General features: G+C 35.5%; 1 protein-coding gene, 1 long non-coding RNA gene and 2 pseudogenes across 2 annotated transcripts; all 4 read left to right on the top strand.

Moving 5' to 3' along the window:
- The first annotated feature begins 7,370 nt into the window (after positions 1–7,370).
- LOC103328346 (uncharacterized) lies at positions 7,371–8,276 on the top strand. The gene is made up of 2 exons (XM_008230741.3): positions 7,371–7,492; positions 7,637–8,276. Exons 1-2 carry the CDS (start codon positions 7,486–7,488, stop codon positions 7,978–7,980), a joined length of 351 nt encoding a protein of 116 aa, XP_008228963.2. The 5' UTR covers positions 7,371–7,485; the 3' UTR covers positions 7,981–8,276.
- A 32,338-nt stretch (positions 8,277–40,614) lies between these two features.
- On the top strand, positions 40,615–41,586 carry LOC103342998 (uncharacterized). The gene is made up of 2 exons (XR_016124347.1): positions 40,615–40,777; positions 40,930–41,586. It is a non-coding gene; the product is annotated as an uncharacterized LOC103342998 (long non-coding RNA).
- Positions 41,587–51,485: 9,899 nt separating this feature from the next.
- Positions 51,486–54,001, top strand: LOC148920423 (uncharacterized; annotated as a pseudogene).
- A 3,555-nt stretch (positions 54,002–57,556) lies between these two features.
- Positions 57,557–58,598, top strand: LOC148920422 (uncharacterized; annotated as a pseudogene).
- Positions 58,599–72,089: the final 13,491 nt, after the last annotated feature.

The following is a 72,089-nucleotide window of genomic DNA, read 5'->3' as shown; positions in this document are numbered from 1 at the left end:
GTGTTTTCGCATCATTTTCCATGGAAGATTCTAAATGTTGGAACAACTTTCCAACCGCTCCCGGCTTTAGGGTCATCTAGATACACAATTTGTTTTGCCATGTTTGGCAATTGCATGACAGTTGTGAGTTTGCCATAGAAATCAATGTTCGTACTTTCACCTCCACTTGGGACATGGACACCGTTGTTTTGCGTACACAACTTGTCATCTCGTGTAGTCCCTAAAAACTTGACATTGTTAACATGACAACCCGAGAACAATTCAGCGCGAATTGGCCCGAATGCCAAGTTATATAACTCTTCAATGTAAAAGGGGCAATTCGATGATTTCAACTTATTTACCTAATATTATACAAAAACATTCACATGTTAGTTTGAGTACATTAAATAATACTATATATATATATATATGTTAAATACAAAACACTTATAACTTACATATTCCAAAAACCATTGTGGAAATAATTCACTGTGTTTCTTGGCATACAAATGTGATGGATGTTCTCGCTTCATCATCTATTCATGCTAATCTAAGTATGTCATTATCTCATCACATTATTCAGTACGAACCAATGCGCTACCTCCATGTTATTTCTAGAAAACGACTCTCCTCGTACAAGATCTCCAAAGGGTCGTGCGCTTTTGGCAAAATAAAACGAAACAATACAAATTAGCAAGCGTGGGATAAGGATACATAAACAAATGATGAGGATTATATACCTTTCTATTGGATACATCCAGCGATAGTTGACAGGACCAGCAAACAATGCATCTTCTGGCAAGTGAACCATCACGTGGATCATACTTGTGAAAAAAGCTAGAGGGAATATCATTTCAAACTTGCATAGGACTTGGACAATTGGACAATGTCATGACGTAACTGATTAATGTCTATCTTTCGCAACGCTTCTTGTCGCGCTGGGAAAACAAATCTGGACAACAACATGATTGGTTTCACTACATCTTCCGGCAAAAGGTGTCGAATACTCACAGGAAGTAGGCGTTGCATAAACACATGGTAGTCATGGCTCTTTAGTCCAGTAAATTTACCCCTGTCAACATTCACACAACGCTCGATATTAGAAGCATACCCATCGTGAAACTTTGCAAACGGTACAAACTTTAGAAAATCTTTTTTGTCATTTGGTTTCATGGAAAAAAATGCAAGATCCCTTCTAGCTTTATCACTGTCCCTGTTCATCCATAAACCTCTTCGTATGCCCATTCTTTCCAAATCAAGACGAGCTTTGATTGTGTCCTTTGTCTTGTCCTCGATATCTAGAATCGTGCTCATCAATGTGTCAAAGACATTTTTCTCAACATGCATAACGTCAAGATTATGCTCAATTTTAGTTTCGACCAATATGGGAGCTCAAAAAACATAGGCTTGTGTGTCTAGTTCAAATATATAGAAGGTTTGGTCCGACTAATTGTTTTCCCGGACGGAGCAAAATCCAAACGGTTAAGTTGTTCCAAGATCTTATCACCGAACCATTCTCTAAGTCTGAGGTAACGCTCTGTATTCCTATTGAACTCTTTATCCTTTTCCCGCCACTCGTGGTCCCTTGGCAACCATCTCCAATGACCAAGATAACAAACATTTCTAGCGTACTAACTAGAAGTTACATGTTCCTTGCATCATAACACATTGTGCTACATCACGCACAATTTAACAACAGAATATAAATATAATTTCACAAAAAAAATATAAACATAACAAACTAAGTTTAACATAATGTAATTAATTTTATATTTTAAAAATATAAAATGAATCAAATACCTTCTCAATCGTTCTCCACCAATCGCTAAGTACAAATATCCCTAAAGAGAATGGAATTAATAGCTTTAGTATGAATTTACATTAATACTTTTAAACTAACGACAAAAAATACTTACCCAATGAACGTATTGAATTCCCAACATAAGTAGAAGCAGAGGAAGAGTTTGTTTTTTTTTAAGTCTGCCTTTGCAATGGCAAAATTCAGGTAATATGAAGAAGGGTTTTGCACGACGGAGCCCTTTTGTCGCTCAAAAACATATTTTAGTTGAGCAAATTCTCAATCTCGTTGCGCAAAAGACAATTTTCGTTGCGCATGAACGTGCCGGTATCAAACTTTACGCAATGACATAAATTTCCGTCGCGCAAATTTTGGCGCCAAATAAAAATATCCCACGTTTTTCTTACGCGAAAAATGTTTGTCGTCGCGCTAAGTAGTTTTTTGCCACGGCAATTGTCGTCCCGCAAGTGTTTTGCGCCAAATAAAATAACCAGCAATTTTTGGCGCCAAATAAAATAACCATTATTGTCGCACTAAGGTTTCTTTCGCGACGATATGTGTCGTCGCACAAGTGTTTGGCGGCAGAAAAAATATACCCACGTTTTTCTTCCTCATTTTGCGCGACGACTACGTTTTTGGTCACACTAAGTTATCTTGCGTGATGAAATTTTTGGTCGTGCAAGTTTTGGATAGGTCATGCAACAAGTAGTTTTTTTCGTCGCTCAATTGTTTCTTGCGCTATGAATTTATTGTTGTTGCTCAAAAAATCGTCACGCAAATAGTAAAATGTAGTAGTGTCAGGAGGAGTGGGCTTATTTTAAATAGAGGACTGAGCTATTATTTACTTTACTTAGATTTGGCTATTATTATTAGTTTATTATATTAGCGATAAAAAGAAAAACAATGCATGTGTGGGTATATTTATTTGATGCAGTGGGCTAATATTTATTAAAGTAGGCACAAGCTTATAAAATTTAAATTATATTTAATATTTTAGAATCTTATGGCCTTTGAAGACGAAGCATTGTCTAATTGTTCCCTGTGATGGTTCCAAGTGCTATATGTCTCAATCATTCCATTATTTACTAAATAAAGTCAGACATTTTCAATTGTCTTCCATAAGGTGTTGTTACAGCTCCTACAAGGACACCGGATTATAGTTGCACCCGAGTTGTGTGTACGTGCAAAGTCAATAAAATCCTCGATTTTATCTAAATATTTGTCTGCGCATCTATTCGAGTTCTGTATCCACCTTCTGCTCATAATTTCTAGAACCATAATCACAACAACTTCATACAAAATCATAATGTCACCTTATGCCTCCCGTAAGGGCCCTATCCCATTCGGGAATGCATAGTTATGTCACGTGATTTATGGCTGCATAAGATTAGATTTCGACGTGGATGAATTTTGACAACATCTCGATACAGGTCTTGAGGTGTACCGCGGGTATAAAATACATATGTTCCACCCGAAGAACATACAAAGATGACACCAAAATCTCCACAATCAAAATCTAATCCTATAGCAGTAAATTACGTATCATGACTATGCATTCCCAAACTGTCCAAATAATAAGACAATTCAAGAATTAATTGGACCGGAGTCATGCTTTCGCATCCATGCTCGAAATCAAATTAATCCTCAAACGGGAAACGAAATTTTACTGAATATAAAAAAAAGTACGAAGTTAATTTCAATTAACTTCGTACATCACAACACATTGTTCTACATCACGCACAATATAACAACATAATACAAATATAATTTCACAAAACAATATAAACATAACAAACTAAGTTTAACATAATGCAATTAATTTTATATTTTTAAAAATAAAATGAAGAAAATACATTCTCAATCGTTCTCCACCAATCGCTAATCACACATAATATCCCTATAGACAACGAAATTAATGGCATTAGTATAAATTTACATTAATACTTTTAAACTAACGACAAAAAATACTTACCTCATGAATGTAGCGAATTCCCAGCAGAGGTAGAGGCAATCTACAATTTCTTTGCAGTTTGCCTCTGCAATGGTTGAATCCAGATTATATGATGAAGGATTTTGCACGACGAAAAAGAATTCGTCGCTCAAACTTGCGTCACTCAAAATATGACTTTCATTCTGCAAAAGACCATTTTCGTCGCTCAAGTATTTGGCACCAAATAAAATAACCCCGCGTTTTTCTACACGACGATAAAGTGTATTGTTGCTCTTAGTGTTCTTTTGCGATGATAGTTGTCGTCGTGCAAGTGTTTGGCGCTAAATAAAATAACCTCGCGTTTTTCTTGCTAACTTTACTCGACGATAACGTGTATTGTCGCACTAAGTGTTCTTTCACTACGATAGCTGTCATCGCGCAAGTGTTTGCAGCCAAATAAAATAACCGCGCATTTTTCTTGCTAACTTTAAACGACAATAATGTGTATTGTCGCGCAAAGTGTGCTTTCATGACTATAATTTTCGTCACGCAAGTGTTTGCGGCCAAATAAAATAACCTCGCGTTTTTTCTTGCTAACTTTATGCGACAATAACGTTTATTGTCCCGCTAAGTGTTCTTTCGAAATGACAGTTTTCTTCACGCAAGTTTTGAAATATAAAATTACTATCCGCGATAGTTTGAGCTACGAATGAGTTTTTACATCGCGCAAGTGTTTCTGTGCTACGAATTTCTATTTGTCGCGCAAAATATCCTCGCACAAATCGTAAAACGAAGTAGATATAACAAAATGCATAAATATTTAATAACGATTACTCAACAGGGCACATGCACAATAGGCTCTATGAAGCAGAAGAATAAAACAACGAACCATAAAAATGGAAAATGAAGAAGCAGAGTTCGTTCGTCAGATTGTCGTGAAAAATGAAGTTTAAAGAACATTAATAGATATAACAAATCTCTTGTTATAATTATAAAAAATAAAAAAAATAAAAAAAAGTTGGTGTATTATAACCGACCGTATTATGTATTTTCGAACACTAAAACAAACTTGATGGTGATCATCACCATGTTGGCGAGATCCTAGTTTGATTAGGATACTTATTGCCTATTTTATTAGGATTTTTTTTTCTTAGAATTTTATTTGTTTTCTTATATAACTCTACTAGAATTTACATATTTTTATTATAAATATCTCATTTTGGAGAATGGAAATACATCAAAAAATATTTTACCCGTATTGTTCTACTCACCATTGCTGTTGAAGTTTTGAATACCTTAAATTTTAGAATTCGTATTTAAAATCATAAATTAAAAATGTATACGATGGCAATACCTGGGTTCTAAGTTTTTAAGATCACGCCTATTTTCAAGCTTTTGTACTGCTCCAATAATTAATATCACTAGTATCTTTGCTAACGTTACAGCTAAAAAGAGGGGAAGCTGTTGTAATATTACGCTAAACAAACTGGAAAGCATCAAAGATGCTTGAGCCCCTCAATTCTCAGTAGGAGTGCAAGTATAATATATAATGTGTCAGATCACAGGCAATTATAGTTCATATTTATAATGAATTTTTATTTTAATACATATCATAACTACATAAAATATTTTTATTGTCAGTGAAATAGTTTTTGGGGAGATTCACTATTATACCCAATATAGGAGCCCAAATTATAAAAAAAAACCTTATATGAAATGGACTTTAGAAATACACCAAAATCTCATTTACAACATAACAAAAAGGCTTTTAACTTCTTTTAAACTACAAAACTGCCATTGATTTCTTAAAACAAACTCAATCCCAAAACCTCATAAAAAAGCTCAAAACACTCAATAGGGCATCAAAGTAATTTAATAATCAAAATTAAATTCAATAGGGCCAGTTGTCATTTTTTAGGTTTTTTTTTTTGTTTTTATAGAAATAAAATGGTGTAGGGTTTATTTATAGTTTTAGTGCTAAGAATGGGTATATGACTAAATATCTCTTGTTTTTTCCATTTGAAAAAGTTGTATTAGTAGGTTTTTGAAAAAATAAAATAAAATATACGTTCTTCATTTCAATGCATGATAACGTATATATTTTAATGAGAATACAGTTTTAATTTCTCTATGATTCCTGACAATTAGTAAACAGTTTAGGGCATGTTTACGTAGCAGTAATGAAGAAAGTAAGGAATTAGAGAATTTAGGAATCGATGAAGTATTGAACCGGTATGAAAAGAATCATTCTCATTAAGCTGTTTACTAAACATATGAAATTAACAAAGGAATGGGGTTGATTCTCATTGTTATTGTTTACTAATTTTCATGAATCAGAATCCAAATTAATTTGATTACTAAATGCCCCACACATTTTCACCACAACACATATATAATTCTCAAATTGGCTAAGGAGACCAAACTAATCCTGCAGCAAACTAGTAAGATGGTGTAAACATGAGGAATCAATATGTTAAACAAGATCAACAGCAAGACCCCAATTCAATGATAATTTTGATAACACCTTTGTCCAGAGCCAATTTCAAACAAAAAAATAAACTCCAATAACACCTTGGAGCGTCTTTGAACTTCTTGGCTTGAGTTTTTATTTTTTTTAGGGTTTGGGGTGTTTTGGAATTATGGTAAAGTGGTAAAGGTATTTTTGGAAGTTAATAAGGGAAAACAGGAATGAGAATCGTATCGACTACCTCCCCTTAGTTTATCTAATACCTAGTTTTGATGGGACGTGATTACGGATTTTGAGGTAAGGCCCACTTATTTTTTCATTCCTGATTGCAAGTAAACGCAGGGGAAGTCAAGAATGGAAATCATTCCCTTTCCTTCCATACCCATTACTGATACGTAAACATGCCATTATTTTAATGGAAATGACTCGTTCCAATACATATTCATTGGATTCATTCTCACTCTGACTATAGTAATTATGCCCTTAAGGTTTAGTAGTATTTCTTTTTCTAAGAATAAAAGAGGTCCCAATTTATAATCATAATAATAAAAAATGACCTTAATTAAATAATAACCCTCCATTATCTATCTGTAGAGCACCAAATGACAAAGCACATAAGGATTGTCACTAGGCTCGTAGCGACATGTGATGTGAAGACAGGATAAAACGTGGAGACGGCCAATATGTATAGATCAAAGGAAAAATAAAATGTGGAAAGCTCTCACAAAATGAGAGGTGAAAACTATACAGAGAACCCAAAGAGTCTCTGCGACTTATTCCAAACATAAAGAAAATGCAAAAAGGATAATGTTGGAGATCTGACGTCAAGACGAAGCAGCATGTGATGGTTAGAGGAAAATTATAACAAAGCAAAGATAAATAAGGGAAACTTTATGTCTCTAAAAATAGGGAAAGATGAGAAGGGAGGAAGAGAAAATGGGAGTGGAGAGGAAGGACAGTGACTTCCTCCCCCTCAAAGTGAAAACAGCTGTAGGAATAATTTTTGGAAGAGAGGAAGCTAGGGTTTCTTTGATAATAGTCTTTCTCTCCACACAAACAAAGTCCTTTTTTCACACGACTTTTCCATTTTTTATTTTTTGCTGGGAAGACTTTTCCAAGTTGATCAATAGGAATACTGCAGATATAACAAAGAGTAATAAATAAATCCACATATATAATAGTAACTTATTCCATTTTCAAGAGGTGGTCCATGCTCTCAATTGACACTAAACCTTTTCATAATATTATATATACAACGCGCTAGCTATCTATCGAGCACAAGAATAGAAGACTTTGGTTGAGCTTTCATCAATGGCAGGTATGTATTATTATAATTAATATTTTTATTTGATTCAAGATATCTTCTCCTTGATGTGAATGTGATTCTATGTCCGTATGGCTAAGGAATTTATGTAATCAGTTTCAAATATTAAGTTGTCCACTTATGAAATTTATGCCCAAGGTTCTCGAACTGAAGTAATATTGAACCAACAAGAACCCTCGGGAGACGGTAGATCCTTTCCTGGTCGTGGTAGAACGCTTGTTCCGAGAGAAAGCGCTCAAGTGAATAGGCAAGATCAGGAAGGAGGCGGCGGCATCAGGATTCGTGACAATAATATTGTGGCAGACCAGAACGCTCAGAATGTTGGAGCGTCAAACTTTGGTAATGTACAAGTTGAAGGGGAAGGCCAAGATGGTGGTCTCGACATTCGTGGCAATACAATTACTGCACGTGGACGAGCCAGTAATGTTGGGTTTCACAACTTTGGGAACACCACACCTGGCTGGAAGTGTTGGATCCTGTAGTTTGGGAGAAAAAGAAGCTGAATCGAAGTTAGCATAAACCAATTGAAGAAGGACATGATCAATAAAAAGAAAAACGTAGTCTGTTCTTCCATGCTTTAATTTTTAATTTTTAATTTTAGCCTTAAGGTTAATGGTGTGTGTTCGATGGACAAAAATAAGAGCTGATGCAGCAAAGATCTAGGCTTGTCCATTCTTCTGTCATCACTTCCTGTAATGTTTTCACCAATAATTGAATGAGCCACACTTGAAGGAACCACCCAAGGTTTCTCCAGGACGTGTTTGCAAAAATTAATAAATTCTGCCGGTTTTTATTTTTCTTTTATTAATTTTTGTTTTACAATTTTTATTAAAATCATGCGATTTAGTATTTTATGTTACCAAGGGTATTCTGGGGCTTTTGAGGCTTTCCGCCTTCATATATATATAGATAAATTTCAAATCAGACAAGGATACCAAGCAGTGAAAATGTCCACCGGCTGGCTATATCTGAAGCCTCCGCTTGGTGATCAGAAACAAGGTTCTGAGTATTCTTCTAAGGCGAACACTGACCAACAAAACAGCAACAACTCGAAATTCCCATCAGTGAGCACCAAAACTCTCCAACCCTAGAAAAAAGACAAGGGCGGAAGAGGCAATGACTTTCAGCATCGTTCGGAATAATATTACGGGGAAAAAATCGGGGAGAGTAGGAATTTTCGAGTTTGGCAACACCCACATCTACAAAGGCCACGGGAAAGAAAAACTAGTCGACTCCGGTGGAGAAACTGACTCGCATCCAGTACTGATGAAGACGAAGCAGAACTGACGACTCACTGAGGTCTGTAGCTAGCTAGGGCCTCTCCTCCCTTCTCAAATTCAGCAACAGTGGCATTATTTTACGGATGAAATATGAATTTGGAAATATGGAAGATATATATAACAAAATGCATAAATATTTAATAACGATTTCTCACCAAGGCACAGGCACAGTAGGCTCTATGAAGCAGAAGAATAAGCCATCAGATTTTTGGATTATATATGAATAAAAAAGCAGAAGCCAGCGAACCATAAAAATTGGAAATTGAAGAAGCAGAGTTTGTTCATCAGATTTTCGTGAAAAATGAAGTTTTATGAACATTAACCCACCGTATTATGTATTTTCGAACACTAAAATGAACTTTACGGTGATCATCACCATGTTCAAAAAATTCGTTTAGGATATTTATTTTTTATTATATTTGGATTTTATCTTTTTTTTCTCTTTTGTACAAATTTTGTGTAATTAGAATTTTATTTATTTTCTTGTATAACCCTACTAGGGTTTCACACTTGTATTATAATGAATTTTTATTTTAATACATATCGTAGCTACATAAAATATTTTTACATAATTTTTTTATTGTCAATGAAAAAGGAAATAATAATAAATAATAAAGTTCTTCTGAGCATCACCATCGCTGAAGTTTTAAATTCCTCAAATCGTAGAATTTGTATATTTTAAAACCATAAATGAATCATGATAGGGTAGCAATACCTGACCCACCCTCACCCACTCTCTCATCTTCGTACCACCTTCCTCACCCCCTCATATTTTACTAGCCGACCGACCACCTCACCCACTCTTATCTTGTTGTAGCAGACCACCTCCCCCATGTAGCCTTACAATAGTTTAATAATGAATTTTTATTTTAATACATATCATAAGTATAGAAAATATTTTTATCTATATAAATAAAGTAAAAAGTAGAGAATAGTAAAATATTCAAAATACTAGAAAATGTCATTGGTTAATACAAACATTAAGAATTGAAATTATTAACTAAATGAGGATAATATGGTAATGATAAAAATAAAAAAGGAAATAATAAATAAAAAAGTCCTGATAATCAACTTGAAATTATTAACTAAACGAGGAGGTCACATGCTCTCTTATAAACACACCTTAAAAAATTATCTAGTTCCTATTGCTAATTGAACATAAGAACTCTACAGAGAATAGAAGACTTTTCTTTTGAGCTTTCATCAAATGGCAGTTAAGTACTATATATTATGATTAATATTTTAGTTGATTCAAGATCTTTTCCTTGATGTGATTCTATGTGTGTACAGGGGTTAAGGAATTTATGTAATTAGTTTACAATAGTGAATTCCAGTTATTAAAAGATTGTCTTCCAACTGATTTTGGAGTATTTGTCTCTACTTATTTGAAGATCTTTCCATTTTTCTCTTTGCATATACATAAGATGGGTCTCGACCTTGATATGAAGCTGAACAACTGAACTAGAGCACCCAAAAGAGGGTAAGAAACCGCTTTCCTGATCGCCCTACAACGCTTTCTGGACAAGAGCCCCAAGGAGAAAGAACTCCAGCAAAACGAAAATAATGACGCAGAAAATACTGATTAAAGCAACGAGACCTTCAACATTAATGAGAATGATTTCTTCGCAATTGAAAGCACGAATGTTGGGATTCACGATGCTTACAACGAAGAAGGTGGAGGTGGTGTTCATGTTCATCAACCAAGGAGGGGTCGAAACCACAACATTTGTGCTTGTTGATTTACATTAATTTCATGTAAATTTGTTATTGTATTTGATTATTGCAATTTTGTTGAGAATTATTATCATCTTCAAATTCACATTTCCTATTGTTCCGCCAACTTTCAAAAACTTTTCTAAAGGAACCAGTATTGCCATCTCCTTGTGCAGGTATTCAGCTTCATTTGGAGACCCATCTTGTATAAGAGGTAATGATAAAAAAGAAGAAATAATAAATAAAAAAGTCCTGATAATCAACTTGGATTAGTATAGTCAAGACTCAAAAGGTATTTTATGTGGGTGGAAAATTTTCGTTTTTCTTATTGGTGTTCATGTTTCTTTCACATGATGGGACATAAAACAATTTGTAGATCCAAATTGAAATGGTGGTGACGGCTGCTACTAATATTACGCGCGTGGTAACAAAACAAGAAAGTTACAAATCTCTACAAATAATTCTTGTTCATTCTAAGAAATATCTCATACAAATACACTCAAAATAATTAGAGTTCAAAACTGATATATATATTATTCTCTCAAGGAGGAATATATATACTACATACAGAGTGGTTACAAATAAGAAATATGTACAAAATCTCCTAATTCTACTCAAATTAGATAATTACAATAAAATATAAATTCTATTCCTAATAGGAACAAATTCTATTCCTAATAGGAACAAATTCTATTCCTAATAGGAACGTTGACTCACGCCAACACTCCCTCTCAAGTTGGTGGATAGATATCGGTAATGCCCAACTTGTCAAGTGAGTCTTCAAATGGGCACTTTGACACGGCATGGGTCAACATATCTGCAAGCTGCTCTGAAGAAGGCACAAAAGGTATAGAAATTAACTTATGCTCTAACTTCTCCTTAATGAAATGCCGATCAACTTCTATATGTTTAGTTCGATCATGTTGCACCGGATTGTTAGCAATTTCAAATGCAGACTGATTATCACAGTGGAGCTTTGTAGCAAAGATTCGGTCTAAACCCAATTTCAGCAAGTAACCACCTCAACCACAGTATTTGACAAACCCCTTGGGCAATCCCTCCTCAGACTCATGCGGAGGACTGAGACACAACGCTTTTGCTTCTTCCTACGCCACGTAACTAGGTTGCCACCAACAAATGTGAAGTAACCTGATGTAGAACGTTTATCTGTAATATTCCCTGCATAATCAAAACGTCGTTATTATGAAGAAACCTGTCGTTTTAAAACCATACCACGACGATTTTATAAATAAACCGTCGTTTTTATTTAAATACCACGTCGTATTTAGTTTACTTGTTTTACACGCCATTAGACGTTGTACTTTGTGGTTTTTAGACCACGATTTTAGTCCTTACCGACGTAATAGACAATTACCACGACGTTTATTATTTACCATCGTTTAATAATTTTAAGACGTCCATAATTCTTACATACCGTCTTATGTTATGCCTTACCACGACGTTTTGATTTAATTTTTTTACTTTCTGTACAATCTGTCTTATATATATATTTCTTTATTACTTAAAACAGAAATCTGGGGCTTTAGAAAATCAAGATGAAGAGAAGAAAGAAGAAAAAAAAGATGAAGAGAAGAAGGGAGAAGAAAAAGATGAAGGGAAGAAGGAAGAAAAAAAAGAGAAAAAAGATGAAGGCAAAAAGGAAGACAAAAATGATGAAGAGAAGAAAGAAGAAAAACAAGATGAAGAAAAGCATGACGAAGAGGTATATTCTCATAACTTTCCCTTTTTTATTTGTTTTTCACATTTCAGACGTCGATATTTTTCTTTAAACCGTCGTTTGTTTTCAAATTAGACGTCGGAATTTATTTCCTATGACGTAATAAATTATTTAAAACGACGGTTTTTTATTACCGTCGTTTAAATTATTATCAGACGACGTTTTTTAATTTAAACCGTCGTTTTTATTGAATTACCATGTCATTTTATTTTGCTTTATTTCTTTAAACAGGGTAATGAAGTAGTTGATTATTCAAATGTGGAGGTGCCATCTTCCTTATAGTCACTTTGTCGTTATGTGGAAACGACACTAAAGCCTCAGGAGAAGATCATGACCTTCACAATTGAGAAAGAGGTGTTTGGTGCAGAGCGCAGTACCTTCGTCTTGCATGAAGATATTACACAATTTGCATGCATGGAAGAAATTGGGGCTACTGTGGTTGCAGTATATATGAGGTTTGTCCTTATCAAATATCAAACATTATAGCAAAAGACGTCGGTCGTTTAATTATTGCGTCGTTTTAAACCACTAACCACGTCGTTCTTTTTTTACCGTCGTGATAAATTAGTTATAACGTCTGTTTCTATTTCAATTCGTCGTGTGAAATTGTATAATACGTCGTTTGTTTATAAATAACCGTCGTTTGTTTTATATATTCAGGGGCTTATATGATCGTTTGAGAGAAGCAAATATGTGCAGCATGGTTGGCTTTATCGACCCTGCTCAAGTTAGTGCCAACGCTGGGTCACTAACTGACAGATCACGAATTGTAGCCGTGACTTCAGAAAATGATGTGAACAGATTTTGATGATGCCTTACAATCCAGGGTTAGTCTCCTTAAAAGGATTTTGTTTGTATGATTTTCACTAACTGACCACTTATAAAACTGTTTAACTAATTTTGTGTCGTTTGAAACATCTAACCACGTCGGTTATTTATTTATTGGGTCGTTTGAAACAACTAACCACGTCGGTAGTTAATTACCGTCGTGATAAATTTATAATGACGTCGATGATTACGTTATTACGTCGTGTGAAACTATATAATACGTCGGTTTTTATAAATAACCGTCGTTTGTTTTCTTGTGCTGACTTCTTATATTAACCGTCGTTTTTTATTTTAATTTTGTGCAGCCGTCATTGGGTCTTGCTGATTGTGAGAGCAAAGAGGGAAACCGTCTATTTTCTGGATCCTCTGCCTGGAAATCGTGTGGTTGATGAGGAGGGCAAAAACATCGTGAACAGTGCTTTAAAAATTTATAATTCCCACATAGGCAGACCAGGCCGTAAAGCACCAATTTGGAAAACTCTGCTAGGCACACCAAAGCAACCCAAAGAATGCGGGTATTATGTGATGCGCTTCATGAGGGACATCATCATGGATCCTTCATTGGAGTTTGAGAAGAAGGTAAGAAGAAAAGTTTCAGAAACATTTTATGTGGTTTTTTGTATTATCAACGACGGTCCTTTAAAATTACCGTCGTTGAATCGATAGACTACGTCGGTTATGAAAAAAGTATCGTCTGTGACTGAATTTCTTTTTATTTTTTAAAGCTTAATAATCATTGTTTATGGATTGCAGTTTACCAAGGGAAAAGATCAAGCGCCATACCCCCAAGCAGCCATTGATGAAGTCAGGAAAAAATGGGCAGAGTTTGTTTGCCTTCATATGGAATAGAGGATTTTTGGAACACATGATATTTTTATATGTACTAATTTTGTCTATAATATATAATGTACAAATTTTGTCTATAATATACATCCTTTTTTCCCTGAAAATTTGTTGAGGTTTTCATAATATAAAAGAAAAATCAACTTGCGTAACCGACGTGTAATAACTTTTCAACCACATAATTATGTAAAAAACCGACGTAAAATGATATTTAGACGTGTTATACCGTTTGTACGTACATGAGGACGTCGTTTTAGTGAAAATTTCGCCATGAGTTTCGCTTTTAAACGACGTCCTTTGAACAAGTAAGTCGTTTATTATATAATTTAGAGTTTAGGGTTTAGGTTAATACTTTTTAACGACGGTGATTCAGTCGTGCAATATGTATTTTATGTCGGATAGTGAAACACCCGCCGTGGTTTGTTGTTAATATAAGAATATTTTATTATTTTTAATTCAAAATTTTAAAAATAAATTTAAAATAAATCCAAAAAATTCAACTTCAACTCCTATGAAGTCATTGATATATTTTGTTTCCCCTAAACCCCAAAAAAATGCAGTTTGAGTAATAAAAGTTTAAAATGACCAACCAAAATAAAATAGTTTTGATGAGTCATAACATCACTTATATAGTTTGATGGTTTAGGGTTTAGGGTTTAGGGTTTGGGGTTTAGGGTTGTTATTTATTAGGGTTTAGGTTAAAGTATAATTTTGGGGTTTAGGGTTTATGTTTGTTATATATTAGGCTGTAAAACCATAAATAATTTTATAAAATTAAATTTTACAAATATATAATTTATGGTTTTAAAGTTTAGGGTATTACTTTTAAAGACGGTGATTGAGTCGTGGAATATCGAGTTTACGTCGTATAGTGAAAAATCCGACATGGTTTCTCTTTTAAACGACGTTTTTTTACACGTGAGTCGTTTAATATCGTTTACAACGTCGTTAGTTACTTAACCCCGCAGTGGTTTGTTGTTGATATAAGAATATTTTATTATTTTTAATTCAAAATTTTAAAAATAAATTTAAAATAAATCCAAAAAATTCAACTTCAACTCCTATGAAGTCATTGATATATTTTCTTTCCCCTAAACCCCAAAAAAATACAGTTTGAGTAATAAAAGTTTAAAATGACTAACCAAAATAAAATAGTTTTGATGAGTCATAACATCACTTATATAGTTTGATGGTTTAGGGTTTAGGGTTTGGGGTTTAGGGTTGTTATTTATTAGGGTTTAGGGTTAAAGTATAATTTTTGGGGTTTAAGGTTTATGTTTGTTATATATTAGGCTGTAAAACCATAAATAATTTTATAAAATTAAATTTTACAAATATATAATTTATGGTTTTAAAGTTTAGGGTATTACTTTTAACGACGGTGATTGAGTCGTGGAATATTGAGTTTACGTCGGATAGTGAAAAATCCGACATGGTTTCTCTTTTAAACGACGTTTTTTTACACGTGAGTTGTTTATTATCGTTTACAACATCGTTAGTTACTTAACCCCGCCGTGGTTTGTTGTTGATATAAGAATATTTTATTATTTTTAATTCAAAATTTTAAAAATAAATTTAAAATAAATCCAAAAAATTCAACTTCAACTCCTATGAAGTCATTGATATATTTTCTTTCCCCTAAACCCCAAAAAAATGCAGTTTGAGTAATAAAAGTTTAAAATGACCAACCAAAATAAAATAGTTTTGATGAGTCATAACATCACTTATATAGTTTGATGGTTTAGGGTTTAGGGTTTGGGGTTTAGGGTTGTTATTTATTAGGTTTAGGTTAAAGTATAATTTTTGGGGTTTAGGGTTTATGTTTGTTATATATTAGGCTGTAAAACCATAAACAATTTTATAAAATTAAATTTTACAAATATATAATTTATGGTTTTAAAGTTTAGGGTATTACTTTTAACGACGGTGATTGAGTCGTGGAATATTGACTTTACGTTGTATGGTGAAAAATCCGCCATGGTTTCTCTTTTAAACGACGTTCTGTTTACACGTGTGTCGTTTATTGTTATTTACGACGTCGTTAATTACTTAACCCCGACGTGGTTTTTCATAGTTTTGACGACTTCTGTTTGATTTTGAGTCGTACATAGTTTTACCACGACGTCCTTAATGTAATAAGCGTCATGTTTAATGTGAAATTTTAACGACGTTTGTTTTTTCGGTCGATGTTTTAAAGAGCGCGCTTTCTTAAAATATTCGCGGGACCTAAAATTTTCAGATTTGGCTCTTAGTTTTATACTTCTAACCCTGAACCCTAAAATTTTCAGATTTCGCGCAACATAACATTTCGCTCTCTCACTTCATCTCTAATTCAAAGTTGGGCTCTCCAGGCTGTGTCAAGTCCAATTTGGTCATAATCTGTGAGCTCTGCCAACCTGTAAGTACAAACCCTCTCTTCCCCTTGTAAATTCATTGAATGATATTACGTTGTTTTGTTAAAGGGTTTTAGGTATATGTTTTGCGATCTGTTAATAATGTTGTTGGAGGTATGGGTTCATGGATTTTCTGTTTAATGTTTTCTTGATCACTCTCTGTTATGTTGAATAGGGAATGGATTTCATTTTGTCGGATCTTTTAATCACTCTCTGTTATGTTGAATTGGGAATGGATTTATTGTTTTCATGCTCAGTATATGTTGGTTTAATGTATATGTTGGTTTCATGCTTGGTTTCATGTATATGTTGTTCTTAATAGGGTTTTGGGATCTTGAAAATAAACTGGATATCGACGCGTTTTAGGCATACGACGACGGTTTTTACTTTTAACCGTCGTTTTTATTACTTATACACGACGGTGTTATTTAACTACCGTCGTGGTTATAATTAGACGACGTTTGTTGAAAATCCGTCGTCTATATATGTCAAATACGTCTGTTTTTGTTTAAAAACCGTCGTCTCTGTTGTATATTACTTGCTATTAGACTTTATATAATCTGCTATAGTGATGGTCATTGCTTGTCTTTTCACTTTATTATATATAATAGGGTATAGTGTCGGAGATGGATAAGTCATGGATGCACTCGGATAGAAGATCGAAGGCATATGAGTTAGGGGTGGAAGCATTTTTGAACTTTTCTGTAGAAAATCTTCTAACTACAACACATATCCGTTGTCCATGTGTTAAATGTGTTAATTTGAAATTGTTTGGGGTTGGAATTATAAGGGATCACTTATACTTTAATGGAGTTGACCAAAGCTATAAGAATTGGACATTTCACGGAGAACCTTGGGAAGCAACTACTAATGCTAGTAGAAATGTTGAAGAAGATGATGACCATAGTAGGTACAGTTTTGTGTCCGAAGAAATAGAGATGGATGATAATGATTTTGGTGATTTTGGATCTGATCCTTATGAGTTTGCCAATGTGATTGGGGATGGAGATCAACCATTGTACCTGGTTGTAAAAAGTACACGAAGTTATCGGCATTAGTGAAGTTGTATAATTTGAAGGCAAAACATGGGATGAGTGATGTCTGTTTTACAGAATTATTGATACTTCAAGGCGATTTGCTTCCAGAAGGAAATACAATACCGGCCTCTATGTATGAGGCAAAAAGACTTTGTGTGCATTGGGGCTGAGTTATGAGAAAATGCACGCATGCCCCAATGATTGCATCTTGTATAGGAAGGAGTATGAGGATTTAACTCATTGTCCTACTTGTGGTATCTCAAGGAGGAAGGAAGGCAAAGATTCAATCTTAAAGAGGGTGTGCCAGCGAAGGTGGTGTGGTATTTTCCTCCAATTCCAAGGTTTAAAAGGATGTTTCGATCACATGAGACCGCTAAGAGTTTGACTTGGCATGCTGCTAGAAAATCAATTGACGGTTATATGTCTCATCCGCGGATTCCCGTCTTGGAAACTTCTTGATGATAAATGGCCCGAGTTTGGTAATGAGCCGAGAAACTTGAGATTGGCTCTTTCATCTGATGGATTCAATCCCCACAGTTCTCTAAGTAGCAGATATAGTTGCTGGCCAGTTATCTTAGTTACATATAATCTCCCTCCATGGCTGTGCATGAAACGAAAGTTCATGATGTTGACCTTATTGATTTCCGGTCCTAAACAGCCCGGAAATGATATAGATGTCTACTTGGAGCCTTTGATTGATGATTTAACATCTTTGTGGGATGGGATTGGAGGAGTGTATGATGCACATAATGGAGAATACTTTACTCTCAGAGCTGCATTAATGTGGACAATTAATGATTTCCCCGCCTATGGAAACTTATCTGTTGTGTTGTTAAAGGATATAAAGCTTGTCCAATATGCGGCGATGATACACCTAGTCACAGGTTGAAAAATGGCCACAAAATTTGTTACATTGGGCATAGAAAATGGTTACCAATCAATCATCCATATAGGAGGCAACGTGCAGCTTTTAATGGGAAACTGAATATGGCACGCCTCCTGAGCCATTAACCGAGAAGAAGTACTGCATGTGGTTGAAGATGGTGACAGAGTTTGTTGGAAGAAGAAATCAATATTCTTTGATCTCGAGTATTGGAAATACCTTCCTGTGAGGCATGTCCTAGATGTTATGCACATTGAGAAGAATATTTGCGATAGTATCATTGGTACATTGCTGAGATCCCTGGAAAAAATAAAGATGGGATTGCTGCTCGATTAGATTTATTGAATATGGGGGTCAAAACTGATTTGCAACCCGAGTATGGAGAAAGACGTACTCGTTTGCCTCCCGAGCCTTGGAATTTGTCAAGAGCAGAGAAGAGAGAGGTTTGCAATTCTTTCTATGATATGAAGGTCCTCGAAGGTTATTCTTCAAATATAAAAATCTTGTATCTTTACAAGATTCAAGACTTCTTGGCCTTAAATCACATGATTGTCATACCTTAATGCAACAATTGTTCCCTGTGGCAATTGCGTTCTGCTTTTGGAGAAGCCTGCAAGGTATGCAATAACTCGTTTGTGCTTCTTCTTCAATGCTATATGTGCAAAGACTGTTGATGTTTCCAAGCTAGATAAGTTGGAAGAAGATGTAGTAGTTACTTTGTGTTTGCTTGAGAAGTACTTTCCCTTCATTCTTTGATATCATGGTTCATCTAGTAGTACATCTTGTCAGAGAAGTTCGTCCTATATGGGCCAGTATATTTTAGATGGATGTATCCGCTTTGAAAGATATATGAAAGTGCTAAAGGGGTATGTTCAGAATCGTACTCGTCCCGAAGGTTGCATTGCTGAGCGGTATATAGCTTGAAGAAGCTGTAGAGTTTTGTACCGAGCATTTATCCGATGTTAGTACAGTTGGAGTGCCTTCAAGCCAAACGATGGGAGTTTCAAAGCCATTATCAGGTTGCACAGTGAGCGTAGTTGATCGGGACCTATTGAACCAAGCACATCTATATGTCTTGGAGAATACGGAGGAAGTCCTACCTTATATCGAGTACGTATGAGTTATTCTTTAAGTTTCCATTTTAAATTATTTCTTATGTTTATCTTATATGTTTGGGACCGTAATACTTGAATTTTGTGTGTCATGTAGGCAGCATATGATCCACATTAAGACCGCTTATCCAAAATTTAGAAAGAGAACAAAGTGGCTGCAGGATAAGCACAATAGCACTTTCATTCAATGGCTACGCTTCAAGGTATATGTTATTGAATAACATATTGGACTTTTAATTTTCTTCTTTCTATGTTAGATTGAATTAAGTTATGATTAATTTGCAGGTTCAAAGTGAACTTAATGAGGAAGACAATCATGGCGTATCAGAAAATTTAAGGTGGCTAGCACTGGTCCAAATATGGCAGTGCCATTATATAGGAGCTATCTCATTAAAGGTATTAAATTCAACATCAAGGCACAAGATGATGTGCACAACTCAAAATAGTAGAGTTTATTTACTTGCACATACTATGCAAGTTGCTAGTGCCAAGGATAAAAACCTAATTCTCTCAAATATGGGTTTCTATGGTGTAATTCAAGAAATTTGAGACCTTGACTACCAAAAGTTTATAATCCCAGTATTTAGGTGTGATTGGATTGATAATACTTCTGGTCTTGTAGTGGACGAACGTGGATTTACCCTTGTAGATTTGAGTAAAATTGGACATAGGAATGACCAATTTGTTTTGGCTTCTCAAGTCAAACAACTATTATAATGATGTTATCAATGCCTAATAGAGAATATAATGATGTTATTGGTGATGATGTCTTAGGTGATGTGAGAATTGAGTGTGAGCCATTTACTAGAGGGATGCCAAATGTTGACACATTTGATGAAGTGGTGGTTGAGCTAGGGAGTGAAAATATTCGAGATGGGTGTGAAGATATATGGGTTGAATGATGCTTTATGTAATTGGCAGTGTATGACATTAATTTTGTAATATATTGTAATGTGATTTCTTCACTTTCATTACAGGTTTTGGCCACAAAACAATCAGTAGAAAAATTACTGGTTGCAGATTACAAACACAACGGTTTTGATAAAAATGTGAAAAACAAACGTCTGTTCTAATAAATAACGACGTTTTGGAGCATTCAATGACCTCAATATATTTACAGACGTCTTAAAGCAATGTAACAATGAAGAACCACGACGCTATTTTGAAACAGTTATTCAGGATAACACGTCGGACAAGCATAAAGAACCGCCATGTAATTCAAAATAACACGACTCCAATCCCATAATACCGACGTCTAAAAGACGAGAATTTTAACCTGAACGTTACAAAAGACGACGTCATCATGAATTTACCACGTCGTATGTTCTTTCATAAACGAAGTGGAAAAGGATGAATTCACGACGGTATTTGAAGTCCATTAAATTTGTCGACGTTAAGATATATGAAATAAACGACGTTAATTTTTTTAATGAAGACGTATAAATTATTAAACACGACGGTCTTTTTCATGGTAACGACGTTGTATATAGACGACAACGTCGTCCTTATAAATTACAGTGTCGTAATTAATGACCCCATCATTTTTTCCACGTCGTTTATTTTCAAAATATGACGTATAAATTCTGTAATACGGCTCTCATTTATTTGGAACCGACGTTGTTTACTCATTTCAACGTCGTTTCTGTAAATACATGCGTCGTAAGTAATGACCCTGACATCTATTTCCACGTCAGAATTCCTAGAAAAATCGAAGTGGAAAATTTATTTTACGACGGTATTTGAAGTTCATTAAATTTGTCGACGTTAAGATATATGAATTAGACGACGTCAGTTTTATTAATGAAGACGTATAAATTATTAAAGACGACGATATTTTTCATGGTACCGACGTTGTATATAGACGACAACGTCGTCCTTATATATTACTGTGTCGTAATTAATAACCCCATCATTTTTTCCACGTCGTTTATTTTCAAAATATGACGTATAAATTCTGTAATACGGCTCTCATTTATTTGGAACCGACGTTGTTTATTCATTTCAACGTTGTCTCTGTAAATACATGTGTCGTAAGTAATGACCCTGACATCTATTTCCACGTCATAATTCATAGAAAAATCGAAGTGGAAAATTTATTTTACGACGGTTGTTGGAAATGTTGTGACGTAGTAGGTGTCAATAACGTCGTCTATTATGATTGTAAAGACGTCATATTTATATTTGTCGTTAAATATTTATTTAACGGCCATGTTCTGTTAATATATGTCATATGTTTCCTTTTTAACGACGTTTTTTTGTTGGAGTTGGTCGTCTATTCTCATCCTCGACTGTTTTTTTATGTCTTTTTGCAGCACAAAGACGTCGGTTTTGATTTTTTGATGACGTGTTTTGTTTTAACAACAACGATTATTCACCGTTGTGGTTTTGTGATGAAAAGATGTCGGTGGATTCCACGACCATTTGAAAACAGAATACACGACGGTGAATTCCCGTCGTGTTTTTCCTTTTTTGTAGTAGTGTAAAAATATGCAATAATTAAACAAATATTATTAAAAAAAATACTACATAATCAGACGCCTGAAAATGAGCGTAGAGCCATGCCCAACTATCCTCCCGCCCCTCAAGCTCCTTTGGGCAACTCTCCTAAAGAGCGACTTGCGGATCATCAAATGCCTCAAAATGGTGGGGCAAGTCGCTCTTCCACTGCTTGTACCTCTCAGCGAAGAGTCTATTGACGTACGCTAACAATTCGTCGTCGAGGTCCTCTAAGTTGTAGTTCGTCTGCAATAAATTAATTACATACATTAAGTAATAGAAATATATAAAGTTTGAAATAAAAATAATTAAAAGGTATGATAGATACCGACAACTGGCCGCGAACCTCCATCTTGATCTCGTCATGCATGACCTTCCAAGACTTCTCTTGCATCGGGCAATGGGACCGAACGACGTGGCCAATGTCGTGGGCCAATGAGTTATGTAACTCCGCCGATGGTGCAGCCCGATGGCGCTGTCGTATCCGATCTTGTCGAGACGATCGCTGGTCACCCGGTGACCTTCGCCCTTCAGCCGACACGGCCCTCGGGTGTTCTTCTTGGCTGCAAAGAAATATGACATTAATGTTAAATAAATAACAAATTTGACTATAAAATTCACAATAAAAAAAAAGAACTGGAGTTGAAGGAAATCTATACCTGTGACCACGAGGCACCGATCTGTCGATCGATGTGGTGTGGGTGGTCTGGCGGGCGGTGCCGCTTAGCGCTAACAGATTGCACCAGATGAAGCTGATGACACAGCGCTGACCCCGGGACCAATCGCACGTGGTCCATCGTGTTGGAGCAAAGATGGCGAGATGCCGGCTGAGCGGGCTCGAACTCGGTGCAGTCGACACCAACCAACGCCGTCTAATCAGGTCTGACATCTGCACAACTTTATTAATACACATACAAATGAATCAAATTTACGAATATATAAGTGTAAGCACATACAATTTCATTAAGAATTTTAACTAATTAATTAAACGCATAGCTTCACCAAGGGTTTGTGATTTCAGAGTATCTGAGACTCTGATCTATGATCCGTCGAATCCTAAACGAACCTAGAAATACAAGGTACAACATATGTGAGTTTGAGTTCGATCCAACGGTCTGAACATAACAAACTTGGAAATCGCATAATAGGCGAAATCCGTTCGAGACTTAAACGGTAACCAAATTCAAATCCGAGCACACATACGCGCTCGTGACAAATAAGGGATTGCACTGAGACCCAATGCCTCACTGCCACAGTCTCCCACGCACCACCGCTCGCACCGGCAACGCGTGGGTGTCCAAAGCGATAACAATCACCGAAAAATTATAAAAAGGAAGGGCCAAGGTTTCTACCCTAGGTTTAAAACATCAATTGGAGCCACTTTTGTTCTCGGACCTACCCCGAAAATGGCCGGAAGTCGCCAGAATTTAAATTCAAAAATTGTCCAAAACCTAGGATTTAAATTTCAGAAACCTATTGTAACAATTAACCAAATCCTACCAAATCATCAGCTAGAGCACGAAAAATAGTCCAGAAACCATACCTCAGGTGTCGGATTTGGTGGCGGAGGAGAGAGAATGAGGTCGGCGAAGAATCATCAAACCCAGCAATTTTGGACGACAGGCTCGACGGTGACGGCGGGGGAAGGTCTGCGCTTCAAAGGTTGTGGAGGCCCGGTCCTTTTTTCGGCGGAGCAGTGGGCTGAGGTGACGGCGGAGAGAGAGACAGTTTAGGGCATAGAGAGGAAGTGAGGAAGAAAGGAGGCTGCCATGATTTTTCTGAACATTTAACGAATCTTGCGCGACGAAGAACATAATGTGTCGCGCAAGGTATGTTCAATAATCCTTGCGCGACGGAAAAAGAATAACGACGTCGCGCAAGGTAGTTTTCCGCCCAAATTTTCATTACATTGCGCGACGAATAAGAAAAACCTTCGCGCAAAGTGCTTATTTCGCCAAAATGTTGGTCACTTTGCATGACGAGTGGACAAAACCGTCGCATAAGGTTGTTATTCCGCCAGAAATTTTTGGGTTTAGTGTTTAGTGAAGGGTCTGATCATTTTGCGCGACAAAAAGACTCTATCGTCGCACAAGATTGTGTCAAACCCTAAACCCTAAATTAATAAACCTTGCACGACGTAGAAGACATTGTGTGTCTCGCAAACCTCTGGCAAAGTAATATTTTAAATTTAAATTTAAATTTTTTTAATAAATTCTTATGGTGTTTATTATTTTTTAATAGAGTATATTATTTTTAAAAAAATAAACCCTAAGTTTTTTTTTTTTAAAATATACTCTATTAAAAAATAATAAACACCATAAGAATGTTTTAAATTTTTGTTATACAAGGAAAAATACTCTATTAAAATAATAAACACCTTTGTACAAAGAAAATCACAATGATCAAACTTTAACTAACAAATCAACTACCAATAATAAAAGTGATCTTGAGTTCAAGTTATAAAACGAAGGGTTAATACTTTTGTAGTTATTTTCAGATGCCAATCTCATTCACATGATCTCATCTCATCTCAAAGGATTCTCTTCCTTGAACACGTAGCCTCACTCAACCCACTTGAACCCAAGAGTAACCACCATTGATTTGAACCACTACAACCTCCACTGCTTCAATCAAACCCATTCTCTCACATCGCAGAAACCTCATCGACTCGATTACGCTTGAATACTCATGTAACTTGAACCTAATCCAAGTTAATTGAGTCCACCTTTATCTAGACAATTATATTAAACTTATATTTTAAATTTAAATTTTATATCCGTTTTTTAAATATATTCGAATGTCACTTATTATTATTCTAATATACCAATTTTATTTTTATTTTAAAAACGCCTCTTGGAATGCTGATGAATTGTGGGTTAAATCACAAATAGGGTCAACACTTTATTTATGAAATTGTGATTTATAAATATGTTTTGCACGACGAATATCTATAATTTCGTAGAGTAAAGAAGTGTTGCGCGACGATACGAATACTTCGTCGCGCAAGGTTGTATTTTCACTGGGAAATTATCGTAACTTGCGTGACGTAAATGTTAACTTCGTTGCGCGAAGAAGTGTTGTACGACGAAGTATGTCTTTTTCGCACACCTTGCGCGACGTACAAACTGCAGTGACGTCGCGCAAACCATTCGCTTTCTCACACGACGAAAATATTCATCGCGCAAGCTTTAAACTATAAATTAAATATCACGATTTCTAGTATATTAGGACAACTTGCGCGATGTGGATGTTCTCATTATGTCGTGCAAACCTCTAGCGATGTTTTTTTTTTAAGTTAATTTTTTTATTTTCATTATTTTAAATAATTATTATAAAAATTACACATGTTACCTTAATGAACTTAAGTTTCATATGAGTTACGAAAACAATTCAAAGATTTTGGTACAATTGAAAAGTTAAATGTTTATATTTTAAATTTGAATTATTATTTTATTCTCGGTTGTGAGACTTAATTTACACATTATAGTTTGTATAATAGTTTAATGCTTGATTAAATTGTTAAATAAGACGGGGTTGTGAGACCTAAGGGCCCGGATCTTGATTTTTTTTTTTTCAATTTTTTTTATTCATTCAATTTGAAGATTTTAAACACAAAAAAGAGAAAACCTTAATTCTTGTATTCATAAAGACCACTGAAAATCAAATAGACAGATTCAAATCTGTTTTCAAATTTAGGTATATATCTAAATTTATATTTATATATTATATGTTGTAATTTAATTTGTGATTGCAAATTTTGTGTGCAACTTGATTTTAATTTGTCATTGCCATATTTACACTACCATAATTAAATTACAAAAAATTTCATTTACTATGTTTTACATGGGTAGTGGCTAATAAATTGCATTATTCATTATCTGAACTATAACAACCTTCGTTATCCTCGCTATCATCCCTTTCGGTCTCCCAATCCTCCTCCTCATCACTTTCGTTGTTCGGGCCCACTGGAACTTCGTATCGCGAAAGATCACCGAGGTCAATTGTAATTGACTAAATTGGTATTTCGATTGAAGACACTCCTTGAAGGTGAAACGGTTCTTGTATAACGTTTGTATCTGGAAGTGTTTCTGCATCATTTTCCATGGAAGATTCCAATTGTTGGTCAGTGATGTTGTCGATGTCGTTGTCTGTTGGGTTTAGTTCTGGTATAGCATACACGTTCCTATGATCCATCTGCTGAGCAACTTTCTAACCGCTTCCAGCTTTAGGGTCATCTAGATACACAATCTGTCTTGCCATGTTTGCCAAAATGTAAGGGTCATCATCATATCAATTTTTGTTAATGTTCACTGATAGTAAGCCATGGTCTACTTTAACACTTCCATGCCTATTTGGGTTTGTATCAAACCGTCGACACTTAAACATGCTTACTTGGTATCGGTCTTTGTAAAGCAATTGCATGATAGTTGTGAGTTTGCCATAGAAATCAATTTCCGTACTTTCACCTCCACCTGGGACATGGACACCACTGTTTTGCGTACACAAATTTTCATCTGTGCAGTCCCCAAAAACTTGACGCCGTTAACATAGCAACCTAAGAATAATTCAGCGTGAATCGGGCCGAACGCCAAGTTATATAACTCTTCACTGTAAGAGGGTGAATTAGATGATTTCAACTTATTCACCTAATATTATGCAAAAACATTCACATGTTAGTTTGATAACATTAAATAATACAATATATATATATATATATCAAATACAAAACACTTATAACTTACATATTCCAAAAACCATTGTGGATTCTTGGCATACAAATGTGATGGATGTTCTCGCTTCATTATCTCTTCATGCTCATCTAAGTATGCCATTATCTCATCACAATTTTTAAGTACAAACCAATGCGCTACCTCCATGTCATTTCTGGAAAACGACTCCCCTCGTACAGGATCTCCAAAGGGTCGTGCGCTTTGGGCAAAAACAGAAAGTTTCTCATTTCTCAGACCTTCGTCATTATTGCGCTGGGGACGATTGAAAGCCGTGTCCACATCTTTTAAATACATTTCACATAAAGTAAGCGACTCATATTGAACCCAAGCCTCTATAATTAATCTTTCGGGCTTCGCCCTGTTGCGTTCAGTTTTTTTCAGCTCTCTGAGAAGCCTGCCAAAATAAAACGAAATGATACAAATTAGCAAGCGTGGGATAAGGATGCATAAACAAATGATGAGGATTATATACCTTTCTATTGGATACATCCAGCGATACTTGACAGGATCAGCGAGCAATGCCTCTTCTAGCAAGTGAACCATCACGTGGATCATACTTGTGAAGAAAGCTAGAGGGAATATCATCTCGAACTTGCATAGGACTTGGACAATTGCATGCGCAACTGATTAATGTATGTCTTTCGCAATGTTTTTGCCGTCAGTTGGGAAAAAAATCTGGACAACAACATGATTGGTTTCACTACATCTTCTAGCAAAAGGTGTCGAATACCCACAGGAAGTAGGCGTTGCATAAACACATGGAAGTCATGGCTCTTTAGTCTAGTAAATTTACCCCTATCAACATTCACGTAACGCGCGATATTATAAGCATACCCATGGGGAAACTTTACAGATGATACAAACTTTAGAAAATATTTTTTGTTACTCGGTTTCATGGAAAAAAATGCCAGATCCCTTCTAGCTTTATCACCGTCACTGTTCATCTATAAACCTCTTCATATGCCCATTCTTTCCAAATCAAGATGAGCTTTGATCGTGTCCTTTGTCTTACCCTCAATATCTAGAATTGTGCTCATCAATGTGTCAAAGAAATTTTTCTCAGCATGCATAACGTCGAGATTGTGCCTCAATTTTCGTTTCGACCAATATGGGAGCTCAAAAAACATAGGCTTGTGCATCCAGTTTAAATGCGTAGAAGGTCTGGTCCGAGTAACTGTTTTTCCAAACGGAGAAAAATCCAAACGGTTAAGCTGTTCCAAGATCTCATCACCAGACCATTCTCTAGGTTTGAGGCGATGCTCTGTGTTCCCGTCAAACTCTTTATCATTTTCCCGCCACTCGTGGTCCCATGTCAGCCATCTCCGATGACCAAGGTAACAAATTTTTCCAGCGTGCCAACCAGAAGTTACATCTTCCTTGCATACAGGGCATGCCATATAACCTTTTGTGCTCTACCTAGAAACCATTGCATATGCGGGAAAATCATTCACAGTCCACATAACTGCTACCAACAAAGTAAACATCTTCCCAGTGGATTTATCGTACGTGCGCACACCATTTGTCTATAAGTAAACATCGATTGACCTGCTAGGATCCTCAGTTATCAAAACAGTCATCATCATGTATTCTTTTTCATGTATCTCCAAGGCGGCAAATTATATGGGAATATGAAAATTGGCCAAGTGCTATGGTGTTGGTTTATAACCCCATACAGATTGAACATTTATGGGATCAGCAGCAAACTTGGGGAATGTTCGATCGAACTCTTTCCATGCCTCCCCATTTGCAGGATGCCGCATCACATTGTCGTCTACCTGTTTTTCCTTATGTCATCTCATGTCTGTGGTTGTATGAGTCGACATATACAATCACTGTAACCTAGGTTTCAGGGGCAGATAACACATGACTTTTTGTGGGATCTTAGTCGTTCTATTCTGAGATGTCATCTTGAACCTTGACTCTTTGCATGTAGAGCAAGTATCCAATGTTTCATACTCTTTGTATAATAACATGCAATTGTTTTTGCGAGCATGAATTTTTTCATAACTCAATCCAAGACCATTCAACACCTTTTGAGCGTGTCTATGGTCTTTTGGCAAACAATTGTCCGTAGAAATCATTCTCTTGAAACCCCCAAAAAGTAATCGAAACACAGGTTCGATATACGATACTTTATTTTTCTGTGCATTAGCTCCACAATGGCTGTGAGAACGAAAAAGCTCTCACACCCTGTATAACTCTTGGTTTGCAATTTTAACAGCTTGTTCATATTGTTCAACTCAGATCATCCATTGGGGTAACACTACAAGAAAATTACCCTTTATGCGATTAAATTTATCAATGACCAACTATTTTTGGTTGCTGATAGGGTGATTCTGCGACCATGTTTCCAAAGTTGGTCTCCAATAATTTCTTAAGATTTCCAAACATCAAATTTCAACAGGGGATAATTAGCCACAAAATATGTAAAAATTGGCGACCAAATTGTTTGGTCGCAATGTTGGAACCTACGACGACTTCGTATTTTTGATCGCCAAGTACAAGGTGGGAGATGAAAGAGTCGGCGCTGAAATCACAGGACAAAAAATGTGGTCGCTGATTACTATAATGTTGGTCGCGAAAGTATTTTGTCCCGCTTAAATTTTTAGTAGCCTGCCCCAACTTTTGTTTCTCTTTTTCACTTGGGAGCCTTTTTTTCATCAAATTTTCATTCCGCAATCTACTATTATTTTCCAGATCCTTCTCTCATCCCTAACCTGAAACGCTCTCTCTCTCTCTCTATCTCTCTCTCTACCTAAAATTCTCTGGCCCTTTCTGAACCCAAACCCTCTAGCGTTCTCTCCCATCTAGAAACCATCTTCGTTCCCAAACCCTCTCATGCCTACACTCTTGAGGCTCCCTGTCTCTCTCGCACTCTTATTTTTTCAAGATTTTAGCCTGAAAATTCAATCTGAAAACTGATGGTGCTTTGTTCCCAAACAATCAATGTTGTTGGTACCGTAACTGACCGAGCAACTAGCTTGGCTAGATCATCCACATGCCATGCTTTGAGAGGTCATCACCTTAGCCAAAGAAGCATTACCACAAGTCACAACTCTAAGCAAAGTAAGAGGAGTCCCACATCGAAAAACTATAAGAAGTAAAGACTCCCCCTCACCTATAAAAGAAGACCACTCTCCACTTGGAAAAGGATCTTGGGTCTAGACCCTTGGGCCTTGGACTCTCTCTTATGGATCCCAGGACTGGGCTGGACATCTCACTTGTTGTCTTTATATTTGGGTCCAACCCCATGTACAAATGTAATCCTATATTATTATAATGAGAATACTTCTCTGTGGACATAGCCCATTCATTAAGGGTGAACCACGTATATCTTGTCTTCTTTATATTTATCGCTTGCCCATCGCTTGCCCAAATCTTCACACACATGCTGAAGGTCCTCACCTTCACCCATCAACCACCATTCCACCTACTCTCTAAGTTGACCCTCTCCAAAAAAGAGCATCAACAAATGTAACCCCACCCCTGTCTCTCTCTCTCTTTCTCTCTCTATCACTCTTATATTTTCAAACAATGATTAATATTTAATTTAATTTTTGCAGAAATCTGGGTTTCGTTTGTCTCCATCTCCCTCTTCTTTCCGAAAACCCTCTCATGCCTGCACTCTTAAGGTAACCCTCTCTACTCTTATATTTCAAAGAGTGCTTAATTTAATTGTAGTGCAAGTGGGTGTGCAAACCAACAACATAAAAGTATGAAATGAGTCATCTTCTTCTTGGGTGGTCGTAGATTCTTTGTCTGCCTTGCATCTTAAACCATTCCTTCTGTATATGCTAGCTTTTTTTAATTGAATGAATCAGATCTAACAAGCACCCATTTCCTCATCTCCTTCCACTTCATTCAGTTGAGGTCTGTTTCTCTGTTTTATTTTTTATTTTTGTGCAATTCAATTGGTGGGGGTGCTTATATTTTACGTGGTTTTTCAATTAAGTGTTCGAATTGGTTGCGTTTTCCTTTATTATTATTCAAAATTTTGGGTTGTACATCAGAAGACAAAAATTGTTTTAAAGATGGATTTCTAATCTGACATTTTTGAGCTGAGATATTCACTCAACAGTTTATATTAAACACTAAGGACCAATGTTCAAGCACTCTGTTTAATCCTTGAGTTAAGAGCAGCAGGTAAGTGTGTGTTGACTGCTTAAGGCTTAATAAAAAAGCCAACACTAATAGAAGGTGCTAGTTTGTTTTTAACCAATTCGAGATGGATATATCATTAAGTATGGTGTTGGTGCTGCTAGCATTTGGAATTAATGTACTCACTACTACAAAAAGTGAAAAGGACGACCAAAAAAAACGACGGTTTAACGGAAAACCGTCGTTGTGTTTGAAAAGACAATGGTTTTATAAAACCGTTTGTAAGAATAACTTAAACACCTAAAAATTGAGGAATCCAATGGTTGTTTTTAAAACACCGACACACCTATTTTAAAAAGCAACGTCTTATTGAAAAAGGTTTTCTACAAAGTAAACTCGGAGCCAACAAACAATGGCAGAAGGTATGAATCCACCAACGTAGAATGTAAAGACAACGGTTTAAAGAAACAACCGCTGTCTTTTCTCTGAAATAACCACGACAAAGTTTTCGTATCTAACGTCGCATAATTTCAAAAGAATCCATAGTAGTATATTACAAAATACCACCGTCTTTAACTCTAACCACGTTGGTTTGTTCTTAACGCCGTGTAATAAAATTTACTACGTTGTGAAGTTAAAATTACCGTCGTATTTATTCACTTTATACGTCTACCCTTATACCTAAACGGTCGTCTTAATTACATTATTTTTTACTATTTATTTCTTGGATTTTGGTATCCTACGACGGTAGACCAACTTAATAACAAGAATTGAGAATAACCACGACAGTTTATATAGAAAACCTTCGACATAATATATTTTTCTAAGATCGAAGATATACATCGTGAAGTTAAAATTACCGTCGTATTTATTAACTTTATACGTCCGACCTTATATCTAAACCGTCGTCTCCATTGTAATTTTTTTTTTATTTCTTGAATTTTGTCCTCCTATGTCTGTGGATCAACTTAATGTCAAGAATTGAGAATAACCACGATGGTTTATAAATAAAACAGCAGACATAATTAGTTTTGAGATCCCAAGAGTTACGAAATCTTACCAGATGGAACTCTGTTCCTCGTCATAATCGGACCACAAAAAGGCAATATTATGATGTGTGTGCGTTTGTGTATCTACACAAACACACACACACATCAATATCCAAGCAATTGCCTCTAAAATTTGACGACGGCAGCCACAGATTTGCATTCAGAGAGACAATATTTTAGAGATTGATGATGTATGTGTATTTGTGTCTCAAATGAGACACAAATACTCACACATCAACATCCAAAACAATTGCCTCCTAAGAGGTGAGACAGAGGGCAAGAAGAAATTGGAACCCTAATTGAAAACTGAAACTGAAAGAAATCGTGGAAAAAAACTCAATTTATACAAAAAATTTCATATCCACGTCGGTTACATTTAAAATAACGCCGTTTCATAACGAATCAACGTCGGTGTTGTTAAAAAGTAGGACGTATTAAACACGACGGTATGTTACAAAAACACGACGTGTTAAATCTATGTACCATGACACGACAGATTAATTTATTGACTTATTATTTTGGAGTGTACTACGACGGTACCTACAGCACTACTGTCGTATTTATTTACCACGTCCTAAGTTCAAATTACCGTCGTATTTTTTCTATTTATACGTTTGCCTTCTCTGTAAACCGGCGTCTTATTTTTATTGCTTTTTAAAATTAATTAATTTTTCTTTTATTTTGGTAATATCTTTCTTAATATCTATCAAAAAGAACTACTGCCAAGCTGGGCCCTCTCCTTCCTCTTGTTCTCAAGCTCCTGCACAGCCACAAATCAATATTTAAAAGGCAAATCTCTACTGATCAGAAAATATAAATCAACGAAGTGTATAAATTAAACATAGATGTCAGTTAACAATAAAGTGAGGTCGTATAAACATAATTAACCACGACGCTATATGAAAAAACGGACATTGAAGATAATATCGTCGTGGAATTATATATAAACACGGCATTTTATGAAAACTAAGGGTCGTTAAAAAAATTTACTAAGGCGGTGGAAACATATACCGACGTCTAATATATAATACTAGGGCGCTTTCTATTAATCGCGTCGTTTTATGAAACGGTATGTGAATATATTCAACTTTTCGTCTACCTGACTTACACTTGCACTGTTTCCAAACCCGAGAAAAAATTTCAAGCTTCGAGAGAAAACTTTTCGTCTTTTTCCTTCTCGAGCACTCGGTGTATCTCATCATCTTCCTCATCTTCGCCTTCGTCTCTGAATTTAAACATCAAACTCTGAGAGAAAGCTTTCATTTGTTGCTATTTTGCATGCTCATACGGTTTTTATTTTGAAAATCTTTTTACCTTTTTTTGGCCAAAATCATTTTAATTCTTTCCAAGTTTGATAAAATATACAGACAAAGAGGGAAAGTTTCCAACTTTGAACACAACTCTGTTTATTCTACTTCAACTAAATAAGACGATGGTAGCTTCTTATTTACGTGGTTAGATTTATAGACCACGACGGTTTGTCACTCGTCCTAGCGTCGTCTGAAAGTTGTTCTAAGTTGTTTTTAAAATGACCGTCGTTTTTTTATTTGATTGTCTAAGATATATTCATTGCAGGTTTGATTTCTCTGAACCATGGTTTTGTTTTTCCTAATTTGATAAAATACAAAGACAAAGAAAGAAGGGTTTGGAACAACGTCACTGTTTTTGTTTTCCATCTTATATAGACGACGGTATCTTATTATTCACGTCGTGTGAATTTTCATACCACAACGTTATATTAATATTAACGTCGTTTGAATTTCAATATCGCAACAGAATATAAATATCGCCGTAATAAAGTCTTATTACGTCTTATGTTATATTGATACGTCGTGTGAATAGAGGTACTACGTCCAAATTTTTTAAAAACGTCGTTGTTTGAAATGAAAATCTAAAATATTTTCACCTGAATGTATGAATCTGGAATCACTTCTCTGTTTTTTGTAATTATATTATAAGACATCAGTGGTTTAATATTGACATTGTTTTAATGTATTAACCACGTCGTTATTTAAGTACCATGCATCATTTTAAAGATTTATTACGTCTGATGTTATGTTATTGCGTCGTGTGAAATGTTATCATACGTCGTGTTTTATAAATAACCGTCGTTTGTTTTCTTAATTTTTTCCTAAAATATTTTCACTTGCAGGTTTGATTTGTTTGTAACCGTGGTTTCTTAAGACCAAAGTAAGGACTCTGGCTCGAAAAAAAAATGGAGGTAAGGAGCTTAGAGGCAGAGGCATGGGCATGATTTCGAAAAGGGAGTGAAGGAAAGTGATTTCTAAACTGATTTTTTAAGAAATTGGGAGTTATATTCATTAACGAAAAGAGATATATCTCATTTTTGCTTAAAAATTTGTTCCCATTATCCAATTGAAACTGTTTGCTAAACAATGTGTAGTTGAAGATAAACAGGGTTGATCTTTCTCTCTTTATTTCAGTGCACTATGGTTCTCCTATTTATGTGTTTGTAAATGTGTAGGATGAACTATAATAAGAAGAAGAAATCTTGTTAGGAACTGAGGTCTTCCAGTTAAGGTTGTGTTTGATTACAAAATGATGGCAATCTAGTAATCACAGTGACGATTATAGTGATTTAGATTGATAAGGTAGTGTTTCGTGCTTTAACAAGACCATTTGTCCAAACAAAGCTGAAGTTGAAGGACCATGGAAATATTTTTTGAAATTAATGGACTAAAATGCGAATCGGGTCAAAATTCGGGGACCATTAGACCTAAAAACCCAACTTTTAAAAGTCATTAACTTTTTGGGTAGCCCCAAAAAAATTTAAAGACTTTTTAAAAGTCATAATTGGATACCATCAAACTTTTAAGAAGTCACAATTGAATACCACTAGACTTTTATAAACTCATTAAAAGTTTAATTGAATATTTCTAGAATTTTAAACTCTATAAAAATTATTAAAATTTTGAATTAGATACACCCTCTAGGCTTGAAGGAAAAAAAATTGAAAATCTCGAACCTTCTCTACCCACTGGCTTTCAACTTATTTAAAGAGAACCATGCTCACTTTCAAAACAACTACTTCGTATTGCTAGTTGAACATAAGAACCCTACAGAGAGTAGAAGACTTTCTTTTGAGCTTTCATCAATGAAAGGTATGTACTAGTACTAATATGATTAATATTTTTATTTGATTTAACTGAAGTTCCATTTATTGAAAGATTGTCTTTTAACTCATTTTGGAGCATTTGCCCAAAGTCCACTTATTTGAAGATCCTTTCCATTTTTTTCTTAACATATATATAAGATTGGAATGGAGATCAAGCTGAACAACTGCTCAAGGAGGGGCTGAAGGTCCAGGAGGAGAGGGCAAGAAACCGCCGTCGTGGCTCTGGAAATAAAGATGAAAGCAACCCGACCTTCAAAACTTCTGGGAATATAGTCATCGGACATAATAGCAAAGAGTCTGGAATATCGAACTTCGGGAATGGAGCTTCGGGTACAAACTTCGACACTGATGACAATTTTATTTTTTCAAACAGATGCTATCGTTTTGGGATTACCGACTTTGGCAACATGAACTACAAAAAGTCGTTGACCATCTTATTTCTTCTTGTTCTTGTTCTTGTTCTTTTACTCCTTTTATATAAATTATAGGTGAGTAAGCAAAACTAAATAAGATGAAGCAAGCTGGCTGAGTGAAAAAGAAGGCACGAGAAGGAAGAACAAAAAAAGCGAGAAAGAAAGGAGAGGCTTGGAGTTTCCCATACTATTACCCGTTGGAAGGGTTTGGGGATGTATGGCCACCAGTCAGGACCGGCCCTATGATTTTGGTGGCCCAGGGCAAAGTCAAAAAGAAGACCCTATAAATGCAAGACTACTTACAAGTAAAAATATTTGTTTTCATTTATACGTGTGTATATAAAATGTAGACCTTTTACAACTAGTAACAAAAATTAGGCCTTAAAAAAAATTTCATTTTACTTGTGGAAATGTTTAAAATTTTTATATATAAAGCAATGATTTTACACAAGAAAAAAAAACTGAAAGAGATTGGAAGAAAAATATGACATTATAAGTAGTAAAATGCACCAAAGGAAGAAAGAGGGGTAGAACAATATATGTTAATTATATAAACCACAAATTTGTCCTTCCAAAGTAATTTATAATCGTTTTTTTTTTCCCCAAAGATAGTCCATTGGATACATTTATAATCAGAACATCAACTCATCAAGCATCATTAAAAAAAAAAAAAGCTTTTATTTCTTAACACTAGTAGGACTTGAACATAGATTTGGTTTGAATAACATCAAAGAGAACCATTAATGCAAGAAGGAACTTCAGAAATCTTGATGTTATTAGCTTCTTATATATACTCTAGACCTTTATATATACTAGTATACTACTGTACCTCATATTAAGAAACTATTTTATAAACAACTTTTAAAAGAACAATTAAAGAAATAAATATTTTGGAGCCCTCCTTGAGATGGGGCTCAGGGCAGTAGCCCTTCTCGCCCTGCCTCAGGGCCGGGCCTGCCACCAGTGCTCCTACACTCAAACTTTTCTTTGCATTCCTTTCTCTGAATCTGAATCTTATGTATTTTATATTTCTGTATTTTCTTCTTCTTCTTCTACATGTCATAATTATATTAATGCAATTAGTGTCGAAATATTTTTTCTTCTCCAATTCCTCTCTTGGCCAACTACCACTATAAGAAAGACAGATATTTGTGGCCAGCCAATTGGTCACAAAAAAGTAAGTTCAAAATATCAAGAGATGGCATCTGCAATTGTGATCAGTCATGTCCATTCTTCTGTCATCACTTCCTGTAATGTTTTCACCAATAATAGAATGAGCCACACTTGAAGGAACCACCCAAGACCTCTGATGAAGGTGTATGAATAGGGCTAGCGGTTTCTCCAGGACGTGTTTGCAAAAATTAATAAATTCTGCTGGTTTTTATTTTTCTTTTATTAATTTTTGTTTTACAGTTTTATTCTATTTTAATTAAAATCATGCGATTTAGTATTTTACGTTACCAACGGTATTCTGGGGCTTTTGAGGCTTTCCACCTTTATATATATAGATAAATTACAAACCAGACAAGGATCCCAAGCGGTGAAAATGTCCACCGGCTGGCTATATCTGAACTTCAGATATAGTAGAGGATTTTTTCTCTGTACTTCCTTTTCTGGGAGTGGTGAAGTTTCTGCTGCTGTTTTGTAGCTCAGTTGGGGCAAAGGCATGGACCAACTCCGAAGGTATATATATATATGGGGGCGGATCCGTGGCATCCTAAATTTGACACAAGTTTTGACATAATTTTTTAACCATTAGATTAGGCTACAATGAATGGTTAAGATTAAACAAATTAATTCTTTTTCTTTAAATAATTATTTGTTTAAATTGATTTTAATTAACTTACTATAATATTTTATCTCTCTTCATTTATGTTTTCCCAACTTCCTAAAAGCATTAACATATTCTCTCACGTCATCTTCTTCTTCATGCCTTCACTTCTGTTTTTTCTTCTTCTTCCAAATCTTCCTTCTGCACTTGACAGTTTCTCTATCACTACCAGCACTAAACAAGAAGTAGCTTTTCTCCCTCCCATATTTCACATGTTAGCCATTAATTTTTTCCCCCTAAGATTTCAATCAATATAATAAATAAATAAATGGTATGATCTAATTCTCTGAGTATGAAATTTTTTTTTTCTGATCTTTTTTTTTATTCGTTTGGGGTTTGGTTCAACTACTGTCTCTTTCTATCTTGCAGCAAAATTTAGAGAGGTTTATCTTGCAGTCTTGTATGTTGGTTCTTTTGTTATTTTCTTGAGCTTTGAGTCTCTAAATCCTTGGATTACTTTCAATTTGAATTTCTTTTTCCTCTTACATTTGTGGATTTCTTAATGTCTTTTACCATGAGAAGTTCAAGTTCATTCTCAAACAGTTTAGCATCTAACTGCAGCAAAAAGTATCCATAGCTTCTTAGCACAATTAACAATTAAGATTTTCAAACAATCTCCATAATATTTAGCGAAAATTGCATGAAGTGTTGGAGTGGAAAAATCTGAAATAGATCCTTGTGTGTTTGGAGATCAACTGAGATGAAAACTTTGTTTCCAGATAAAGAAAAAACAATTAAATAAAAAAAAGTTCAAACTCAAAACATGAGAATAAATGAGATTGGAGGAGATGGAGAGATTTTAGCCTACATTTATGCTACCTTGAAAAGTGGTGAGTTTAATATTTTATTTTATTTGTTATGTTATCAAAATAAAATAAATAAATAATAAAATCACATTTAATCTTAGCCCTTGAAAGTGCTTGCATCTAAAGGCTATAAAATTGTGTCAAAACTTGTGTCAAATTTGTGGTGCCACGGATCCGCCCCCTATATATATATATATATATATATATATTATATATTTCCTCTACACTTCTAGATCATGATTCATTAACTTGGCCTGTATGACTTGTTGAGCCTTTTGACTAGAATAGGTGGCCATCAATTTTTTTTTTGCATATATATGTATTTATGTCTATATTTCTAAGCAACTATAAGTTAATACGGCACTAATCACTCATTTTGATCTACTTCGTGATTCAAGTCGTTTACTTTTAGGGTTATTATTGTCCCTACAAAAATTCACTCAAATAAAAAACACTTAATTATCTAATTGTGACCAAATAAATAGAAGAAAACCATGTTTTCTAAGGCTTTTTCCAACCCATGAGGGGCTAAACCCAACTTTTCCCCTCCAAAAAGTAACTATTTGGGTTTCGCCCGAACTCAAATAGTTTTTTCTCCTAACCCTCTGGACCCAAATTTTAAGTCCGCAACTTTATTAAATTGTTTAAGAATGGTTTAAGTCTAATTTTTATTTATTTTTTTGGAAAACTTTTCTTCATTAATCTTTTTAAATAACGTCATAATTTTTTTTTGAACAATTTGAACTAAAAAAAATTGAAATTCCATAAATTTAATTTTATTCCAAAAGTATGAGAATGAAGAAGATGATGTTCTTGAAATGATATCAAAAGTATGAGAATAGAAGAGATTGATGAAATTGACAAAGGAAAAATAAATTGAGAAATATAAAAAATATTGTTGGTAGATTAATTGAGAAATGGGTGAGTATTTAAAGAGTTTGGAGTCAGATTTGGGATTGGATCTGATTTGGATTAATTTAAAATATTATTTTGACCGTTGGATTTAAATTTCAACCGTTGGATCTTTTTTTTACTGTTAAAATAACATAGATTTAATCCCCATCGTTAATTTAAGTTACAAAAAAAAAAAAAAAAAACAGCAACATTTGAAATCGTTGGATTCCAATGAAAACTCCATGGGATAGCGACAAGTGGGGCCAAAAGAAGACAAAAAGCAAGCTGCAAATTTAGAGGTGGACCCTACATCAGAATCTTTGCACATGAGGCTATTTGAGATATGCAGTGGGCTCCATTGAATAGTGTTGGATCTAGACAATACTTGGACCCATCGATAGTTAGAATTGTCAAGCCGAAATATAAATAATGTTATCAACATAACGTGAGATTCATATGTGTAGTAGAAATATTGAATAATTGGTAAGATCAAAGTCAGTCAATTGGCTACATAGTCAAATTCTATATCTCTTATTGCTCCAAAAGCTGGAAAACCTAATCTGCCTTTAAAAATATATATATTATATTGATTTCTACTAGCTATCCTTCTGACGTAATCCATTACGTCTATGTTGTTGAAAGATAGAGTTCTCTCCATTCAATTCAAAAAACAAATAAAGGATTAAATACGTTTTATATGAAAATTCAATTTGATCACTTAAAAAAAAATTAGCCAAATTGATCATTGTGTTTCATAAAGTTTACAATTTTTAAGACATTCCGTTATCTTTCGTTAAGTTAGGTTTTATTTTTTTTTAGGAAGCACCTTCAGTCTTCTTCCTCTAACTCAACCAATTAGGGTATACTATGGTATTAGGGTTTAACAAATTTAGAAAATTTTGGGTTGAAATCGAAATTGAGGTAAGGCCAAACCAAATTAAAATGAAATCTACAACGTACCAATATATTTTGGTGCTCTATCACCTTGAAGAAAATAATTGGAATGTGAAAAGCACGTGCTTTGAAGGTGAAACTTAATGAAAGATAATAAAATGTCTATAAATTGTAAATTTTGGGAAACACAATGACCAATTTGGCTAAAAAAAATTCTTAGTGACCAAATTGAATTTTCGTGTAAAATCCAATGACCAAAAAGGTATTTAACCTATAAATAAATGTAATAAAAAAGTTATCCATAAAGTAAAAAAGATAAAGGCCAACAACGTCTAGCTTAGTGGAAAATGATTTTGATAAAGGAAACATGTGTATAAATTCAAATTTAATGGATCTTAGGCTACAACAAGCATGAATCAACTATTCAAGAGGCGGAAGTGAAACTTTAAATCATCTTGAGCCTAATAATATCCAATTTCCCCAAGTATCTTTCTAGGTTTAATCCTTTTTTTTTAAAACCTTTTTTTTTTTGTTTTAATACAAAAATATCATTTTACCCCTGCATTTAACATAAATAGTTAACAAAATTGATGGCAAGACCATTTGTCCTAACAAAACTGAAGTTGAAGGATCACGGGAACATTTTTTGAAATTAATATACTAAAATGCGAATCGGGTCAAAATTTGGGGACCATTAGACTTAAAAACCCAACTTTTTAAAAGTCATTACCTTTTTGGATAGCCCCAAAAAAAATTTAAAACTTTTTAAAAGTCATAATTGGATACCATCAAACTTTTAAGAAGTCACAATTGAATACCACTATAACTTTTATAAACTTGTTAAAAGTTTAAATTGAATACTTCTAGACTTTTAAACTCTATAAAAGTTATTAAAAGTTTGAATTAGATACACCCACCCTCTAGGCTTGAAGGAAAAAAAAATTGAAGATCTCGAACCTTCTCCACCCACTGGCTTTCAACTTATTTAAAGAGAACAATGCTCTCTTAGAAACACACTTTCAAAACAACTACTTCGTATTGCTAGTTGAACATAAGAACCCTACAGAGAGTACAAGACTTTCTTTTGAGCTTTCATCAATGAAAGGTATGTACTAGTGCTATTATGATTAATATTTTTATTTGATTCAACTGAAGTTCCATTTATTGAAAGATTGTCTTTTAACTGATTTTGGAGCATTTGCCCAAAGTCCACTTATTTGAAGATCCTTTCCATTTTTTTCTTAACATATATATAAGATTGGAATGGAGATCAAGCTGAACAACTGCTCAAGGACGCGCTCAAGGTCCGAGAGGAGAGGGCAAGAACCCGCCGTCGTGGCTCTGGAAATAAAGATGAAAGCAACCCGACCTTCAAAACTTCTGAGAATATAGTCATCGGACATAATAGCAAAGAGTCTGGAATATCAAACTTCGGGAATGGAGCTTCGGGTGCAGACTTCGAAACCGATGGCAATTTTATTTTTTCAAACGGATGCAATCGTTCTGGGATTACCGACTTTGGCAACATGAACTACAAAAAGTCGTCGACCACCTTATTTCTTCTTGTTCTTGTTCTTGTTCTTGTTCTTGTTCTTGTTCTTTTACTCCTTTATATAAATTATAGGTGAGTAAGCAAAACTAAATAAGATGAAGCAAGCTGGCTGAGTGAAAAAGAAGGCACGAGAAGGAAGAACAAAACAAGCGAGAAAGAAAGGAGAGGCTTGGAGTTTCCCATACTAACCCATCGGAAGGGTTTGGGGATGTATGGCCGCCAGTGCTCCTACACTCAAACTTTTCTTTGCATTCCCTTCTCTGAATCTGAATCTTATTTCTGTTATATTTCTGTATTTCTTCTTCTTCTTCTACATGTCATAAGTATATTAATGCTGAGTGAGTATTATTTCTTCCTGTCTACATGCAACAAGTACTATTTCTTTTCACGCCAACGAAGGGCTAGCTGTGGTCTGACGATGAGCGACCACGGTGAGCAGAGTTAAAGGTTTTTATTAAGTGTGTTCAAATAATCTAGCGACGGTGAACTAGTTACAGCGGAGCAGATATGCCCTTGGAAAAAAAGAAATAAAAAATCTGAACAAAAAAGGAAAAAAGAAAATTAAAAAGTTAAATCCCAGTCAACCAATTTTATTAATTGACATGCACTACTACATAAGCCGCCACATAATGTGGCCAATTTAGTGTGTTCAAATAACATTATTGTGGCAAAAGATTCACTAGTATAGTGGTTTGGAGTAATTGCTCTCACATGTACTGAGTTCGAGTCCTACCATCTGTGACGCGTGTGTGTGTGTGAGTTTAGAATATTATTGCCCCTCTCAATAGAAAAAGTGCTTTTTAAAAAAAATAGCATTATTGTGAACCACATCATTAATTCGTATGTTACCTGTTTTGCTTGAATAGAAACCCCAACCAAGGAAAATGGATAAGCCACAAATTGTAGTCATCAGATGCTTTTTCACTAGATTAATGATTGATATCTTCAAATGTATATAAATCACATATAGTTTTCCATATTGATATCTTGAAAGTCATTTCTGGTACCAACCAATAAAAGAAAGTTTTCTCTACAAATAATTCTTGCTCATTCTAAGAAATATCCAAGGGCGGAATGTAGACACTAGATCCTGAACTTCAGTCTGGTGCAAGATTTGATAAATTTGATGCAAATTTTATAAGGTTTTTCTTACCAAGGAGGCTAAGATGAGGGGTTATTGTGACAGAATCTTTAATAGTCGTTCCATCAAGTGCAAAATTATTATTAGACTATTGATTAAACCCCTTATTATAATTCATCAACATAACCCCTCATTAAGCTCCCTATTTCTTACTCCCACGAATATTAGCCCACCCCTTTTTCAAAATTTGTAAGCTAAGTAGCCCACCACTTACTGTATTTTATTCAACAAAGTCGCATGCTTGCTGAAGATATGTTAATATAAGTTGTTACTTTTTGGTTTGGAGACCACGTGAATGCCTTTTGTATTGTCTGGTTGGTGTTAGAAAACAACTCACTTCTCTCAATTTTGTATTGTCTGGTTGTGTTTTTATTACTTTTTCCTTCACTTCTTCTCTCTATTGTTTTGGTCAATCACTTCTTCACTCCTCTTCACTCTTCTGTGTTCTTCTTCCAGTTCTCACTTCCCACACACACTCTCTCTCCTATCGTTTTTTCTTCTCCAATTCCTCTCTTGGCCAACTACCACTATAAGAAAGACAGATATTTGTGGCCAGCCAATTGGTCACAAAAAAGTACCTGATATGTTAACTAAAGTGCAATTAGTGTTCAAATATTTGTGGTCACTTGATAGAAGCTCGTCACAAATTCCATTTAGTGACCACGCTGAAAATTTGATCATTAAAACACAAACTATTAGAGACCACCTTTGCGTGGTCACTAAAAACGGTGTCATTTGTGATTATTATTTGCATATAGAGGTCAATAATTTGGTCACTAACATTTGTAAATTGGTCATTAAAATATGTTCGTCTGATTCGTGAGCTATCTCTCTTGGTCACTAAAAATTAATCACCAATTGCAGTTTTCTCTCTTTGTTTTTGTTTGTAGTTTTAGGATCACATTTGTTTTCATACAATCATTGCGGCAAAAAAAAAAGTCAATACTTGACAATAAATAATTACACATTCTATTTCACAAAATAACTATGTGTACATCATGTTTATCCATCAAACATAGCATCTATAACTCCCTTACAAACCATGAATATTTGAATACTAGTTTCAATTTCTGGAAATGATAAGTTTTCATAAAATTAAAAAAAGGAACAAAAAGAAAATAGGAAGTCAAAGTAGCAAATCAGTAGAGACTCACGCAGAGAAGGCTCAGCAAAGTGTGCAATGAGACGAGGTCTTGAGTTCATCTCTGAATCAACACAAGGAGGAGGATCCTCCCCCTTTTCTCCTTATCCTACTTGCCCTTGTACATAGACATAATAAGAAAAACAAAAATATATGACTTCACAACATGTTTCAATCCATGCCTTTCAATTCCCAAACAAAAAACAATTGGAAAACTAACTCTTCCTATATTACAATTACTACACTCAATTGACACTAAACCGTTTCATAATATTATACATACAATGTGTTACACTCTCCAACCAACTCATACTTTTTTTCTTCGTCACCATATATGTCCACTTTTACTTTAGAATCAGCTAGCTATTGAGCACTTTGTTATAAATAAATAAATAAAAAAATCCTTTTCCGTAAAGCCAAATACAAAACATTTATATTATAAATAACTTATAAACAAATTTGAAAGTTTTTAAGGTACAATGAAATTGAAGAAAAACAAATTAATAGGTAAGTAAAAGCAAAATAAATAATAAGTAAGAAGGTGGGTTTGATACAGTGAAGCACGTCAAAGACGCTGTCCTAAAGCCTTTGTAGCCTCCCTACGTGCAAGTACTTACGGTCTACAATACTCCAAAATACGACCCCTTGTACACAAACTCAAGATCCGCTATGAGCACGTTCATAGATGGATATAGGTATCCAAGTCACAAAATCATTGCCAAAATAATAATATAAATAGATAATATATATATAAAAGTAGAAAATGAGAGAATTAGTTTGTGGTGGTGATTGTGGTATGTGATATTCTGATGGTGTATTGTGGTTGTTCAAATGTAAAGGAGGAGTAGCCTTTTATAGGCATCCAATAACATGTAACCTTTCACCAACTTGAAAATTAAGGCATTCAATATAGAAATAAAATCTGAATATTAAATATTTATAACTCCCACAATAAATAAAATAAAACAGCCAAAATAATTAAATAAATAAAAAGGTTAAATTTTTAAAACCTTTTTAAATTCCAACACTTGAGGGAAAGGGTAGGCACTTAAACTCGTAATTCAAATGGACAACGGGTTAAACTCTTAATTCTACAGAGAGTCGAAGACTTTGGTTGAGCTTTCATCAATGGCAGGTATGTACCTATTATAATTAATATTTTTATTTGATTCAAGATCTTCTCCTTGATGTGATTCTATGTGCGTATGCCTAAGGAATTTATGTAATTAGTTTAAAATAGTAAGTTGTCCATTTATGAAATTTATGCCTAAGGTTCTCGAACTGAAGTTGAAGAACTGAACTAGCAACAACCCCCAAGAGCAGTAACCACTTTCCTGATCTCCCTAGAACGCTTTTTGGACACGAACCCCAAGGAGAAAGAACTCAACAAGAGCTTCCTCATGTGAATATGTATAGGCACGATTAGGGAGGAGGAGGCAGCAGCAGGTTCCAGATTCGTAACAATAATATTATAGCAGACCCGGGGCAGTCAGAATGTTGGGGCGTCAAACTTTCGTAATGTACGTACGACGTCAAGGTGGTGGTCACGACATTTACTGCACGTCAAGGAGCCAGGAATGTTGTGTATCACAACTTTGGCAACACCACACCTGACAAAGGCTTCACCTGTTGCATCCATTGATGACAGGTTTCAACATGGTTTAAACTGCAATTATTGATAAACAATGGTAAGTCACACACAACTATTACTTTGCACCACATTTTAAATGCATGTGTTTTTGTACCTAGTTGATATAGTATCATTTTACTAGTCGAGTTTCATCATATTTTGAGTCGGATATGATTTAATTCTTACAGTCTTTTCAAATGTTGAAATCTTCTTATGTTTTACAGTGGTATAAAAATATGGTAAGTCTAGTATTATCCTAAATAAAAAGCCTCTTAAGAGGGAAAATTTTTATTTATTTATTTTTTCGTTTAGATAACATATAACATATATTTATTTTTGTTACCATGCTAAAGTATTCAAATTTCTATGCGTGTCCTAGTAATTTCAGCATCGTTTTGTTGTGCGGAGTTTTTCTTTGGTTCGTCTGTTCCCCTATTGGTGCTTGTGAAAACAAAAAATATGCCATTGTAGAAAAAGACCCAAAACCCATGAACCACAAATACAATCAACATTATAAATTTGTAAATTTACAACAACATTATGCAGACAAATGATGTACGTGGTAGTTTTCAATGAAAAGTGTTGAGTTAATCAAAGCATAACAACAGACTTAATTCGATGAAGAAAAGAGGAAATTAAAATTAAAAAAATTAGATTTGATCCTAATTGGATAAACCCATCACACCAGTGGCGGTAGCGTTAAAGATATATAAAATCGGAGAAAGTAGGAATTTTCGAGTTTGGCAACACCCACATCTACAAAGGCCACGGGAAAGAAAAACTAGTCGACTCCGGTGGAGAAACCGACTCGGCATCCAGTACTGATGAAGACGAAGCAGTGAACTGATGACTCACTGAGGTCTGTAGCTAGCTAGGGCCTCCCCTCCCTTCTTAATTACATGTACTATTAATTTGATGAATAAAATAAATATATATTAAGTTGATGGTCGTCAATATACAATATTAATGCTCTCTCAAGTTCAGCAACAGTGGCATTATTTTACGGATGAAATATGAATTTGGAAATATGGAAGATATATATAAAAAAAAAATGCATAAATATTTAATAACGATTTCTCACCAAAGCACCGGCACAGTAGGCTCTATGAAGCAGAAGAATAAGCCATCAGATTTTTGGTGTGTATATGGATAAAAACAAAATAAAAAATCAGAAGCCAGCGAACCATAAAAATGGAAAATGAAGAAGCAGAGTTCGTTCATCAGATTTTCGTGAAAAATGAAGTTTACGAACATTAATAGATATAACAAATCTCTTGTTATCAAAAAAATTTGTGTATTATAACCGACCATATTATGTATTTTTGAACACTAAAATGAACTTGACGGTGATCATCACCATGTTTGCAAGATCCTAGTTTGATTAAGATATTTATTTCCTATTTTATTGGAATTTTTTTTTAATTTTTTTTTACAAATTTTGTTTAATTATAATTTTATTTGTTTCCTTGTATACACTTATATTATAAATATCCCCTTTTAGTTGATGGAAATATATTACAAAATATTTTACCCCGTATTATTTGGCTCACCATTGCTGTTGAAGTTTCGAATCCCTTAGATTGTCGAATTTGACATTTTAAAATCATAAATTAATAATAGCAATACCTGGGTTCTAAGTATTCTAGATCAGGCCTATTTTCAAGCTTATGTACTGCTCCAATAATTAATATCACTAGTATCTTTGCTAACGTTACAGCAAAAAAGAGGGGAAGTTGTTGTAATATTACTTAAACAAACTGGAAAGCATCAAAGATGCTTGAGCCCCTCAATTCTCAGTAGGAGTGCAAGTATAATATATAATGTGTCAGATCAAGGCAACTATAGTTTATATTTATAATGAATTTTTATTTTAATACATATCATAACTACATAAAATATTTTGACATAATATTTTTATTGTCAGTGAAATAGTTTTTCCCATTTGAAAAGTTGTAGTAGGTTTTTGAAAAAATAAAATAAAATATACATTCTTCGAGGGCATGCATTCCACTAATTAAACATTTGTTCATTTCGATTCATGATAGTTAGTATATATTTTCATCAGAATTCATGTTGATTCGATTCATTCTCACTCTGATTCATAGTTAACTTTAAGGTTGAGTGATATTTCTTTTTCCAATGATAAAAGAATCTCAAATTCTTAATAATAATGAAAAAATGACCCTAATTAAATAACTAGAGCACCAAATGACATAGCACATAAGGATTGTCACTAGGTACGTGATGACATGTGATATGAAGACAGAGGATAAAACATGGAGACGGCCAAGGATTGTCGCTAGGCACGTGGTGACCTTCAATATAAAATTTTTGCAGATGACCAGCCCGGTATATGTGTACAAATCAAAGGAAACTGCTGAAGTTAATATAAACTGTTCATATTTTTATATTTTTATATAAATTGTTCATATTTTTACTACATATACTCTGTGAAACATGGCCACTTGCAAATGTCTGTCCGGCCCCCCTTTGCATCAGGACAAGAGTGGTCCTCCTTTGTCCTGCATGTGATCAAAATAAAAATTCAACGTAATCAATTAGCCCGATAATTTATAGGGGTTAATTACTGTAGACATCCTTTAACTATGGCCCCAATTGCATTTGGGTCTGTGAACTAAATTTTGAGGCAACGAAATCCTTTAATTAGACAATCAGTTGCAATTAGGTCATGTCGTCCAACTTTATCAAATTATCTGTCAAAATGAGGGGTAAAAGCGTCTTTTCGAGTCTAAAGACTCTCCTTCGAATCTGAACACTCGTCTTAAACCCTTCGCTGCGAGGGAAGGAAAAATGTCGGAGAGTTCGACAGATTCAAATTGCAGTCGTCATTACTGCGAGTGTGGGTCGGAAATCAAACGCCGGACTTCATGGACAGATCTGAATCCTGGAAGAAGATTTGAGGCATGTTGCAATAATCGGGTAAGTTTTTGTTTGAATTGCAGAACATTAATTGGTGTTTTGTTTTTTCGCATGGTTGGAGAATGAAATTGGTGTTTTGTTGGGTCTGAAATTGGTGTTTCATTTTGTTTGAATTGCAGAACAGCAAGAGGGGGTTGCATTTTTTTCGCATGGGTAGAGAATGAAACATGCCCACGAGGAAATGAAATCTTGCCTGGGTTACTTAGAAGACTAAGAGGAATGGAGGACGAATCAAGAGCAACGACGGAGAATTTCAGATTGATGGAAGAAGAGAAGAATAAATTAGAGCAAAAACTGAGAGAAGAGGAAGAAGAAATCAAGATTTTGAAAAAACAGAATCTGGGAATGGGTTAACAAGTTGTTGTACTAGAAGGGGAAATTTTGAGTTATCGACAAAGACAAAGGTGGTTATGGGTTGTTGTTCTGTTGTGTTTTATGATTGTGATATTGTTCATCAGTATGGATGATTTGGTAGTGTAGAAATGGCAGGAAGTGGGCATATTGTTGTATATACTCTTGAACAACTTTTGATGGCATGGGCATAGTGTAGAAATGGGCAGGAATTGGTAGTGTAGAAATGGGTAGTAATTGGTAGTATAGAAATGGGCAGAAACCTGGGCATAAGGTTATTACGTGCCTCATTGGTAGTGTATCGGATGTTTTGCTATATAAGCTAATTTTATGCTGAATTGGCAGTGTATACCAAATGAACAGGGGCACATTACATACAATCCAAAAGGCTTCAATTACCAATTAACATTACATAGAAATAGGCAAAAGAGCCTTCAAAATAACATTACCAAATAGCATACTTGAGTCTATAATTGTTCACCCAAAATACACATCCACATAGTAAGTACTTAAGAGTCCAAAAATGGGTCTTAAAAGTCCACAAAATATGTCTTTATAGTCTATACTTGTCCTCCTCTTTTGACACTATGTTTCAATCTTCTTCTATGGGGTGTGGTTTGTTGAGTAAGTGAAGAGGATGATGGTTGCAAGGGCACTTGTTGTGAGTATGTCATTGGCAGATTTGCCCTTCCTTGACTGATATCACTTACCACCTAAGATAAAAACCACAAACAACATATCACTACTACATTTCACTATTTGCGCGACGAAGACAAATTCGTCGCGCAAATAAACCTTGCACGACAAAAGGTACAACGCGTAGCGCAAACACGATGGCGACAAAACTGCGTCACGCAACAATTCTTAGCGCGACAAAAATATAAATCGTCTCAAAAAGGTAGGGAAAAAACCCGGGATCCCTTTTTTTGGGGCGAAAGCCTTACGCGACAACAAATGTCGTTGCAAAAGAGAGCTTTGCGCGACAAAAGTACATGGCATCGCGCAAAAAAAAATGGGGAAAAAAAATGCGGGTTTTAGCATTTCGCGCCAAGATCTTGCGCGACGAGATAAGTTATTTTGTCGCGCTTAATCTGAGACGACAATAATCTCTTGCGCGATGACATATTTAGCAACGACATGATGACTTTGCACGACGAATACATGAGAGACGAAAGATATTTTTGTCGTCGCGCAAACATCGATGTCGGCAACACCTTGCGCGACAAAATCTTTAATATTACACGACGAAATGATAAATTGCGCGACGAATTTCGCACGACGAGGAAATTTTTTTGTCCAGTAAATTTTGAAGATTTTGCACGACGACTGTTTTGTTTTTGTGCGACGAACACTTATTTGTCGCGCAAACCTTCGTCCTTTACTTCATCGGTTTCAGCCATTGCAGAGGCAAACTGCCAAAAAAATTGCAGCTTGCCTCTCCCTCTCTCTCAAATGATTTCAGCAAACTTCCCCCGTCAATTTCATTTTGTGTATGAATTGAACTGACTTTGCTTCCGCTGCGTTCGGTGGGTATGTATTTTTTGTCGTTAGTGTAAAAGTTTTAATGTAAATTTATACTGACATCATTAATTTCGTTGTCTGTAGGGATATTATATGTGATTAGCGATTACTAGAGAACGATTGATAAGGTATTTTCTTCGTTTTATAAAATTAATTACATTATGTTTAAATTGTTTTGTGAAATTATATTTATAATATGTTGTTAAATTTGTGCACGTTGATGTACGAAGTTAATTGAAATTAACTTTGTACATTTTTTTTAAGTCAAACTTAGTTTCCCGTTCGAGGTTAGTTGGATTTCGCGCATGGATGCTAAAGCGTGACTGCGGTCCAATTAATTCTTGAATTGTCTCATTATTTGGACAGTTTGGGAATGCATAGTCGTGTCACGTAATTTACGACTACAGGATTAGGTGTCATCTCGATTCGTTCTTTGGGTGGTATGTAGGTATTTTATACCTACGGTACACCTCAAGAACTGTGCTGAGATGCTGCCGAGTCCACGTCGAAATCTAATCTCATGTAGCCGTAAATTATGTGATATGACTATGCATTCCTGAATGGGATAGGGCCCTTACCGGAGGCATAAAGTGACATTATGATTTTGTACGAATACAACATGATTGTTGTATTGTGATTGTGCTGCCAGGAATTATGAGCAGGAGATGGATACAGAATCCTAATAGGTGTGCAGATGAATATTTGGATGGAATCTAGGATTTCATTACCTTTGCAAGGGCACACAACCCGGATGCAACTAGAATCTGTTGTCCTTGTCGGAGGTGTAACAATACGTTGTGGGAGACAATTGAAAATGTACAATTTCATTTGGTAAAGAATGGAATGATTGAGACATATAGCACTTGGACATATCACGGGGAACAATTAGACATTGCTTCGTCTTCAAGGGCCACAAGAGTGGAGAATGTTGAACCTATTATGGATCCTAATGAACAAGTCGTGGATATTCTAAATGATGCTTTTCCATTTGCATCGACAAGCAGCACTTAGGAGGGGGAAGATGACGTGTCTACATCAATGGACAGTGCAGACTTCAAAGAATATGAAAAACTGTTACAAAATGCCAACCAAGAGTTATACCCGGGGTGCGAAAAGTTTTCTGTTCTCACGGCCATTATGGAGTTAATGCATGGGAAAATAAAGTATCGTATGTCGAACCTGTGTTTCGATTACTTTTTAGGGGTTTTTAAGAGGATGCTTCCGACGGACAATTGTTTGCCGAAAGACCACCGACAGGCACAGAAGGTGTTGAATGGTCTTGGATTGGGTTATGAAAAAAATTCATGCTTGCAAAAATAATTGCATGTTATTCTACAAAGAGTATGAAACATTGGATACATGCCCTATATGCAATGAGTCAAGGTTCAAAACAACATCTCAGAATAGAATGACTAAGATTCCACAAAAAGTCATGCATTATCTGCCCTTGAAACCTAGGTTGCAACGATTGTATATGTCGACGCATACTGCCACAGATATGAGATGGCATAAGGAAAAGCGGGTAGATGACGATGTGATGCGGCATCCTGCAGATGGGGAAGCATGAAAAGAGTTCGATCGAACGTTCCCTGAGTTTGCTGTTGATTCTCGAAATGTTAGATTGGGACTTGTCACTGACGGACAGGGTTCTAAACCAACACCACAGCACTTGGTTGATTTTTGTATTCCCATATAATTTGCCGCCTTGGAAGTATATGAAAAAGGAATATATGATGATGACTGTTTTGATAACTGAGGATCCCAGCAGGTCAATCGATGTTTACTTACGGCCGTTGGTTGATGAGCTCAAGGATTTATAGATAAACGATGTGCGTACGTACGATAAATCCACTGGGAACATGTTTACTTTGCGGGCAGCAGTTATGTGGATTGTGAATGATTTTCCCGCGTATGCAATGGTTTCTAGGTGGAGCACGAAGGGTTATATGGCATGCCCTATATGCAAGGAAGATGTGACTTCTAGTTGGCACGCCAGAAAATTTTGTTACCTTGGTCATCGGAGATGGTTGCCATGGGACCACGAGTGGCGGGAAAAGGATAAAGAGTTCGACGGGAAGAAAGAGCATAGCCTTAGACCTAGAGAGTGGTTCGGGGATGAGATCTTAGAACAGCTTAACCGTTTGGATTTTGCTCCGTTCGAGAAAACAGTTAGTCGACCAGACCTGCTACACATATGAATTGGACGCATAAGCCTATGTTTTTTGAGCTTCCATATTGGTCAAAACTAACTTTGAGGTACAATCTCGACGTTATGCATGTTGAGAAAAATGTCTTTGACACATTGATGGGCACGATTCTAGATATCGAGGGGAAGACAAAGGACACGATCAAAGCTCGTCTGGATTTGGAAAAAGTGGGCATACGAAGGGGTTTATGGATGAAAAGGGACAATCATAAAGCTAGAAGGGATCTTGCATTTTTTTCCATGAAACCTAATGACAAAAAAGAGTTTCTCAAGTTTGTATCGACTGTAAAATTTCCTGATGGGTATGCTTCTAATATCGCACGTTGCCTGAATGTTGACGGGGATAGATTTACTGGACTAAAGAGCCATGACTGTCATGTCTTTATGCAACGCCTCCTTCCTGTGGGGATTCGACACCTATTGCCGGAAGATGTAGTCAAGCCAATCGTATTGTTATCCAGATTTTTTTCCCAACTGTCGGCAAAAACGTTGCACAGGACAGACGTTAATAAGTTGCGCCATGACATTGTCCAAGTCCTATGCAAGTTTGAGATGATATTCCCTCCAGCTTTCTTCACAACTATGATTCACGTGATGGTTCACTTACCAGAAAATGCATTGCTTGCTGGTCCAGTCAACTACCGTTGGATGTATCCAATAGAAAGGTATATAATCATTCCACATTTGTGTATGCATAATTATCATATGCTTGCTACTTGTTAATTTGCATCGTATCGTTTTATTTTTGCAGGCTTCTCGGAGAGCTGAAAAAAAGCGTATGCAATAGAGTGAAGCCCGAAGGATCAATTATAGAGGCTTGGGTTCAATACGAGGCGCTTACTTTCTGTGGAATGTATTTAAAAGATGTGGACACGGCTTTCAATCGTCCTCAGCGCAATAATTACGGAGGTGTGAGAAATGCGAAACTTTTTGTTTTTGGCCAAAGCGCACGACCATTTGAAGAGTCTATACGAGGAAACGCGTTTTCCAAACATGACATGGAGGTGGCCCATTGGTTCGTACTGAACAATTGTGATGAGATAATCCTTTACTTGGATGAGCATGAAGAGATGATGAAGCGAGAACATCCATCACAATTGTATTCCAAGAAACACCGTGAAATGTTTCCACTATGGTTTTTGGAATATGTAAGTTATAAGTATTTTGTATTTGACATAAAATTGTAGTATTTATGCTTCTCAAACTAACATAAGAATTTGTTTGTATAATATTAGGTGAATAAGTTGAAATTAGAGAATTCTCCCATTTACAGTGAAGAGTTATAAAACTTGGCATTCGACCTAATTAGCGCTGATGACAAGTTGTGTATGCAAAACAGCAGTGTCCATGTCCCAGGTGGAGGTGAAAGTACGGACATTGATTTCTATGGCAAACTCACAACTGTCGTGCAATTGCTTTACAAGGACCGATACCAAGTAATTATGTTCAAGTGTCAATAGTTTGATACGAACCCGAATAGGCAGGGAAGTGTTAAAATCGACCATGGGTTATTATCTGTGAACATTAACAGAACTTGGTATGATGACGACCCTTACATTTTGGCAAACATGGCAAAACATATTGTGTATCTAGATGACCCTAAAGTCGGACACAGTTGGAAAGTTGTTCAGTTGATGGATTAGAGGAATGTGTATGCTATACCAGAACTAGACCCATCTGACAACGACGTCGACGTTGTTGACCAACGTTTCGAATCTTCCATGGAAAATGTTGCACAAACACTTGTAGATTCAAATGTTATACAAGAACCGTTTCAGCTTGAAGGAGTGTCTTCAAGAGAAATACCGATTCAGTCAATTACAATTGACCTCGGTGATCTTCCATGATACGATCCAATCGTGGGCCCAAACAACGACGATGATGTACTTATGGAGGACGAGGAGGATGCAGAGGAGGAGGAGGAGGAGGATTGATGATAGTGACAGTAACGAAGATTATTATAGTTCAGATGATGAATAATGTAATTTATTTGCGACCTGTCATCTAAATTATGTAATTTATTTGCGACTTTCCATGATAGTGACGGTATATCGTTTTATTTTCTCGTTCTACAAATCGTAAGCTTCTCAATGATTTTAGTTAAATATTTCATACCATTTTAATGTAATTACGACATTCAATTAATTACAATTCCTAAAAGAACAATTCCGAAGATAATTTAAATCTCTAACAAAACCAAAATGATGTCAACAGTTAGCAAGTTGGATAAAGCATCTAACATTTAATAGATAAGGGCTTACCACATGTATTAGCCCTCGTATTCTTATGGCCTAAGAAACATAATTGTCATGAAAAATTTATATAAGCCCAAGAAAACATAATCGTCAAGCCATATTATGCAATAAGCCCTATATATATATATATATATATATGTCCTCGCGTAGTTTTTATTCTATTGGATTTTTTTTTTTTTAGTGTTGGAAGAGATCACAAGTTCAAATCTCCCCACCCTAATAAATAGAGAAAAAAAAAAAAGTTGCCCCGTTGTACCTTAAAATTCCTAAAAGAACAAATTATATGTCATGCTATTCAATCTCATTTAAGTTATTTTCTTTTGTTTTTGGCATTCAAATTCATGCTAGTCAAAACTATATATATCATGTTACATTTAAGGCTAAGTAGTGAGATTTGAACTGAAACACACAAAAGAAAATGTTTGCGCATAGAACACAAAAAAGGAAAAAAAAATTGTGGCTAGGAGAGGGCTGAAATTAAAAGCCAAGTCTAATAAGGCCAAAAAGGATGATTTTATAGACACCCAAAAAAAAAAATGCAATTAATCAAACACTTCCTCAACCAAAAAAAAAAAAATGAATTCTTATAGTTTGATGGGTTTTTTTTGTTGTTGTTGTCAACCATATGATAGTTTGCATTTGTTATTTTAGTTCAAATAAACTTCTATATATATTCCAAAAAGAAAATAAATCTGTAATTTGTTTTTTCCTTATAAAATAAAGACGACGAAAGATGTTTTCGTCGCGCAAAAATGTGATAAACTTCGCGCGACGAATAAGGGACCTCTTCATCGCGCAAATCTTGGGTTTTTCTTTCAGAAGCGGGCCAAATGACTACACTTTGCGCGACGACAAAGAATCTTTTAGCGCAAACACTGCGACGAAACAACCATATTCGTCGCGCAAAACTCATGGTTATCTCTCTGCGCGACGAAAATAACTTTATTCGTCGCGTAAGGTTTTCGTATTTATATATTATATAATATATTTTGTTTCTACGGCATACGCATTCTACGAAATGAGTCTCAATGATCCAACCGTGAGACGGGGTTGTATATGCTGCTAGATCATATACCTCAAAAATCGCAAAAAATAAAAACATTCATAGAACCTACAAACAACACAAAACTTTTCAACGGTTATAAACAACAAAAAACGAGTTAATGGTTATTTTAACTTCGATTACGATGATTTTTTACAGTTACACTCCGTCACCCTATATGAATACAATTACTAAAGCAGATCTTCAATTTCAAATGTTTACACGGGTGAATACGACACAATGCTACGTTAAATTGAAAGAAAGTATAATTAAACTCTTGATTGTTAGATAACGTATTGTTTCGATGACATATGCATTATACGAAACTAGTTTCAACGATCCAACCGTCAAACGTGTTTGTAGGTACCATGAGATCGTATACCCTAAAAATCTAAACAAACAAACATTCAGACATCTAGTAACAAAACAAAACATTTTAACGGTGATAAAAAGAAAAACCTTGCATGACGAAATATATTGTCGCGCAGGGTGCTTTTTCGTCACGCAAAATTGTTGGTAGATGAAGATCTGCGTCGTACAAACTTGTTAAATTAGGGTTTAGGGTTTAGGGCTTAGGGTTCCTGAGTTTTGGGGACTTTGCTCGACACATGAAGTTGTATTTGTCGTGCAGATTCGGAAAATATTGGCGGTTTTAATCCCGCTTATAGAAAAGTCTTTGCGCGACGGAAGAATATTTTTCGTGGCACAATGCAAGAATATTAGGGTTTTCTGATCCTCGTTTTGTGCGACGCCATTTTTCCTTCGCACAAGGTTGTGAAATTTTGGCGGTCCAGACTCCCGAGGATTGCTGAATGGAACCAAAGGCACGACTGATAATTTTATTTCGTCGCGCAAAGTTTGATTTTTCTTTGCGCGACGAAAACTTTTCGTCGCTCAAACTTCCAATAATTTTTTGAAAAAGCGGCAGTTCCTTTTCCCTCTTTATTTCTCTGTCCTTCTGCATCCTCCATAGCTCTGCCAACCCAGTACCTTGCCATTCCCTTCATACCTCCGCCACCCCAAGACCTCGATGCCTTCCAAGCCTCCATAAGTCTACGCCGCTCTCTCTCTTCCTTTCCCCCTCTCGCCGCAATTTCGTTCCTGCTCTCTCCAACCCAAAGCCCCATCACTCCACACCACCGCCTCCCTCTCACTACGATCTGCACGTATAATCTCCGTGTTTTTTTTTTCAATTTTAAATATATTCAGGTTTATTTTGTTTTATGTTTGAAATTATGTGAATGATTTAGTTCATTGTTGAAATTGCTTAGTCTGGTGCTTGGTTAGGGTTCTATTTTGTATTTTTTTTTTCAATTTTGAAATATATTCGGGTGAATTTTTTTTTCTGTTTGAATTTATGTATTTATTTACTTAAGTGTTGAAATTGCTTAGTCTGATGATGCTTGGTTAGGGTTTTATTTTGTATTTTTTTTGGGCTTTATTTTTTTTTTTTCAATTTTAAATATATTCGGGTCATTTTTTTTGTTGTTTGAATTGATGTATTTATTTAGTTAAATTTTGAAATTGCTTAGTCTGATGCTTTGTTAGGGTTTCATTTTGTATTTTTTTTGTTAGGGTTTTATTTTGTATTTTTTTTCAATTTGAAATATATTCGGGTGAATTTTTTATTTTTTATTTTTGAATTTATGTATTTATTTTGTTAACTATTGAAATTGCTTAGTCTGGTGAATTTTTTTTTCTGTTTGAATTTATGTATTTATTTTGTTAATTGTTGAGATTGCTTAGTCTGATGGTTGGTTTAGGGTTTTATGTTTCAATTGAATTATGTGTTTCAATGTGATTTTTTTGCTGTTCTAGTTTTGGTGTTTGAATTATTGTAGCATTTTTTTTAGTTGGGTGAAGAGAGATGACAGAGTGAGTTATTGGTATTTTGGTGCTTCAATATTGAATTTGTTATTCATTAGTTGTTGAGGTTTTTATTTTTTTATTTTTAAATAATTTTTTGGCCAAGGAGGTTTTAACTTTGAATGCTTGTTCAGTTTTGCAGATGTCTGACCTTATCAAAGTCGTAAGGCGGTGACGAATGCATCGAGTTTGCCTCCCGGAGACGACATCACCGCCATCGTTCTAGCACAGTGCATGCCATGGCAGCCCGCCCCAAAGATGACCGATACCACTCGACCTCCGCTGCTGGTGCGTCGAGTCACAACTGTAAATATTTCCTTCACCTCCGGCTGTTTGGACTAAGATTTTAGTGAGATTTGTTATTTAACGTTACATTTATATTTCTTTGCAGCCAAGAAGTACACCGGGGACCTTGTCGCCGCTTGAAGACGGCAAAGGTTACCCGAGTGACCAACATCGTATCAACATCGATTACGACGAGCGGCATCGGGCTGCACTAACGGCGGACCAGCATAGCTCATTGGCCCACAACATTGGTCACGTCGTTCGGACCCATTGCCCGATGAAATGGAAGTCTGGGAAGGCCATGCCTAACGAGGTGCGGATAGCGGTGCGCTCCCAACTGTCGGTATGTTTCTTACTTTTGAATTGTTTTCCCTTCACATTTTATATATTTTTAATACTTCATGTATGTAATGAATTTATTGCAGACGAACTACAATTTGGAGGACCTTGACGATGAGATGTTGGCTTACATCAACAAACTCTTTTCAGACATATGATGATCCGCAAGTTGCTCTTCAGGAGGGTTGCCCGAAGGAGCTTATGGGCGGGCATAGTTGGGAGTGGCTCTGCGGGCATTTTCAGGAGGCCGATTTTTTGGTAATTTCTTATTGCTAGTTGATAAGTATTACACGTTTTTTACTAATGTTTGTTTAATTTTTAATATTTCATTTAAATTTCAACTAATACTTTTTTTTATTTATCACAGAAGCAGGCCAAACCAAATAAGGGCAATAGGGCGAAGAAGACTCTTCTCCACCATTCGGGTTCCAGACCCTTTTCCTATAGGGTGGAGGAGCGGCGACGGGTAATAATAAAGTTGTTTTTATTTAATTTTTAATATATTATTAATAATATTACTTGGTTTTTTCATGCAAACATTTTTTAAAATTGTTCAATCCAGGGGGGTCCAAATTCCCCGAGATTGACGTCTTTGGCGACGTTTACATTCGCCCTGGGGATGAGTTGGCTGAGTCCCTTCATGTAAGTAGTCCTTAATCTCTTAATTATGATATTACACATTCAAGTTTCATAATTATTATATGAATATTTTAATTAATATTTTATGTTATGTTAAACGTCGACGATGAAGGAGAAGAGCCAGTTGGTTCTTCAGGAGTCCGCCTCCTAACTTCCTCTCGATACACCGCTCCGTGGATCCTCCACATGATGCGGGTTTGAATCTTGGAAACCTTGGATCGACTCTCGGGAGGCACCGGACATATTGTCGAGGATAGGGAATGCTCGTCGGCGGGAACCTAGACCCGGTCATCGTCGCGAGCAACGGTCAACAGCTTGCTTTGACGGCAAAGGTGACTATGCTTGAAACCCAAATGGCCCAGATGACACAGCTTTCTCCCCTCGCCAGGCCGATGTTCCCATACCGCCTTTTACTCACTCGTCTACCTCGAGCCCATCAAACCCGAGCATGGCCACCACACCTCGCCCCTAGCGACAATGCCCGACCTTGTGCCGCATTCGCCTGAAGATCACGTAGATTTTGGAAACTTGTTTAATTAGGTTTTTACTTTTACATTTTAAATATTTGTATTGTATTTTATACATTTATTTTATAACCAAATTTATATCTTCATTACATTTTTTCCTTGCAATAAAATAAAGAAAAAAATTGCACAATAAAAAAAAAATTGCACAATAAAAAAATTAATTGAACTGATACTGTTTATAAAATTAAAAAAAATAATTAAATCAAAAAATTAAACCAAAAACATATATTTAAAATTTGCGCGACGAAAAAGATTTCGTCGCACAAGGTTTATTAAAGTTAGCGCGACAAAAATATCATCTCGAGAAAGTTAAGCGCACGACAAAATCTCGTCGCGCACGGGTTCTTGTCGTCGCACCAAATTTACGACACAAAAAGCATCCGTTTTGCAGAGTGGTGGCGCAAAATCATGTGAGCCGCATTGCGCGACGGTACCTTTTCGTCGCGCAGAAGTTTACGACACTAAAACCTTTAAATCGTCGCGCATAATTTTCACCAACGCAAGTTTTTATTCGCGCATATTGTTGTGAGCCCAATGTCTTCATCGTCCGTAAATAGTTTGCGCAACGAAGGCATCCGTCGCTACGGTTTGCGCGACGACTAGAAAAATTTTGTCGCGCAAAGTCTATCTTCACAATCTTTGCGCGACGGTTTCTGCGCGACGATTTTTTTGTTGCTCTGATGTTTGCGCGATGAAATGGTACTTTGCGCGACGAAAGTTCATGCGTCGCGCAAAGTAAAAAATGTAGTAGTATATATTACTATATAGGCAAACATAAAAAATTCGAGTTGAGCAAGAATAATAGGCAACTAACTGGTTATAAAGATGACATCCTTGCATCTGGATTCCATAAGACTCTTCAAATGTAAGTTTGAGTTGGGGCAGTTTTTTTTGGACTGGGCAAGTGTCAGTTTGGGCCGAGGCAGCATTAGTTTGGGCTAGAGCAATATCATTTTGGCCTGCATTTCCATTGTCAGTTGCTTGAACTTCATTTTAGCCAACATTCCCATTTTGGGCTACCTCAGCCGGCACAACATACAAGCACAGTTATAAAAAATCACAACCACAGCTGATCACAACCCAACTAATTAAACTTCATAAGAAAACTCAAATAATTAAACAACCTGTCTTCCACATCCTCTTCGATTGTGGCCTTCTTTTCCACATGCCCCACATCTAATTTTAATGAAGAGTCTTCTAAGTTTTGCTGCTGAAGCAGTGTAACCTGAAGGCAAAGGGTTTGGTGGGTTTGGGGCTGGTATTTGAACCTCAGCAGCCTCCTTTGTCCTCAATCTCTTGGACCATGCCTTAATTTTCGAGTTTGGCAACACCCACTGTTAATGTGCAAAATGGTAAACTGATTTAGTATGTAATTGTTTTTTTTAGTGTTAACACTTAGCTCATAAGCTAAGCTATTTATACTAGTCAACAGTTTGTTAAGTCTCATAGGACTTGACTGGATAGGTGTCTTAATCCTACTGATAGTGTAGTTGGATGGTTAAGATTGAAGCTAGGAATTGTCTAGCTCTCTCTCCCTCTCTCTCCTCTAATGGTAATATATATGAGCTGTGAATGTAAATGATATAGTGCCTTACCCTCACGAATTAATACAAGTTTTGCAGAGCATATTGTTTTATCTCTCGCTTCATCATTATTCTCAACTCTCCATTTTCCCATTAGCACATATTAGCTTGTCAAACACTAACATGGTGGGTTTGTTAAAGTGAGCTAGGATTCATAAGCGAAGGCTTATTGCAGTGATTCAAGCTTACATCGGCGATCAAGTCTAACATGGCTAGATCTGGAGGAGGGGAACTCAGGGCACCAATCTTCAATGGTGAAAATTTTGATTTCTGGCAAATCAAAATGAAAACCATTTTCTGTTTGCACGACCTGTGGGATATTGTGGAGAATGGGTACAAAACTCCGAAGAAAGAGGAGGAGGAGCTCACGAAGGCAGAGAGGAAGCTGATGCGTGAGAACGTGGTGAAGGACGCTAGAGCTCAGGTATTATCCAAAGGGCTGTTTGATCAGTTTTTTCCAAGAATAGCAACTCAAGAAACTGCAAAGGCTGCGTGGGATATTCTGAAACAAGAATTTGTTGGTGATAAGAAGGTAAGATCCGTGAAACTTCAGAGTCTTAGGCTTGATTTTGAATATACTCGGATGAATGATAATGAATCTTTGTCTGGATATATTGCTAAGTTGTTTGATTTGATCAACCAAATGAAGAGCTATGATCCTTCAGAAACTACTCATTAGTTTGCCTAAATCCTATGATAGTATTGCAGCTGTGATAGAGAATACAAAAGATCTGGACACTATTGATGCCCTGGATCTAGTTGCCATTTTAAAAGGATATGAGCAGAGGCTTGATAGGCACGGTGACAATAGTGCAGAGAAAGCATTTGCTAGCTTAAACGTTGGATCAAAGTCAGCTCGGTCTAATGGTCACAGCAATAAGTCTCAGAAGAATGTCAAACCCAAGAATGAGAGAAATAAGAAAAAAGACAAGGGCGGAAGAGGCAATTTCGTAGACAACCTTGTTTGCTTTTGGTGGAACCTTCCTGTTCTTAGAATTAAAAAGAAGAATTTAAATTAATTTGTTTATGATAATAAGTCCTTGAGTTTTCCATAGTGGAACTTTTAATGGGGGCACGGTTGAGTTTTTAGGGTTTTACAGAAGTGAAGGGGAGGAGGGAAAGGATGAGTTCGATGTTGAATCTTAAATCGTTGGGAGTTTTATTTTTTATATTAATTTTTTGTTTGGTGAAATTCTTTTTGCTGCAAAAAAAATATGGAATTTAAAAAAGAAAGATGATATAGCAGATAATATGGTCTGCCATATCATATGTCACATGTGTTCGTATTCATAAGTTGATAAATAAGTTGGTGGCCATAGCGTTATTGCATTTATTATTATTATTATTTGGGGTAATAGTGTGAATGGAGGACATTTTTTTCCAAATTCAAGGGAAGTGTGCTAGAATAAAATCATTTTTTGTAAAAAGAAGTCTAACTAATTAGGACAAAGTATTTCAATTATAATTAATTAAACCTTCCTCTCTTTAGTTGGTAATTCACTTTTTCGACCACAGCTTTTTTCTTTTTAAAAAATTATTTAATTGATTTTCATTTTTGCCAGTTAAACTACTGGGGCCCATTTCCGTAGATGCGCTCCCATTCTTTGCTTGCTTCATTGCATCCCGCGTTCTTGATGGGCCCCGTTTTATTTAAAGATCTATTCATAGCGGTCCCCAGTTGTATCGATACATCTAATCTAAATTTAAAACTATCATATGGCCTTGAATCTTTTTTGTATTATTTTTAATCTATGACCATTTGCAGGTTTTAAAAAGGCAAAAATACATTTCTAGTCCTCTAATTTCTCAGTTTTACCACTTGGGTCCTTATAGTTTCAATTGCACTTTACTTATATTTTATTGACACAATGGTTTGGACATAAGAGTTCTAAAAACTTGTAAAGTGGATCTTTAATCTAGTAGATAACAAGCTTTGGATTCCCATTTATCATATTTTGCACCATGATTACAAGTTTAAAGTTCTTCATAATTCATAATCTTGTAATAACCTAATTCATAATATTCAAGAACTTGTAAAGTGGATCTTTAATTTCATAGATTACAAGCTTTATCTTTTTTATTATTATTATGAGTTTGCAATCTTAGTTAGGATGTCTATGCTAGAGTTTCTTCGATCATGAGTGATCGTTAGTGGATGCACATCAGATTGTCTTAATTTTGATGTTAGATCGTTTTTTATTGTAATCGCCCCTTATGACAAGTTTGTATTGGTCATTTGTGACTAATAACTTTTTTAGCTAAATTATGTATGCAATTCCAGAATTTCTCAACAAAAAAATAAAATTAATAATAGTCATGATCGATAGTGTAGTACAAAAGGTACTCCTGTGGAAAAAATATTTGACTTCTTCGGACACGCACATGCACCTTTGAAAGAGAAGGTCACACATAAATTATATAAGAAATTATAAGTAGTGCTTGCAATTATAAATTTACAAATTTATAAATTTCCTAGCTAATTGATAACGTTGAATTTTTGTTTTGATCACATGCAGGACAACTTTTGTCCAAATGCTACGGGGGGCCGGACACAGACATTTGTAAGTGGCCATGTTTCACAGAGTGTACGTAGTATATGCCCAGTTGGCTTCTAAACAAAGAGCTCATGTGTTTTGTAACAAACAAAAAACAAAACAAAACAAAATAAAAAACCAAAAACCTAAAAAAAAAAAAACAGCTTCTTTGTTTTATTTTTAGCCAGTCCACTGTTCAAAATATAAAAATATGAACAATTTTATATTAACGTCCGCAGTTTTCTTTGATCTATAAGCATATTCCGGGCTGATCACCTGCAAAAAATTTATATTGAAGGTCACCACGTGCCTAGTGATAATTTTTGGCTGTCTCTATGTTTTATCCTCTGTCTTCACATCACATCACATGTCATCACGTACCTAGTGACAATCCTTATGTGCTTTGTTATTTGGTGCTCTATTGATAATAGAGGGCTCTGGTTATTTAATTAGGGTCATTTTTTCATTATTATTATGAATTTGGATTCCTTTATCATTGGAAAAAGAAATACTACTCAACCTTAAGGTTAACTATGAATCAGAGTGAGAATGAATCGAATCAACATGACTTCTCATTAAATTATATACTAACTATCATGAATCGAAATGAAGAAATATTTTATTAGTGGAATGCATGCCCTCGAAGAATGTATATTTTATTTTATTTTTTCAAAAACCAACTACAACTTTTCAAATGGGAAAAACTATTTCACTAACAATAAAAATATTATGTAAAAATATTTTATGTAGTTATGATATGTATTAAAATAAAAATTGATTATATAAACTATAGCTGCCTGTGATCTGACACATTATATATTATACTTGCAGTCCTACTGAGAATTGAGGGGCTCAAGCAACTTTGATGCTTTCCAGTTTGTTTAGCGTGAATTACAACAACTTTCCCTCTTTTTAGCTGTAACGTTAGCAAAGATACTAGTGATATTAATTATTGGAGCATACATAAGCTTGAAAATAGATATTGCTATTATTAATTTATGATTTTAAAATGTCAAATTCTACAATTTAAGGGATTCAAAACTTCAAGAGCGATGTTGTGTCAAACAATACAGGGTAAAATATTTTTTGATATATTTCCATTCATCCAAATGAGGTATTTATAATACAAGTGTGTAAACCCTAATAAGATTATACAAGAAAACAAATAAAATTATAATTACACAAAATTTGTACAAAAGAGAAAAAAATAAAATCCAAATAGAGTAGGAAATAAATATCCTAAACGAATTTTTCGAACATGGTGATGATCACCATAAAGTTCATTTTAGTGTTCGAAAATACATAATACGGTCGGTTATAATAAACGAATTTTTTGATAACGAGAGATTTGTTATATGTATTAATGTTCGTAAAACTTCATTTTTGACGAAAATCTAATGAACGAACTATGCTTCTTCATTTTCCATTTTTATGGTTCGCTGGCTTCTGTTTTTTTTATTTTGTTTTTATCCATATATACGCCAAAAATCTGATGGCTTATTCTTCTGCTTCATAGAGCCTATTGTGCCTGTGCCTTGGGGAGAAATCGTTATTAAATATTTATGCATTTTGTTATATATATCTTCCATATTTCCAAATTCATATTTCATCCGTAAAATAATGCCGCTGTTGCTGAACTTGAGAGAGCATTAATATTATATATTGACGACCATCAACAGAATATATATTTTTATTTTATTCATCAAATTAGTAGTACATGTAATTAAGAAGGGAGGGGACGCCCTAGCTAGCTACAGACCTCAGTGAGTCATCAGTTCTGCTTCGTCTTCATCAGTACTGGATGCCGAGTCAGTTTCTCCACCGGAGTCGGCTAGTTTTTCTTTCCCGTAGCCTTTGTAGATGTGGGTGTTGCCAAACTCGAAAATTCCTACTCTCTCCGTTTTTTTCCCCTTAATATTATTCCCAACGATTCCGAAGTCATTGCCTCTTCCGCCCTTGTCTTTTTCTTTATCTCTCTCATTCTTGGGTTTGACATTCTTCTGAGACTTACTGGTGTGACCATTAGACCGAGCTGACTTTGATCCAACGTTTAAGCTAGCAAATGCTTTCTCTGCACTATTGTCACCGTGCCTATCAAGCCTCTGCTCATATCCTTTTAAAATGGCAACTACATCCTGGGCATCAATAGTGTCCAGATCTTTTGTATTCTCTATCACAGCTGCAATACTATCATAGGATTTAGGCAGACTAATGAGTAGTTTCTGAACAATTCGTTGATTGCTCAGATCCTCACCATAGCTCTTCATTTGGTTGATCAAATCAAACAACTTAGCAATATATCCAGACAAAGATTCATTATCATTCATCCGAGTATATTCAAAATCACGCCTAAGACTCTGAAGTTTCACGGATCTTACCTTCTTATCACCAAAAATTCTTGTTTCAGAATATCCCACGCAGCCTTTGCAGTTTCTTGAGTTGCTATTCTTGGAAAAAATTGATCTGATACAGCGCCTTGGATAATACCCAGAGCTCTAGCGTCCTTCACCACGTTCTCACGCATTAGCTTCCTCTCTACCTTCGTGAGCTCCTCCTCCTCTTTCTTCGGAGTTTTGTACCCATTCTCCACAATATCCCACAGGTCGTGCGAACGGAAAATGGTTTTCATTTTGATTTGCCAGAAATCAAAATTTTCACCGTTGAAGATTGGTGCCCTGAGTTCCCCTCCTCCAGATCCAGCCATGTTAGACTCGATCGCCGATGTAAGCTTGAATCACTGCAATAAGCCTTCGCTTATGAATCCTAGCTCACTTTAACAAACCCACCATGTTAGTGTTTGACAAGCTAATATGTGCTAATGGGAAAATGGAGAGTGCCGTTAGAGGAGAGAGAGAGAGAGTTAGACAATTCCTAGCTTCAATCTCAACCATCCAACTACACTATCAATAGGATTAAGACACCTATCCAGTCAAGTCCTATGAGACTTAACAAACCGTTGACTAGTATAAATAGCTTAGCCTATGAGCTAAGTATTAACACTAAAAAAAATAATTACATACTAAATCAGTTTACCATTTTGCACATTAACAGTGGGTGTTGCCACCCTTAACCTACTGATCCATAGAAGGGATCTTTATGGAATATAGCAGAAATAGCATGTGCACAAGGTATGCCACATAAATCCCATCTCCTACAACTATAAGACATTGCTACAAGATCTACAACAAACTCCCCACCATACATGTGAGTGACTTGATACATTATCTCCCCAGCCAATCTAGGAATGCATTGAGAAGCTCCCATCTTGTTCTTCTCAATTATTTTGAATATCCTTGGGCTAACAGGGTGTTTCCATTTACCACAAGCAGCCCTTCGATTAGCCATCCTAAGCATCACATACATTCAAATACATTCCAAATATGTCAAAATTGAATTGTCTCTGGCATCAATTATATCTGCATTAAAGCCCTCACAAAGGTTGTTCAGCTGAAGATAACACTTATACCTTGGATGAAAGTGAGATCTAGTCCAATTATTGGGTGGTCTCTGCACCAACCATTTCCAAGCTTCCAAGTCCTCTTCCTTCATCTTCTCCATTTATGCTTCCCATCATGGAATAGTAGTGGCTCTAGTAGCTGCCTACAACATGTGTTTAAGAGTGAGACCAAGATGTGTTGCTCTGAAATTGTTGTACAAGTGCCGGACGCACATCCTAATCTCTGCAATTGGTAGTACATATGCAATGGCAAGTATAAGCCCCTTTTGCTTATCACATATGAAAGCCCAAGATAAACCATTTGTAATACCTAAATCTTCAATCAACAAAGATAGAAACCAAATCCACGAGTCCTTGTTTTCAATCTCAGCCACAGCATATGCAATTGGGAAAAGACCATTATTACCATCAACTCCTACAACAGTCAATATTTACCCAGGATAAGGACCTTTCAAATGGCGAGCAACAACCCCAATTACAAGCCTGCACCCTGCTAAAAACCCTTTTTTACAAGCAGCTTGATACACATAAATCCTTTAAAATATTGCTTCACCCCCAACCAAATCACACTTAATTTTTACTGTACTACCTTTGTTGATATTCTTCAACTGCTCTACATAGTCCCACAACCGTGCATATTGCTGTATGTAGTTTCCTTCAATTTGTGCTTTAACCAATCTCTTTGCCCTATACACTTGAGTTTTGGGCACCCTCACATGATATGACTCCAAAACTTCTCCTTGAAAAGCTTTCAGATTCCAATATGTGTTTCTCTTAATCTTGCTAGAAAATCTCTCACAAATCCATTTTGGATTAGCAAACTTCAGTTTCTCCACCCTCTCACATGTGTGTTCTAAGCTCAACTTCTTAATTGCAAATGTTTGCACATCTTGGTTTAATTGTGAAGCATAAAGCACAAATGGACATTTTAATCCTCCTCTACAAATTGCCTTTACTCTCATCTTGTCATTTTTTTCAAAGAACAATTTCCTTCCATGAATAATGGAATATTCCCTGAGTGCCTTTTTAAGAACTTGTCTATTTTCCAATTGCATTATAAGCCGAAACTCAGAATTCTTCAAGTCCACTCCCTTCTATACTGCTTAAATCGAGGCAATTTTTTTTCCTTCTCATCTTAATTATCCCTTCATTGTACCCTTCCATATCATCCCCATCAACCTCACTTTCAGTATCAAAATCTGAGGTGTGCTCACCATCTGATGACACCTCTCCAGGAGCTAAAAAAGTAGGCCCCTCATTGCTATCATTCATAGTGTCCTCTGCCCCTTCATGAACAGGCACTTCAACTGTCTTAAACCCAAATTCTTCTTCATTGAACTCGTAATCACTATTAACAAATTCTCCATCATCCTCTTCACTGTCTACAACCTTAGCTTCATCTTTATCTTCAACATCAACATTATCTTACACCCCAGTTTCATCTTCCACCTGACTTTTCTCTTGCACCCTAGTTTCATATTCCACCTGACTTTTCTCTTGCACCTTAATTTCATCTTCCACTTGAACATTGTGTTGCACCTCTGCATAATTGTCTGCACCATCCAAACCTTGGCACCCAAAAGATGCTTGACTCCAAACTATATTAGAATTGCCCACTTTAATATAGTACAACACAACAATCCTCTTACATGGCATTTGACCCAACATGTCAATCAGCTTAGCATCAAAGTTGATAAGTTCAAGCCCACCTACACCATGGGTTCCACCCTTTCTATACCATATTTCGAAATTTGGTTTGGGGTTGGAAATGTCTACATTGTAACCAAGCCCTTTCCCTACCTTTCTTAAGTCCACCAATGACAGAAAATCCTCTGCAACATTATCCAAGTAACAAACTTTTTCCATTTTTATACTCCCCACTTTCCAACACACCCCCATGGTGAAGTTCTAAACTACAGTTTTCATGGTTACCTGCACAGTAAACAAAGGTCAAAACAATGCTAAAACACACACACCTGTTTTGGAATCATAAAATAAGACAAAAACATGTTTGAATTCAATGTTCTGCACCAAAACCAACATATACAGTACACAGTTCATTCAGTTTTTTAATTGCTATGGAATAACTTCAGTATATTTGGTGTGAGGCATAGATAGAAGACAAGAAGGGATAAAAAAACCCTTAGTGTTGCAGTCAAGGACAGTATAAAGCAAAGCGTGTAAGGAATCTTTAAAAGCTATGGACCACACAGATGAAAACAAAACCAACTTATACGTATCCAAACAGGTAGAATCACTTACTGTATTTAGGAGCAACACCACCCCAATGGAAGTTAAACACTTCCATCACTATCAGCCAAAAGGACGAAAAACCCAACTATCCCCAAAATGAAACCCTAACTTTTAACTGTACCCCCGATCAACCCCAAATTTCGAAGCTTACATAGAAAATTTCTCACTCACTCAATCACTGCAACAGCAAATTTAACTCCATTGGCTGCCTCGAAGGGACAGCTCACTGTATGCAACTCCAATGACTGCCTCATAAGGGATAGTTCACGTGCAGACCCCCTTTCTTCAGTGCTAAATTGGATTTGTTTCGTTCAAAATGACGAAAAGTCGAAGATACCCTAAACAACAAGAGCACGTGACACTCACATGGTCAATCTTGACGGATTCTGTTACGGTAGGACCTAAATGCAACTGATTGTCTAATTAAAGGATTTCGTTGCCTCAAAATTTAGTTCACGAACCCAATTGCAACTGGGGCCATAGTTAAAGGACGTCTACAGTAATTAACCCTAATTTATAATTGCAAGCACTAATTATAATTTATTATATAATTTATGTGTGGACCTCTCTTACAAATGTGCATGTGCATGTCCAAAGAAGTCAAATATTTTGTCCACACGGAGTACCTTTTTTACTACACTATCGATCATGACTATTATACATATTTTTTTTAGAAAGTCTCAGATTGCTTTTATAATTCAGACAAAAAAGTCACTAACTACAAAGGGCCATTACAATAACGAAGCGATCGAACATCAAAATTAAGATAATATGATGTGCTTCCACTAATGATCATTCATGATCGAAGAAACTCTAGCATAGACATCCCAACTAAGATTGCAAACTCATAATAATAAAAAACAGATAAAGCTTGAAAAAAACTAAGTCAAAACAGTACAAATAAAATTATCTCAAAGGAGAGATGAAAAACTCTCACAAAGGAGAGGTGAAAAACTCTCACAAAATGAGAGGTGAAAAATACACAGAGAACCCAAAGAGTCTCTGCGACTTATTCCAAATATAAAGGAACCGCAGAAATGATGGTGGTGGAGATCCAACGCCGAAACGCAGGTGGAGATCCAATACCATGACACAACCACATGTGATGGTTGGAGGAAAATTATAACAAAACTAAGACATAGGAGAAACCTTTTGTGTTTGAAAATAGGGGAAGAGGAGAAGGGAGGAAGAGAGGATGGGGGAAGGGGAGGAAGAACTGCGACTTCCTCCCTCCTGAAAGTGAAAACGGCTCTAGGAGTGTTTTTTGACAAAGAGGAGGCTAGGATTTCTTTGATAATAGAGTCTTTTAGAATGCCCCATTAACTTTAAAAATGAACTTATTTGAAGCTTCTTTCCATTGGTGTCTTTAGGATTGATCAAGTTTGATTTTGCTTAACTTATTTTTGGATTGTTAGTTTGTAATTATTTTCTTTTATTTTATTTTTATTAAATATACTCACACAGTCGATATTTGAACAAAAAATGAAAATCTTGAACCTTTCTCCACACACACAAATTAAACCCTTTTTTACAAGACATTTCCTTTTTTTTTTTTTCTGGTGGCTGGGAAAACTTTTCCAAGTTGATCATTAGGAATTTTGCAGATATAATAGTAATTGTAAACACGAATTTCTTGAGACAAATGAGACAAGAACGCGTGTACAAAATAATATTTGTATTAATGAAATTTAGGATTACAATCTTTGTATTGAATCCTCTGATTCAATCTCCAAAGCATTTAAAGAAAAGTTGTGTTTGATACAAGGGTCGTATAGACTTGATCTTGATCAAACGGGTAGCACAAGGCTTATTTGGTGTTTGGATTTTTCTAGGGTAGAGGAACCGACACGTATTTGTTGTGCTTTGTGGCTCTTCCAAAATGAGGTGAAGAATGTAGAGAGTTTTTTGTTTCTTCTGAATGCTTGGTCTGTCTAAGCTTTTTTCTTTTTGTCTTGAGGCCTCCTATTTATAGGCTCCTGCAGGATGCTTTACCTAAATAACTTTCCCTCTTTAAAACCTTCCTTTGTGGAATTCTGATTTGATTTTAAAATCAATTCCAATAATTTGGCAATTTAACCAAATTATCTTCGATTGATTGACTTGATTAATATTTGATTTAAATCAAATTCAATCACAGAAGATTCTTTTCCTTAATTTTGTCTTCACTTTGAACCGCTTGACGCTCTCCGTCGGATGTCGACACGTGTCACTTTTGTCAACTAATTCGATTTTGATGAGTCATACACCACATGGGCGAATTATGGGGCCCACAATTTAATCCACCAAACCCTAATTATTTTCTTATTTAGTAGAATTTAATTCGCCAAAATTTCTTTATCTACAGTAATAAATAAATCCATGTATATTTATTTGATTCAAGATCTTTCCTTGATGCAATTTCTACGTGTATATAGGTCTAAGAAATTTATGTGATTAGTTAACAATAGTAACTTCCATTTATTGAAAGATTGTCTTCCATCTGATTTTTGGAGTATTGGCCTCCACTTATTTGAAGATCTTTCCACTTTTATATTTGCATATATATAAGATGGGTCTCGATATCGAACTGAAGCTGAACAACTGAACCAGAGCCCACATGAGAGGGTAAGAAACCGTTTTCCTGGTCGCCCTAGAATGCTTTTTGGACAAGAGTCCCAAGGAGAAAGATCTAAACAAGAGCCCCAGCAAAATGAAAATCGTGAGGCAAAAAATACTGATAAAAGCAACGAGACCAACAATATTAACAATAATAATATCTCCGCAATTAACAGCGCAGATGTTGGGATTAGGAATGTTGGCAACAAGTACAACAACTCGAGTGTACCATTTCTTCTTCGGCTTCTTGTTCTTCTTGTTCTGGGGTGTTTTTAAAAAAAATATATATATATATATATATTAACGGTGAGTAAGCGAAGCAAAAAATGAAGCAAGCGGCTTCATTGAAAAAGAAGGCACGAGCAAGAAGAAAAAGAAGAGAAAAATCAATAAGTGAGAAAGAAAGATTCGCTTGGAGTTTCCAGTACTATTACGTAGCGGAAGGGTTTGGAGACGTATGGCCACCAGAGCTCCTATACTCAAACTTTTCTTTGCGTTCCTTTCTCTGAATTTGAATCTTATTTATCTTATATATATTTATGTATTTCTTCATCTTCTAC

The sequence above is a fragment of the Prunus mume genome, linkage group LG2, assembly GCF_029339155.1.
Source record: "Prunus mume cultivar Tortuosa linkage group LG2, ASM2933915v1, whole genome shotgun sequence".
In the NCBI taxonomy this organism is placed as follows: domain Eukaryota; kingdom Viridiplantae; phylum Streptophyta; class Magnoliopsida; order Rosales; family Rosaceae; genus Prunus; species Prunus mume.
This window is presented reverse-complemented; position numbering and strand designations above follow the sequence as displayed.